Consider the following 72,089-nt stretch of genomic DNA (forward strand, 5'->3'; position numbering starts at 1 on the left):
GCTAGATACAGAGGATGGGTCAAGAGAGGGCTTTTTGAGGATAGGTGTGATGGAGGCATGTTTAAAGCTTGAGGGGAAAACACCAGTTGTTAGTGATAGGTTGAAGAGATGGGTAAGGGTTGGGATGAAGACTGTGGTGAGGTTTGGGATGAAGTGGGATGGGAGTGGGTCAAGTGCACAGGTGGTGAGATGCGATTTTGAGAGTAGAGTGGAGAGTTGATCTTCTGTAATGGTGGAGAAGTTGGTTTTGAAGGTGGAGGACTGGGAAGTCAGGAGGAAGGGCTCTGGGGTTGTTGACCAAAACTGTCTCTGATGTTATGAATCTTCTGCTTGAAAAATGAGGCAAATTCTTCAGCTGAGATAAGTGGGGAGGGAGGAGGTGCTGGGGGACGGAGGAGAGAATTGAAGGTGTTGAATAACTGTTTAGGGTTGTGAGACAGGGAGGATATGAGAGATGAGAAGTAGGTTTGTTTAGCTGTGGTGAGTGTGGTCTTGAAAGTAGTGAGGGACTGTTTGAATGCGATGAAGTGGTCGTTGGAGTGGGATCTTTTCCATCTGCGCTCAGCAGCCCTGGAAGCTCGCCTCAGTTCTTTGGTCAGGCTGGTGTGCCAGGGTTGTCTGTTGATTTTGTGAGCTTTGGTATGTGTAAGTGGGGCAGCAGATTCCAAAGCTACAGCTATTGTGGTGTTATATAGAGCGGCAGCGTCATCCGCATTGTGTAAGGAACTTATGTCTGTGAGAGGGAGGAGGGATTCAGAGAATGAAAGTAGGTCAAGATGTTTAAGATTTCTGCGAGGGTGTGAAAGTTTGTGGGGTGGGGATTGTAGACATGGAGTGGAGAGGGAAGAGAATGTGAGAAGGTTGTGGTCAGAGAGAGGAAGAGGTGAGTTAGAGAGGTTAGATAGGGAGCAGAGGCGGGTGAAGATGAGGTCCAGTGTGTGACCATCTTTGTGAGTGGCTGCAGAAGACCATTGAGTGAGGCCGAAGGAGGAAGTGAGAGATAGAAGTTTAGTGGCAGCTGAGAGGGAAGTGTCAATGGGGATGTTGAAGTCGCCCATGATGATAGTGGGGATGTCCGCGGAAAGGAAATGAAGTAGCCAGGTGGTGAAGTGGTCAAAGAAGGTGGTGGCTGGCCCTGGGGGGCGGTAAATGACAGCCAGTTGGAGGTTGGAGGGGGAGTAGATGCGCATAGAGTGCACCTCAAAGGAAGGGAGGGTAACAGAGGGCAGTGGGATTGGAGTGAAGGAGCAGTTATCTGACAGGAGAAAACCAACTCCTCCGCCATGTTTGCTGCTGGGGCGGGGTGTGTGAGAAAAGTAGAAGCCACCGTAAGAGAGTGCAGCAGGGGAGGCTGTGTCAGAAGGGGTGAGCCAGGTTTCGGTGATGGCGAGGAATGAAAGTTTGGTAATAACACATGTATAACACACAATGTATAACAGTATAATACACTATATATAATAGTATAATACACAATATATAACAGTATAATACACAAAGTATAACAGTATGATACACAAGGTATAATAGTACATTACACAATGTATAATAGTATAATACACAATGTATAACACTACAATACGCAATATATAATATTATAATACACAATGTATAACAGTATAATACACAATATATAATAGTAAAATACACAATGTATAACAGTATGATACACAACGTATAATAGTACAATACACAATGTATAATAGAGTAATACACAATGTATAACAGTATAATACACAATGTATAACAGTATAATACACAATATATAACAGTATAATACACAATGTATAAAAGTATAACACACAATGTATAATAGAGAAATACACAATGTATAACAATATAATACACAATGTGTAATAGTATAATACGCAATGTATAATAGTACAATACACAATGTATAATAGAGTAATACACAATATATAATAGTATAATACACAATGTATGACAGTATAATACACAATGTATAATAGTGTAATACAGAATGTATAATAGAGTAATACACAATATATAATAGCATAATACACAATGTTTAAAACTATAATACACAATGTATAATAGTGTAATACAGAATGTATAATAGAGTAATACACAATATATAATAGTATAATACACAATGTATGAAAGTATAATACACAATGTATAATAGTGTAATACAGAATGTATAATAGAGTAATACATAATATATATTAGTATAATACACAATGTATAAAAGTATAACACACAATGTATAATAGAGTAATACACAATATATAATAGTATAATACACAATGTATAACAGTATAATACACAATATATAATAGTATAATAAACAATGTATAAAAGTATAATACACAATATATAATAGAGTAATACACAATGTACAGTTATATGAAAAAGTTTGAGCACCCCTATTAGTCTTAAGCTTAATGTTTTATAAAAATTGTTTTTTTTGCAACAGCTATTTCAGTTTCATATATCTAATAACTGTTGGACACAGTAATGTTTCTGCCTTGAAATGAGGTTTATTGTACTAACAGAAAATGTGCAATCTGCATTCAAACAAAATTTGACAGGTGCATAAGTATGGGCACCCTTATCATTTTCTTGTTTTAAATACTCCTACCTACTTTTTACTGACTTACTAAAGCACTTTGTTTGGTTTTGTAACCTCATTGAGCTTTGAACTTCATAGCCAGGTGTATGCAATCATGAGAAAAGCTACTTAAAGTGGCCACTTGCAAGTTGTTCTCCTGTTTGAATCTCCTCTGAGGAGTGGCATCATGGGCTCCTCAAAACAACTGTCAAATGATCTGAAAACAAAGATTATTCAACATAGTTGTTCAGGGGAAGGATACCAAAATCTGTCTCAGAGATTTAACCTGTCAATTTCCACTGTGAGGAACATAGTAAGGAAATGGAAGAACACAGGTACAGTTCTTGTTAAGGCCAGAAGTGGCAGGCCAAGAAAAACATCAGAAAGGCAGAGAAGAAGAATGGTGAGATCAGTCAAGGACAATCCTCAGACCACCTCCAGAGAACTGCAGCATCAACTTGCTGCAGATGGTGTCACTGTGCATCGGTCAACTATACAACGCACTTTGCACAAGGAGAAGCTCTATGGGAGAAAGAAGCCATTTCTGCAAGCACGCCACAAACCGAGTCGGCTGAGGTATGCAAAAGCACATTTGGAGAAGCCAATTTCTTTTTGGAAGAAGGTCCTGTGGACTGATGAATCCAAGATTGAGTTGTTTGGTCATACAAAAAGGCGTTATGCATGGCGGCAAAAAAACACAGCATTCCAAGAAAAACACTTGCTACCCACAGTAACATTTGGTGGAGGTTCCATCATGCTTTGGGGCTGTGTGGCCAATGCCGGCGCCGGGAATCTTGTTAAAGTTGAGGGACGCATGGATTCCTCTCAGTATCAGCAGATTCTTGACAATAATGTTCATGAATCAGTGACAAAGTTGAAGTTACGCAGGGGATGGATCTTTCAGCAAGACAATGATCCAAAACACCGCTCAAAATCTACTCAGGCATTCATGCAGAGGAACAATTACACTGTTCTGGAATGGCCATCCCAGTCCCCAGACCTGAATATCATTGAACATCTGTGGGATCATTTGAAGAGGGCTGTCCATGCTCGGCGACCATCAAACTTAACTGAACTGGAATTGTTTTGTAAAGAAGAATGGTCAAAAATACCTTCATCCAGGATCCAGGAACTCATTAAAAGCTACAGGAAGCGACTAGAGGCTGTTATTTTTGCAAAAGGAGGATCTACTAAATATTAATGTTACTTTTCTGGTGAGGTGCCCAGATTTATGCACCTGTCAAAATTTGTTTGAATGCAGATTGCACATTTTCTGTTAGTACAATAAACCTCATTTCAAGGCAGAAACATTACTGTGTCCAACAGTTATTAGATATATGAAACTGAAATAGCTGTTGCAAAAAAAACTATTTTTTATAAAACATTAAGCTTAAGATTAATAGGGTTGCCCAAACTTTTCTATATAACTGTATAACATTATAATACACAATGTGTAATAGTATAATACACAATGTATAATAGAGTAGTGCAAACTGTACAATAGAGTAATACACAATGTATAACAGTATAATACACAATGTAAAACAGTATAATGCACAACATATAATAGTATAAAACACAATATATAACAGTACAATATACAATGTTTAATAGAGTAATACACAACATATTATTATTATAATTTATTTATATAGTACCACTGATTCCATGGTGCTGTACATTATAAGGGTTACATACAAATGTATGTATATAATAGTATAATACACAATATATAATAGAGTAATACACAATGTATAATAGAGTAATACACAATGTATAAGAGAGTAATACACAATGTTTAATAGTATAATACACAATATATAATAGTAAAATACACAATGTATAACAGTATGATACACAACATATAATAGTACAATACACAATGTATAATAGAGTAATACACAATGTATAATAGAGTAATACACAATGTTTAATAGTATAATACACAATATATAATAGTATAATACACAATGCATAATAGTATAATACACAATGCATAATAGTATAATACACAATGTATAATAGAGTAATACACAATGTTTAATAGTATAATACACAATGTATAATAGTATAATACACAATGTATAATAGAGTAATACATAATGTATAATAGTATAATACACAATGTATAATAGTATAATACACAATGTATAATAGAGTAATACACAATGTATAATAGTATAATACACAATGTATAATAGAGTAATACACAATGTTTAATAGTATAATACACAATGTATAATAGTATAATACACAATGCATAATAGTATAATACACAATGTATAATAGAGTAATACACAATGTTTAATAGTATAATACACAATGTATAATAGTATAATACACAATGTATAATAGAGTAATACATAATGTATAATAGTATAATACACAATGTATAATAGTATAATACACAATGCATAATAGTATAATACACAATGTATAATAGAGTAATACACAATGTTTAATAGTATAATACACAATGTATAATAGTATAATACACAATGTATAATAGAGTAATACATAATGTATAATAGTATAATACACAATGTATAATAGTATAATACACAATGTATAATAGAGTAATACACAATGTATAATAGTATAATACACAATGTATAATAGAGTAATACACAATGTTTAATAGTATAATACACAATGTATAATAGTATAATACACAATGCATAATAGTATAATACACAATGTATAATAGAGTAATACACAATGTTTAATAGTATAATACACAATGTATAATAGTATAATACACAATGTATAATAGAGTAATACATAATGTATAATAGTATAATACACAATGTATAATAGTATAATACACAATGCATAATAGTATAATACACAATGTATAATAGAGTAATACACAATGTTTAATATTATAATACAGAATGTATAATAGTATAATACACAATGTATAATAGAGTAATACATAATGTATAATAGTATAATACACAATGTATAATAGAGTAATACACAATGTTTAACCCCTTACTGACCTCGGACGGGATAGTACGTCCGAGGTCAGCTCCCCTGCTTTGATGCAGGGCTCCACGGTGAGCCCGCATCAAAGCCGGGACATGTCAGCTGTTTTGAACAGCTGACATGTGCCCGCAATAGCGGCGGGTGAAATCGCGATTCACCCGCTGCTATTAACTAGTTAAATGCCGCTGTCCAACTCAGACAGCGGCATTTAACTACCGCATCCGGCCGGGCGGCCGGATATGAGCGCATCGCCAACCCCGTCACATGATCGGAGGTCGGCGATGCTTCTGAATGGTAACCATAGAGGTCCTTGAGACCTCTATGGTTACTGATCCCCGGCAGCTGTGAGCGCCACCCTGTGGTCGGCGCTCACAGCACACCTGCATTTCTGCTGCATAGCAGCGATCTGATGATCGCTGCTATGTAGCAAAGGCGATCGAGTGGTGCCTGCTTCTAGCTTCCCATGGAGGCTATTGAAGCATGGCAAAAGTTAAAAAAAAAGTTAAAAAAATGTGAAAAAAATGAATAAAATATATAAGTTTAAATCACCCCCCTTTCGCCCCAATCAAAATAAATCAATAAAAAAAATCAAACCTACACATATTTGGTATCGCCACGTTCAGAATCGCCCAATCTATCAATTAAAAAAAAGCATTAACCTGATCGCTAAACGGCGTAGCGAGAAAAAAATCGAAAAGCCAGAATAACGTTTTTTTTGGTCGCCGCGACATTGCATTAAAATGCAATAACGGGCGATCAAAAGAACATATCTGCACCGAAATGGTATCATTAAAAACGCCAGCTCGGCACGCAAAAAATAAGCCCTCAACCGACCCCAGATCATGAAAAATGGAGACGCTACGAGTATCGGTATATGGAGCAATTTTATTTATTTTTTTAGCAAAGTTTGAAATTTTTTTTCACCACTTAGGTAAAAAATAACCTAGTCATGTTAGGTGTCTATGAACTCGTAGTGACCTGGAGAATCATAATGGCAGGTCAGTTTTAGCATTTAGTGAACCTAGCAAAAAAGCCAAACAAAAAACAAGCGTGGGATTGCACTATTTTTGCAATTTCACCACACTTGGAATTTTTTTCCCGTTTTCTAGTACACGACATGGTAAAACCAATGATGTTTTTCAAAAGTACAACTCGTCCCGCAAAAAATAAGCCATCACATGGCCAAATTGACAGAAAAATAAAAAAGTTATGGCTCTGGGAAGGAGGGGAGTGAAAAACGAACACGGAAAAACGAAAAATCCCAAGGTCATGAAGGGGTTAATAGTATAACACACAATATATAATAGTATAATACACATATACATAGTAAATTATAGGCTTCCACAGTCTGGTGTTTCACTAGTTGGGCCCAGTCCTTTTGTCTGCCCTTATTCACACTGAGGTCAACATTGATACATGGTAAGGTTTTAATATTAGACAGTGTAGGACTGTCCCGATTAGAGTTACCTTGACGAGGTGGGATGGCTTGTGTGCTATTTTTTTTATCAAAAAACACTATTACTAAAAACTCTGTGTTATGTAAATGCACTTTTGCTTTTTTACTTAGTTATATCAGGGTTTTTGCTTACTTTTTTTCTCTTGTAGGTTTTAATGTTTTGTGGCCAATGTGAACATGCGTTTAACCTCTGCATGTGTACCAACTCAAGTTAAGCTCAATTTTTGTGTTTTTTTCAATGTATAATAGTATAATACACAATGTATAATAGTATAATACACAATGTATAATAGAGTAATACACAATGTATAATAGTATAATACACAATGTATAATAGAGTAATACACAATGTTTAATAGTATAACACACAAAATATAATAGTATAATAGAGTAATACACAATGTATAATAGAGTAATACACAATGTATAATAGTATAATGCACAATATATAATAGTATAATACACAATGTATAATATTATAATACACAAAGTATAATAGAGTAATACATGATGTGTAAGAGAGTAATTCACAATGTATAATAGTATAATACACAATGTATAATAGAGTAATACACAATTTATAATAGTATTATACACAATATATAATAGTATAATACACAATGTATAATAGTATAATACACAATGTATAATAGAGTAATATGCAATGTATAAGAGAGTAATACACAATATATAATAGTATAATACACAATGTGTAATAGTATAATACACAATATATAATAGAGTAATACACAATACATAATAGCATAATACACAATATATAATAGTATAATACAAAATACATGATAGTATAATACACAATATATAATAGTATAAAACAGAATCATCATATACACAAGGCTCGTTAAATGATCAACATTGACTTTTAGATTTGCTTCTTCCAATAGGTGGCACTATAGTTCTATTCCTTTTTCTCTCCGAAGACACAATTTGCATATTTCCCAGAGGGGCATTGTGGCTTTAAGTCTCCTCACCTCGACATACTTAACATGTCACTCTCCGCAAGGAGAAACGATACTTCTTGGATTCTGGTCAGATGCCTCTCATACAGCAAACCAGATCTCACACTTTGTACTGACGAGGGGCAGTACCCTGAAACACAGTGTCTGCAAATTGAGATTCTGGTTTGGCCTCTTTTCCACCTCACTTTAGAAATTGAAATCAATGAACAGTTTGGTTAGATGTGTTGGGCAGCTGTTTATTTTTCCTGACCTTCCTATAGGTTCAGGGAGTCATATTGATGCAGGGCTGGACTGGCCATCTGGCAATCCTGGCAAATCCTAGAAAGGCCTGTGCGGTCATGGGCGGCCTTGTCTTCTACATTGTTATCAGAATCAGCGTTCTCAAGATACCCATACTGTTAAGAGTTGTGATGGAGCACAAAGTTGCTGACTCCGTCACTTACTCCAGCAGCCACGGGTATCATTAGACATATTGGTCTTGTAGAAAATCTTCCTTTCCTCCATCCAGGGTAATATTAGTAATATATCCCATCTGGTTCATGGGGACGGGGACAACATGGGCCTGTGTGATTTCTAATGCCAGGACTGAATTTCAGCCCCAGTCCATAACCTGGTGGAAAATGATTGTCCTTGGTTAGATTTGAACTAATAACCCGAGCAATGGAAACCTACAATGCTAACCTGTCGAAATAATGTTTATTATTACATATATTACAACTACTATGTACTACTGTTTATTGGTGCATGAGTCTCTGTCTCCAACAATACTGTTATATTGTCAATAATACATTGTCAAAAAAAAAAGAGTCCCAGGACGTAACAGCTCACTGTTCACACTGTGTGTAGCTGGAGCACATTCTGCTTTCACTTTACAAGCTGTCAGACGAGATGCTAAGATCCCGAGCTGTAAGAAATACCAGTTGTAAGCTGCTTTATCTTTGTTCATGAATAAATATATCTTCACTGTTGGACAGCTGGACTGTACACAGATTAATCCACTACCAACAAAACCACCGTGCTGTCCAAGAGCTGTTTACTGGCTAAGTCATGAAAATGACTTCCAACACCTATGAGTAGGTTGTGAAAAGAGAAACTAGTTCCCATTGCAGCCACTCACTTCAATTTTCAAAGTGTGCCTGAGTCGTGGAATCTCATTATTGTTGGTCAGAGTTGAACCAATCATTCCAGTGCTAACCACTGAGCCACTGTACTAGCTGGCAACAGCCACTGTATTACACGGCAACTGCCACTGTGCTACACTATAAGCATCACCAAGTCACCACCATGCATCACTGTGGCAATCAATAAGCTCCCACTATGCTTCACTGTAGACATCTCCAAGCCCCCAGCCACGCTTCAATGTAGTCAGGGTGTTCCTTTAAGTGTATGCTTCATTTTCCCTCCTCCAAACAGTATATAAGGACACTGACACTTGGGTTACAGCGTAATGACACTAACATTTTGGGTACAGGGTAATGACACTGATACCTTGAATAGGGAGTAATGATGCAGACAATTACGGAACATAATAATTACACACTGATTCTTGGCATACATGAAAATGACACTGAAACTTGGGGTTCTCCTCTTTCTGGCAGGATGTTCATCTAGTTCTCATCATCCATTAGTGACAATAACCCTGAGTGAAGAATGAAGCTACATTGTATCTTGGTGTTTATACCTCCCCATACTGGTTTATGGTGAATCTTCTGATTTTTCTTCTCTGTAGTTTATGCTCATCCTGGATCCAGTCATACAGATGATGTGATCATATCCTCTTTTGCACAATTATAATAATTATCAACAATCTAAATGTAGACAATTTTTTTTCGAGGTGTGATATTTATACGAGGTCGAGATCTATACTGTCCTGCAGTCCAGAAAATTATCTACTATAACAATATGTAGTATATAACCACAGCTCACATGCAAAACCTGAACTGGAGAATAAAGATATGGGACCCGGCGGACACGGTGGTGAACCGTCTACTGACCCAGTGCGAGGATAAGGCGGTGTGACGATCCATTTTTGGATTCCTGGCAGCTCTGGTTCCACTTTGATTTAAGTAGAGCTTTTTTCCTTTCAGGATCAGGGGTTAATGTCAGTTTCCCTTGCTGGAACCTTGCTGCAACTGCAGAGTGGCTAGGTCATCTGATGTGGGTGGTGACCACTCCCACCATCCTTTAAATAGTCACCTGATGCATCAGCTGACTGTTGGTGATAGAGCATTCTATATTGGCCAAGCCTGGAGGAAGGAGCTCTCTGGCTGCTGTGGTTTTTCAGCTGGTTTCATGGTCTGGGCACCTTTCTTCTCCTGTGCAGTGCTTTGCAGCAGAGAAGGCTATTAAGCTAAGTTTGGTGTTTTTGTCCTCATCTGTCTTGTGTTTGTCATTGTCCCCTGTGTCGTTCCATCTGCAGTGATGAGGCTAGCGCCCTTGCTGGCCCATGCACTAGCCAGAGCAGTGCTAGTAGGTAACAGCAAGGGATGAGGTTCCTGGCGGCGGTGGGGGAAAGGACCCACTTAGGGTGTTAAGGGAGTGCAGGGTCAGTCTCAGGTTTGAGCAGGAGGTGTCCATCCCTCATTTCCCTATCAGTAGGGCCTTCCTCTCCCTATTTCCATCCCGTTGAGTGTGTGTCATGCCATACGCTGAGCTACCCACTCTGGAGTCACTGCATATTGTGATAGGTGGCCGCAGGGCACAGAGCTTTGTATATGGCATCATACATATTTGCAGGACTTGATTGCTTGACATAAATATGGCAAAAATGGTAAACTGGCAAGGAATACCCATTTAATCATTTAATTATTGTGATATCAAAAGTTCTGTAGCTTTCTCATATAATCTCTGCTTTAATCCTATCTATCCATAATGCTTCCATTACCCATCTGCATCATCTAACATCCATCGATCTTACGGAGCACAGTGTAGCTGTAGAGGACCTGACTGTCATCTCTCGAGGACCGTTTCATCCCTCTTTCTCCGACATACATTTATTCCAGCTTCTCTTTGCTTCTATTGGCACCGCTGGGCATGAACACGACTGATGGAGATGATCTTGTTGAAGCTGCTTCACACCTCTTTCCTATTCATCACATGTGCTGTGATGTGCACACGCTGCAGCTGGCAATAAGAGATAGTCTGCAAGTGGGACATGCTGGAACTCTGATTAGCAAAGTGAGGAAATTGTCTTTTGCTGCCAGAACCCCTAAAATTGATTCCATTTTGAAGAGACGTGCTGGAAAAGGGGCAATTGTGGATCAAGCCACTTGGTGGGGCAGCACCTATTTAATGATTGAGCAAGTGCTTGAGCTGAAACCCTTCCTTGCAGATATGGCCAACCCTCAGGTAACACTACATGAAGGTCAATGGACACAGGTTGCTAAATTGAAGGAATTGCTTCATAACCCATTTACAGTGACTAAAAAGTTACAATCTGAGGATTAAACTTATGGCATTTTTATAAAGGAGTGGAAGAGCTTGTTTTGCCTGTCCCAAAGAGGAGGTTTAATCGCAGATGGCATTGCTGCTTCAATGAAACGGAGAGAGACACTGCTATTACAAAATAAAATTCTTCTGGCAGCTGTTTATGTGGACCCGAGTCATTATATATTGCTGGATGATCAACAGCTTACTAAAGGAAAAGAAGCTCTGATTGAGGTAGCAGTTAGGTTGAGTGGGCTACAGGACGGCCAAGAGCAAGAGGACTTGGGTTCTGCCAGTGCTGTTGCTGCCGTTTCCTCATCCTCATAAGATGAAGAGTTTGATTTTGAAAAGTATTTGGATGACATGGAGCAGGCAAAGCGTCGCCACAGGGAAAAAGATTCCACTCCCATAGAAAACCGATTGCCCTTATCTCAGCAAAATTTTTTACTTGCTCTCAAAGAGGTAGAAGAGTTCAATCGTTCATCAAAACTGACTGTACACGAGGCAATTCCTTTACACCCTGAAATTGTTAGAGATGTCGCCCATGTAGTTACTGCTTTACCACCAACCCAAATTAGTGTAGAGAGGTTGTTCTCTAGCCTTAGGTCAGATGTGAGGTCATCTATGAAAGAGGATTTGATGGAGGCGATACTATTTCTCAGATTCATAGACTGCACAAATGTTATTCAGTACGTTTTTGTTGAAAACTGTTTTTTCCATGTACTACATAGTGTATAATAAATTGTAAATATGCAAAAGTTTTTTGTTCTAAAGTTGTATTCAAATAAATATATTTTATGTTCCATCTAAATGGCTTGATTATTGTATCATAATAATAATTACATGCCTGATGTTACCATTTTACTACAGGAAATTTATCACTTAAAAATTTAAACATGAGCCATGTATGAGGGAGTCGGTGTCATGGAAGTCAGATGTTTGGCTTACCGACTCCACAGCCCTGATTTTGTGTGACTGTGTGGGTTTCCTCCCTTGTTCTGAAGACAGACCTGTAGGAGATATGACCCCTGATGGGTCATCGGAGTCATGCAAATTGAGAGGACTGAGTCAGAGTCGGAGGTTTGGCTTACCAACTCTAATAAAATATATATTCACTGCACTCCTACAGGATAAGGTTTGCTTCAAGTAAATAATTTATCAGTGAAAACTGAGGCGACATAAAAAATTAACATTTCGGCCAATCAGTGGCCTTGATCACAATGTCACCCTTTGTAGGTTCTATTCTAGAAATTGAACATGTAGTATCATTGAGGTAGATAAATATGAGGGTGTATACATACAATCCATACTGAGGGAAAAAAAAATTAAAAAATTTTGCACTGGGGTCCAAAAGACGCCAAAGTAGGAATGCATACAGTGTGCACCGACAAGCAGTAAGATTGGTATTTGGTTTTGAAAAAAGAACACGTCCATGTTTCAATGGAGTTACTGTGCTGGTCGGCATTAGTGATACAGTGGAAATGCTGAGATATATACACTCACCGGCCACTTTATTAGGTACACCATGCTAGTAACGGGTTGGACCCCCTTTTGCCTTCAGAACTGCCTCAATTCTTCGTGGCATAGATTCAACAAGGTGCTGGAAGCATTCCTCAGAGATTTTGGTCCATATTGACATGATGGCATCACACAGTTGCCGCAGATTTGTCGGCTGCACATCCCAAAGATGCTCCATACAAGGCAGGATGGATCCATGCTTTCATGTTGTTTACGCCAAATTCTGACCCTACCATCCGAATGTCGCAGCAGATATCGAGACTCATCAGACCAAGCAACGTTTTTCCAATCTTCTACTGTCCAATTTCGATGAGCTTGTGCAAATTGTAGCCTCAGTTTCCTGTTCTTAGCTGAAAGGAGTGGTACCCGGTGTGGTCTTCTGCTGCTGTAGCCCATCTGCCTCAAAGTTCGACGCACTGTGCGTTCAGAGATGCTCTTAGGCCTACCTTGGTTGTAACGGGTGGCGATTTGAGTCACTGTTGCCTTTCTATCAGCTCGAACCAGTCTGCCCATTCTCCTCTGACCTCTGGCATCAACAAGGCATTTCCGCCCACAGAACTGCCGCTCACTGGATTTTTTTTCTTTTTCGGACCATTCTCTGTAAACCCTAGAGATGGTTGTGCGTGAAAATCCCAGTAGATCAGCAGTTTCTGAAATACTCAGACCAGCCCTTCTGGCACCAACAACCATGCCACGTTCAAAGGCACTCAAATCACCTTTCTTCCCCATACTGATGCTCGGTTTGAACTGCAGGAGATTGTCTTGACCATGTCTACATGCCTAAATGCACTGAGTTGCCGCCATGTGATTGGCTGATTAGAAATTAAGTGTTAACAAGAAGTTGGACAGGTGTACCTAATAAAGTGGCCAGTGAGTGTATATCCAGGCAAGGAGGATATTATGGCCAAATGAGGGTTTGGAAACAAGTCTGTTGGTGGCACAGCTGTGCCTGCAGATCAGGCAGTTTCCCTGGAGTTGCTGCAGGAGCCAGCGTAGGTGGTTAAATGGGAGATGCTGACACAGATGTGTCTGAGCAGAAGGAGCATAGTGTATAATAAATTCTAAATATGCAAAAGTTTTTTTGTTCTAAAGTTGTATTCCAATAAATATATTTTATGTTCCATCTAAATGGCTTGATTATTGTATCATAATGATAATTAAAAGCCTGATGTTACCATTTTACTACAGGAAATTTATAGCTTAAACTTAAACATGAGCCATGTATGAGGGAGTCGGTGTCATGGAAATTGAGGAGTCTGAGTCAGAGTCGGAGGTTTGGTTTACCGACTCCACAGCCCTGATTTTGTGTGACTGTGTGGGTTTCCTCCAGTAGCATAGCTACCGGGGGGCAGAGGGTGCAGAGGCGACAGTGCTCAGAGGGGGCAAACCCAGAGCTATGCTACTGTAAGTGCGCACGAATAAATCTCCCTGCCACTATGGGCCCCCCCCCCCCTGTCATCGCAGGTTCAACTGTACCTGCATCTGGCCGATACAGCTGACTGCATTGATGAGAGAGGGATTGTTACGCTCCTCCCATTATTCACCTGTCAGCGTCTGACGTCACTGACTCCGACACTGACAGCGGGCGCGATGACGTCACTACTCGGCACCCACTGTCAGGAGATGAGCTGGAGCTCGAAGCAGCGGAGGAAGAGAGGTGAGTATTGGATTTATTTTTTGGTGGTGCATCGTGTTATAGAGTCTGCTTATGATGGGTGTATTATACTGTAGAGGCTGCCTATGGGGATGCAATATAGTATACAGGCTGCACATGGGGGTGCAATATACTATGCAGGCTGCATATGGGGGTGAATTATACTATACACGTTACCTATGGGGGTGCATTATACTATGTATACAGGCTGCCTATAGGGATGCATTATACTATACAGGCTGCATATGGAAGTGCATTATACTATACAGGCTGCATATGGGGGTGCATTATACTATACAGGCTACCTATTGGGTGCATTATACTATGTATACAGGCTGCATATGGGGTGCAATATGCTATACAGGCTGCATATGGGGGTGCATTATACTATACTGGCTGCATATGGGGGTGCATTATACTATACAGGCTACCTATCGAGGTGCAAAATACTATACAGGTTGCCTATGGGGGTGCAATATACTATACAGGCTGCCTATGGGGGTGCAATATACTATACAAGCTGCCTATGGGGATGCATTATACTATACAGGCTGCCTATGGTGGTGCATTATACTATACAGCAGGGTTCTCCAAGTCCAGTCCTCAAGAGCCACCAACAGGTCATGTTTTCAGTATTTCTTTAGTATTGCAGAGGTGATAATTGCATCACCTGCACAGGCAATAATTCCATCACCTGTGCAATACTAAGGAAATCCTGAAAACATGACCTGTTGGTGGCTCTTGAGGACCGAAGTTGGGGAACACTGCTATACAGGCTGCCTATGGGGGTTCATTATACTATACAGGCTTCCTATGGGGGTGAGTTACACTATAGAGGCTGCCTATGGGGTGCATTATATTAGGGGCTACATTATAATATAGAGTCTGCCTATTGGAAATGCATTATACTATAGATTCTGCCTATGGGGAGTGAATTATACTATAGAGTCTGCCTGTAATAATTATAGGGGATAACTCAGGAGACTCTTTGCGTGGAACAAGACAACTACAGGACACAGTTTTATAAGTGGTAAAGTCTATATTATCACACGGTGATTCAAACAGGTGCAGAGAGAAACTCAAGTCCACAACACTTGGTGCAAAGAATAAACGCGGCTTAGCAGTCTATAGGAAACTTCAGAGAAAAATGCAATCAAGCAGAAAGTCTATGAAGCACAGTTATTCTTGAGGATACTTGACACAAATAAATCCTTGTCTTAGTCCAGGCACAGATAGATATGCTTATTAAGCAGTTCAAATCATATCTTAGCTCAACCAGGGAGGCCTGGTTAATAGTCTCAGGTTATTGCAAAGCAGCAACAGCTTACATGACCAGCAAATGCAGATGGAAGTAAACACGAACAACAGATGAAGGAGGATTACTGGAAACTTGTGTATGCAGCAGGATCTCAGAGCAGAGTAGCAGGAACAGGTGTATAGCCAGGGAGTAATCAGAGGTCAGGAGCTGGATGCAAGGCAGAATACGCTAGCACTGACTGAAGGCTGGGGTGGAGTTTTATAGCAGGAGACACAGTGCACATGAGACCAACGACGCCATCTTGAAAAAGGTCAGTAATGCACAAAAGGTAAAAAATGTTCAGAGTCCTGACATTACTCCCTCCTTAGAAGTGGCCTCAGGACGATCCTGGACCTGGTTTCTCAGGGAATCTCTGATGAAAAACAAGAAATCTTCTGTTGGGCATTGATGTTTTCCACAGGTTCCCAAGAGTCTTCCTCAGGGGGATATCCCTGCCATCTAATCAGATATTGGAGCCGATTCCTGCGAATCCTGGAATCAATAATTTCCTCCACCACGAATTGTTCTTGCCCATCAATCACCACAGGCTGTGGAGGTGGCACAACACGTCCCTGGAAGGTATTAGGAGATACAGGCTTTAGTAAAGATACATGAAAAACTGGGTGTACCTTCATTGTCCTAGGCAGCTTCAGCCGGCAGGCCACAGAGCTCACAATACCGTTGATCTTGAAAGGGCCAATGAATTTCTGTCCAAGTTTTTGTGAAGGAACGTTTAACTTCAGATTCTTAGTTGCTAACTACACGGAATCTCCTACCTTGAACATGGGTGCAGGTTTACGGAATCTATCAGCCGATCTCTTATAACGTTCTTGAGCTGTGGTCAGGGATTCCTTCAGAACCTCCAGATTCTGTCTCATTGTAGTCAGCCTTTCCTCCACTGCCGGAACCGGAGAATTAATTGGAGGCCTAGGTAAAATACACGGATGATAACCCAGATTGGCAAAGAAAGGTGTAAATTTAGTGGAGGCGCTCTGAGAATTATTATATGAAAGTTCGGCTAACGGCAAAAACTCCAACCAATCATCCTGGAGATGGCTGACATAACATCTTAGATATTGTTCCAGCGTCTGGTTGGTACGCTCAGTCTGACCATTTGTCTGGGGATGGTAAACAGAAAAGAGATAGACATTAATATTGAGTGCAGAGCAAAACCCCTTCCAGAATCTTGAAGTGAACTGTACTCCACGGTCAGAGATGATCTCATCTGGAACCCCGTGCAACCGAAAGACATTCTGTATAACCAAGTTCACTGTATCTTTAGCTCAGGGGAGGCCGGTGCACGGAACAAAATGAGCAGCTTTAGTCAGGCGATCAACTACCACCATGATTGTACTCATGCCCCCTGACGTAGGCAGCTCCACAATAAAGTCCATTGATATAGACCCCCAAGGGCGGGACGGAACAGGTAATGGTTGTAGAAGACCCGTAGGTGCCACATGAGGAGTCTTGTAACGGGCACATACCTCGCAAGAGAGAACATAGTCCTTGGTATCCTTCAGGCACGTTGGCCACCAGAAGAATCGGCTCAGGAACTCTTGTGTCTTCTGTACCCCCCTGTGACCGGCCAACTTGGAGTCATGTACCAACTTGAGGATCTGCAGACGGACGACCTCCGGGACGTAGATACGTCGATCTCTGAACCACATGCCACCCTTAAAGACAAGATTAATATCCACAGGTGGGTTGGCCAGAAATACATCACCTCCATAGGCCTCCCTGCACTCCTTCCACAAGTCCTGATCGTGGATAACTCCAATGAAATTGGCATCAGATAGAATGGTCTTGGACGGGGCTCCAGGTACGGAATCTGCAGCATGGATTTGGGATAAAGCATCAGCCTTCCCATGACGAGAACCTGGACGGTACGAGATAACAAAGTTAAATTGATTTAAAAATAAACTCCAACGAGCCTGATGAGGAGAAAGACATCTAGCGGATCTAAGGAACTCTAGATTGCGATGGTCAGTTAGCACTATGATCTGTTGTGCAGCTCCTTGCAGATGATGCCTCCATTCTTTGAAAGCCGCAATAATAGCCAGCAATTCCTTGTCTCCCACGTCGTAATTCTTCTCTGCTGAGGTTAGTCTACGGGAAAAGAAAGCACAAGGATGTAGCAGACCCTTCTCTCCAGTTCTTTGGGAGAGAATAGCCCCCAAAGCATTATCAGAAGCGTCCACCTCCACAATGAAAGGAAGTGTTGGATCTGGGTGTATCAACAGCGATGCTGAAGTGAAACAGACTTTAAGCCGATCAAAAGATTCTTGAGCCTGTGATGACCACTTAAAGGGCTTTTCCTTCTTTGTCAAGGAAGTAATGGGACGGACAATGTCAGAAAAATTTCAAATGAAGCGTCTGTAGAAATTTGCAAAACCAATAAAACGTTGGACCTCCTTAACTTTCTTGGGTACCGGCCAGTCAAGGATAGCCTGAATCTTACCAGATTCTATGTTCAGCCCCTGGTGAGAGATGATATAACCTAAGAACTGTATCTCAGAACGATGGAATTCGCATTTCTCCGGCTTAATATACAGATGGTTCTCTTTCAGACGTCTTAAAACAGTTTTGACATGTTCTTCATGTTCCTGTAGAGAGTCAGAAAAGATTAGTATATCGTCCAAATAGATCACTCCAAACTGGTCTAACAAATCTCTGAAAATGTCATTAGCAAGGTGTTGAAATGTTGCAGGGGCGTTACAAAGCCCGAATGGCATCACAAGAGATTCAAAGTGTCCATACCGGCATCTGAATGCTGTATTCCACTCATCCCCTGGACGAATATGCACCAAATTATAAGCCCCACGAAGATCCAGTTTAGAGAACACCTTAGCAGGGCGGACTCTTTCCAGTAATTCGGGAATCAGAGGCAAAGGGTAACGGTTTCGTACGGTTACCTTATTGAGTTCTCGATAGTCAACACAGGGTCTCAGGGTCCCATTCTTCTTCTTTACAAAAAAGATAGGTGCCCCTACTGGTGAGGAAGAAGGACATATGAAGCCTTTGGCCAGATTTTCATCAACATACTCTTTTAAGGCTTGAAGCTCAGGTGCCACCAAAGGGTATACGTTACCAAAAGGAATGGCTGCCCCGGGAAGCAGCTCAATGGGACAGTCATAATGCCTGTGTGGAGGAAGCTAATCAGCATTCTTCTTGTCAGAGATGTCAGAGAACTCTTTATAAGCTGGAGGTAAAGAAAATACCTGTACATGTGGTTCCGTAGCCGTGGACTCAGGGACAGCTTCTGTTAACGCTGAGTTGCTCCTTGTTGGGAAGATAATCTCCTTGGTCTCCCAGTTGATAATTGGGTTCTGAGAACGCAACCAAGGAATGCCTAAAATCACAGGAAAATGAGGAGAAGAAATTAGCAAGAAAGAAAGTTGCTCCTGATGCTTAGGCTCCAACAAAATTTCAAGGGGTACGGTCTCCTGATCCACAGGCCCAGAGATTAAAGGTGACCCATCCACTGTTTCCATGGTAATTGGAGAGGCTCTTTACTGAATTTTAATACCATGTTCCTTGGCAAATGCGATATCCATGAAATTGCCACCTGCACCAGAGTCAATCATAGCTGAACTGGAAATCCACTGTCCTGAACACAGGATCCTAATAGGGAGAGAACAGTGAGAGTTCTTTTCCTTCAGCTCCTTGGGGGGTGAAGTCATAGAAAGTGAATGGAATACAGCGTTTAAAGGCAGGCTACATTCAGAGATGTCAGATTCATCATCACAGTTGTCATACTCCCCTATTGCTGCTAGCACCTTGTTAGGCCGTCTAGGACACTTAGGACAATTGATCAAGAAGTGGTCAGACTGGCCGCAGTAGAAACATAGACTTTCACACAGGCAATGCTCCCGGCGCTCATTGATCTCGTGCCTCTGAACGGAATCAATTTGCATGGGCACCTCCTCCACCTCCCGAGAGGTTTTACCTGCAGGCTCTTTGGAAGGAAGGGAAAAGTTAGAAACACGGTTATATGCAGCAAATTTCTCCTGCCTACGCTCAGTAAGGCGAATGTCTATGCGCACACAATGCTGTATAAATGTCTCTAGCTCTTGTGGTGACTCAGAGTGGGCTAGTTCATCTTTTACAATACTAGGCAGACCCCTTTTAAAAATAGGCAATTGTGCATAACTGTCCCAATTGGTATCTACCGCCAATCTGCTGAATTCAGTGGCATACTCAATAGCAGAACGTTTAGCCTGGCGTAAAGACAACAAAGCAGATTCAGCAGTTGCACGGCGATTAGGGTCATCAAACATTAATGCCATAGCGGCCAAGAAACCATCCAAGTGGGTCACGAGACTCAATCATCGGATTCGCCCAGGCGAGCGCTCGTGAAGTCAGTAGCATTATTACACACAATACTTTGGATCTATCAGTAGGAAAACGGTCAGCATGCACATCAAAGTATAGCATACATTGATCCACAAAGCCACGAAATTTGTCACGATCACCATTAAATCTGAATGGGGGCAACTTAGGTGGGCCAGCTGGTGGCAGTTGCCCAGATGGTAAAGTCACTTGTGCAGCTATTTGCATGCTTATGTCCTGAAAAGCCTGTCCATACTGGGACTCTATGCCAGCAAGTTTGTTTTCCTGGGCTGCCATGCGGTTGCTCAAGTCCTGCAAAGTTTGTCCAAACACTTGTTGATTGTGTTCAAAGCTTCCAAACTTCTTTTGCAGACCTTTCACATCTTTCTGCAGTGATCTAATTATGGAAATCACCTGCTCTAATCTGCTTTCTGCAGTCATTGTTCCAGCAGTCTCCTTTTTTTTTTTTAGGCTAGAGTATCCTGTAATAATTATAGTGGATAACTCAGGAGACTCTTTGCGTGGAACAAGACAACTACAGGACACAGTTTTATAAGTGGTAAAGTCTATATTATCACACGGTGATTCAAACATGTGCAGAGAGAAACTCAAGTCCACAACACTTGGTGCAAATAATAAATGTGGTTAGCAGTCTATAGGAAACTTCAGAGGAAAATGCAATCAAGCAGAAAGTCTATGAAGCACAGTTAGTCTTGAGGATACTTGACACGAATAAATCCTTGTCTTAGTCCAGGCACAGATAGATATGCTTATTAGGCAGTTCAAATCATATCTTAGCTCAACCAGGGAGGCCTGGTTAATAGTCTCAGGTTATTGCAAAGCAGCAACAGCTTACATGACCAGCAAATGCAGATGGAAGTAAACACGAACAGCAGATGAAGGAGGATTACTGGAAACTTGTGTATGCAGCAGGAACTCAGAGCAGAGTAGCAGGATCATCACACAGGTTCACAGGAACAGGTGTATAGCCAGGGAGTAATCAGAGGTCATGAGCTGGATGCAAGGCAGAATACTCTAGCACTGACTGAAGGCTGGGGTGGAGTTTTATAGCAGGAGACACAGTGCACGAGACCAAAGACGCCATCTTGAAAAAGGGCAGTAATGCACAAAAGGTAAAAAATGTTCAGAGTCCTGACACTGCCTGTGGGGACTGCATTATACTATATGGAGGCCTATGGGTGAGTGCATTATACTATATTGAGGATTGTCTGGTGCATTATATTATATGGAAGCTGTCTAGGGGGCCATCATACAGTGTGAAGATTAGTGTTAGAGCTATCAAACAGTTTGGGGGATCCTAAGGGGTCAGTATATATATGTAGTAAGGGGGCATTAGACTGTATAAGAGAGCAACATATTGTGTAGAGGGGAGCTTTAAATGGGGAGACTTGGGAAATTGATAAATATAAAGTGGGCACTTATTGTTATAGGGGAACTCAGGTTACTGTGACTTATCAAAGGGGCACACAGAACGATATTACTTTTTAAGGGACAAAATACGGGCACTGTTTTCTAGGGCACTTGCACCCGGCATTGCTATATTACAGAGAGTTGCTTTAGAATTTAGAAAGCACACAGAACCACAGAGCAGGTGCAGTAATAGGGACATATAAGGCAGCAGTAGCTCAGCATTGGGGTATCAGCAGGATGAGGAGTTTGTGCAGGTTGGGAATACATTAGATGGTGACATGCTGAAAATAAGATAAGTAAAATATGTATTGCTGTTTTCTCTGTAGCCGAGTCCTGGTTGGAAGAAGTTGTCATCTCGGTTTGGCCAGATAGAAAAGACGTGAAAAATGAATGATTCCATCAGAAAAAACGTCAGCGGTAAGTCACCATCTGCAACTGTACTTTGATATGTTCTGTAGGACTGGTATCTACCACTGACCATAAGGCGGTAATATCCATGCTGGTCTTTATATAGAGATTATTTTCAGCAACAGAGCGGTCATCTGCTGAGATCCTCCTCCACTATTAGGCCAGGGTCACACCTAGCGTAGTAAAATACGGTCCGTTTTTTACGGCCGAGATACACAGAAAAGTTCCCTAAACAGTGTTCAGTATGTCATCCGTTGGCAAGGTGTGGCAGCGTATTTTGCGCATGTAGACCTGTGTATGTAATCCGTATGGCATCCGTACTGCGTTTTTTTCTCGCAACCTTCCAAAATGGACATTTAACGGTTTTGAGGCCTGAAATTAATTTAAATCATCAGCAGCAACCCTATTTATTGCCTCTACAACAGGTGGCACCTTCCAATCCAGCCATTTTGTTGCTGTGCTTCTGTTGGTGTGTTGGTGGTTCTTTGGCAACATGTCTGACCTTCTGCATTTCACCCCAACTGAGCGGGTGTTATATAACTGGGTGTTGTCACGTCGCTTTGGCCAGCCATACCCAGTGATAGTGGATCCGCGGAGGAGGAGAAGAATGTGGGTCCATCCGCTTTTGAGGCAACGCCTCACTAAAGTCCATTTTCACAGGCTATATACATCTCTGTGGACACATCCAGAAAAATGTTTCCAGTACTGTCGCATGAGTATTGCCACATTTGATATTTTGTTGAAGACAGTGCGACCTGGAATTACATTTCAGAACACCAGGATGCGGAAATGTATATCCGCAGAGGAGCGTCTTCTCCTTACTCTACGGTATGTATTCCCCATCCTCACATACTGTATGTTGATGATGTTTTTAGAATATAAATGTGTTATTTAGTTTTGCTTACCAGCTGAAGTAAATTGATTAATATTATATGTAAAAATTAAAAGAAAATCTAACTTATAATATGTAGTTAATGTTAATTTTATATAGCCAGTGTAAATTTTGGAAGGTATTGGTATCCTGCCCTTTTATTTCCACACATTACTTGTGTTGTATATGCATTAAAACATTGGTAATAATTGAGATTTTTGTCTGCTTTCAGCTTCCTGTCAATTGGAATATCTTATGCTGGCCTACATCTGGAATTTTTAATTGGGAGGTCCACTATCTCCGGCATAGTGCGGGCTATGTGTGTTGAAATTTGGTCCAGACTACTTGATCTGGTCATGAACTGGTCATGCCTCTGCTCAAGATGGAAGACTGGATGAAGATTGCGTTTGGCTTTCAGGAACATTGTGATTTCCCAAATTGTATTGGAGCCCTTGATGGGAAGCACATCCGTGTGCGTAAGCCGCCGAACTCAGGGTCCCAATTCTATAATTATAAACAGTATTTTTCTGTAGTGCTGTTAGCTGTGGTTAACAGTCACTACAGGTTTATAATTGTAGACATTGGGGCCTATGGGAGAACTGGAGACTCTAGAGTCTTCAATTCTTCCATCATGGGATAGCGGCTGCGCGATAACCAGTTGGACCTACCACCACCACGTCAACTTCCAGGCTCCAATGTAGAAGCTGTGCCATATGTCCTTGTGGCAGATGAGGCCTTCCAGTTCACAAGGCACGTCATGAGGCCATATCCCCATCGAAACCTGGACCACCTGCGGCGGATATTTAACTTCCGGTTATCACGGGCATGGCGACTGGTGGAGTGCGCCTTTAGCATTCTTTGTGCCTAATGGCGAGTCCTCCAGTCTGCAATTCAGTTGAGTGAAGCCAACGTGAACGAAGTTATAAAAGCTTGTGTAGTATTACATAATTTCACCAGACTACATGAATGCTCCTCTGCTGATGGTGCTGAAGGTGTGTTGTCCAATGTGGGGAGGCCTACACCACATGTCATCCCTCAGGGTCGTCCACTTTCTGGTCTCAAAGTCCGTGATATTTTTACAAATTACTCTTTCACCTCAGGGTGCTACTCCCTGGCAAGATAATGCTGTCTATATGTTGTAATTTGAAAATTTGTCTATATACAGTATATATATATATATATATATATATATACACATATAAAAACATCTTATGTTAAGTTACTGTGTGTGTTGAATTTACGTATTTAAGAGATGGTTATGAATCTAGTAATTATGTATGGTGTATTAATGATTGTTCCAACACACATAAATTGGCTTTTGAATTTTTTTTTATATATGCAAAAGCCAAATACTTATTTGTAAAAGCCATATTTACGTCATATGGCTTTTGTGGGAATTTAAATTTGGCCTAACATAAATCAAAATTCTTAGTATGCTATCACAGCAGAATAACAAATATAAAAACGTATATACACTGGCGCTTATTCACCTGGAAGGATGAGGTAGGAAGCCACGGAAGCTGCAGGTGGTTAAAACAGGTTCTGTGCAAAACTCTGTTAAAAATTAAACCAGTTGATTAATAATACTATTAACCACTGCGCTAAACCGAAACTGGAATATCAATGTACTTACTTTTGATATGGCTATTACTATGTTGTCTGGGGTCCCTTGTGAGTGAAGGGTTACACCTGGTTACAGTGGTTTGCTGAAAGGTAAAGTGTGCAGCAGAGTGATATATTATTTGATTTGGACCTTACAAAAAAAAAAAAAAAGGTGTTGGTTACAAACACTTACTCTTTTTATGAAGCTGTATAGGTTGCACCTGTGGTGTTTCAATGTGGGGTTAATAGTTTCTCTTTCCACAGTGTAGTGAACCGATACTGGAAGGCAAAGTGTGTAAAACCTCGGTATATTGTTTATATTGTACACACAAAGTATCAAGGGTATTAGCTGGGTGCACTTACTCCTTATATAAGGTTGTACAGTTTACACTTGGGATGTTCTTATGTGAGGTTTTGGTATTTGTCTTTCCACAGTGTGGTAAACTGATGCTGGTGAGTAAACAAAGTAGAGAATAAAGCTATAGCCCTGACGAAGAGGGGAGTTACCTCTCGAAACTAGTTGGCAGCTTGTCTCTCTCGCGCACCCGTCCCTGCTTTCTGTGACGTCACACTAGCTCTGCCCCATCTCGGCACTGCGTCCTCAGCGTTGCTTCTGGCCGGGGCACGCGAGGCGCTGGTACCTCCTCACCACTCGCCGGTACGTTCTCGTCCAGGAACCGCGGCCTCTGGCACGCACACCGGACTCTAACCCTCCCAACTCAGCGGGTTACTTTATCGGCACCGTATCCAGTGGACTACCTTGCCTACCTCACCACGGGTACCTTCATAAGCAAACATGTGGTGAGTGCCAACTAATTCCTATTAATACCACTGCAATTATTGTGGCCAGTAACTTCCTACTATTCTAGTGTATTGCTTGCAAATCACTTTTTTCTCTACTTTGTTTACTCACCAGCATCAGTTTACCACACTGTGGAAAGACAAATACCAAAACCTCACATAAGAACATCCCAAGTGTAAACTGTACAACCTTATATAAGGAGTAAGTGCACCCAGCTAATACCCTTGATACTTTGTGTGTACAATATAAACAATATACCGAGGTTTTACACACTTTGCCTTCCAGTATCGGTTCACTACACTGTGGAAAGAGAAACTATTAACCCCACATTGAAACACCACAGGTGCAACCTATACAGCCTCATAAAAAGAGTAAGTGTTTGTAACCAACACCTTTTTTTTTTTTTTTTTTTGTAAGGTCCAAATCAAACAATATATCACTCTGCTGCACACTTTACCTTTCAGCAAACCACTGTAACCAGGTGTAACCCTTCACTCACAAGGGACCCCAGACAACATAGTAATAGCCATATCAAAAGTAAGTACATTGATATTCCAGTTTCGGTTTAGCGCAGTGGTTAATAGTATTATTAATCAACTAGAATAACAAATATGTTGAAAACAACAAAATTTTAAACCACAAACAACTTATTAAAGGTTCTGATAAGTTGGTGGAGGTGATGGCGGCAGTTCGGGTTCTTGGTCTTGCGGCCTTTGTTGCCCCAATTGTCCTTCTCCCTGTGTGGGTAATCTCTGTTGCCCATGTTGAAAATACTGGCCATGCTCGTATTGGCCAGTTGCAGGTTGGCCATAAGGATTTAGATTACGGGCCTTGTGGGGATGATATTAGCCATGTGACTCATACCCCTCCCCCCCAATATGGCCATGTCGTCCAAACCCAGGTTGGGACCAGCCTCCAAATCTGGGTCTGTACAAGTGGCCATATTGGGAAGGTTGCTGGTAGGATGGCATTTGGATATTTTGTGGCAATGGTTGGTTTTGGGGGGGAAAGGGTTGAGGTGTAGACACACCTCAGGTGTATGAGGTGCATCAGATCCCTCTTGGGCATGCACTTGTTGGGTTGTTTTAAGACGCATGAGGTTACAGGGTAACAGCTGCCACCTCTCCAAGTATTCAAATAATTCATAAGGGCTACTGGGGGGGTGCATGATTCAAGAAGGATCTGAAAGCACCCTCTCACACGTAGCCTCACCTCACAGGGTAGGGGACGGAGGTACCAGGCCAGGCTGCGCAAATATGCCTCCTCACCCTCATACTGAGCAGCCCTGGCAAGATAATTTAGGACACCACTATCCACATGCCTCCTGCTTTCCAATAGCTCTCTCCTTCTGCTGCCACGGTGAGAACTAACAGTAGGCTGTGGGGAGGCCTCCAGTGGGACAGTCGGGCTGCTGCTGTTCCCAGGATCTTCCTGGCTGACTGGAGCTGGTGCAGCTGTGGGTGGTGGTGCAGCATCTAGGCCAGTTGTTGGCGGAGCATGTGGTGCAGCAGAAGATGGACCAGGAGGGATGGACCTGGAAGGATCAGAAGATGGGTCAGCCACCTCTTCACCTTCCCCGACCGGATCAATCACAGCCTCAGAGTCGGAGCCGGTCTCCCTCTCATTGAGGCTGGACTGAGTTCTGTTATGAAAGTATGACAATAATAAAATCAAATTTAATATATGAGCATTAAATACATATGTGTGAGGTTTGTACTTACGGTCTCAGATCCATACTGGGATCCAGAAATGACAGCCGGTCGTAATATATATATTTCCTCTTGGTAGGAGCAGATGCACCACTCCTGGCCCGCTGCTGTCTTTCCCTCCTGTACTGGTCCCTTATGCTGCGCCACCGTCTCATAACATCTTCCACTGCAATGACAGAGAAGAAAACAATGTATAAGGCCATTGTGCACAGTGGTACAACAAGGTGTCAGTGATTTTTCATATTAATGTGGCCTAGTAAGCTGGATTTTTAAAAAAATATCTTCAGTAATAAAATTACAAACATCACAATAGGATTTAAGGGGATAGTGTGTAAACATGTTAGTTACTGCAGTTTATAATATTATTTGAGAAACATGAGTGAACTTATTTGCTGCTATCCCTCACGTGGCCGCTGTCCAAAATCATCAAAAAGGAGGCCACATATGCTCCTCAATGCCGCCTCTTTTCTGGCCCGGTTGGAATAATGGGCATCTCTCTGATCCCAGATTACTGGCCTCTCTTGCACCAGGACCAGCAGCATTTCGACATCAATTAGCGAAGCCATGCTGCAGGAGAGTCCGTGGAGCCGTGCGGTGTACTTCTGGGATGTCTGTCTGGCTTTTTAAGCTAATTAGCATGTCTAAGCTTCCTGATTGAAGGCTTGGCACATTTCCTGTCACCTGGAAAAGTCTGTCTTGCATATTTCTCGCAACATGGTCCGTGTGTAATCCGTATTTTTCTCCCCCACATAGACTTTGATTGGCGGATTTTTTGCGCAATACGCTGACAAACGCAGCATGCTGCGATTCTCTTTGCCCGTAAAATATGGCCGAGAAATATACGGCTGATGGGAGCTGCCCCATAGAGAATCATTGGTCCGTGTGCAATGCGTTATTTTTACGCCTCTCGCTCGTCCGTATTCCTCTCTAGTGTGACCCCGGCCTTAGGCTGCGTCACCGAGTTGTAATCAAGGTTACCTGGTTAGGGGCCCACTCAGAAGCTTCGCCCCCCCTGAACCAAAACCCTAGCTATGCCTCTGGTTTCCTCCCATGTTCTGAAGACAGACCTGTAGGAGATATGACCCCTGATGGCTGCAGTGATATCTGTAAAGTACTTGTACAATCAATATCCTTAATTATTATGCTTCATAAGAACGGTCTCACTTTGAAGACATTATTGCCCCGTCAGGACTCACATCCTATCAGTATGTCTTTGGAAGTGAAGCTACTGATACTCCACTCCAATTATTGTTTATGTGATCATCTGAGAAAGCAGAGCTCCATTATTTCCAGACAGTCCCATTGACAATGAATGCAGTGGAGGATAAGCCCATGCACCTCTTCTCCATTCAAGAATGGGAGGGATTTAGTACACTTGTGCACTGAGCTCTGAATACCGTGTCATGGAGATTATTACGTGATGTTTTCTAGTATGGGGACGTGTCAGAAATGTCCCACAGTGAATGGCCACCCTCGCTGGTCTCTTGTCTGAGGACACGGAGATTAAAAGCCTTTTGTTCCCATCTCATAGATCGGTGCACAGCCTGCTGTTGCTTGTGGTTAAGCACCCATGGGGCAGCATGGTAACACTGTTGCTTTCTTTTTCTTGTTGCTGTTTTCATTAGTTCAGCTCTGACCAAGGACAGTGAGATTCCTCCTCTCAGACACATCTCAGAAAATGAAATCAGTGACCACAAGGGAACCTGCTCTTCCTTTTCATGACCTGTCGGTGGGTACTGATAGGCATGTTGCTGACCTAGCCATCATGAAGTTCTCAGGCAGCCTGATGACTCAGTGGTTAGCTCGATTACCTTTCAATGCTTGGGTCCTTAGTTCAATCTTGGCTAAGATCAAAGTAATTCTACCTCTCAGTTGTGCTTTAGAAATTGCAAATGGACTCGCTCTAGTTTTTCATGACCTGTCAATGGCCACTGATAGACATATTGATGACCCAGCCATCATGAAACTCTCAGGCAGCCTGGTGGCTCAGTAGTTAGCTCGATTACTTTTCAATGCTTGAGTCCTTAGTTCAGTTCTGACTGAGGTCTGAGTAATTCTACCTCTCAGTTGTAATTTAGAAATTGCAAATAGACCTGCTCTACATTTTCATGACCTGTCGGTGGGCACTGATAGACATATTGATGACCTAGCTACCATGAAGCTCTCAGGCAGTGCGGTGGCTCAGTTGAAAGCACTAATACTTTGCAGCATGGGAGTCCATAGTTCATATCCCACCATGAGAAATTGCATGTGGACCTTGTCTACCTTTTCCTGATCTTCTCATTGGTGCTGGTAGTAATATCAATGCCTTTGCCAAAAGTTATTTTCTGAGTAGCACGGTGGCACAGTGAAAAGCACTGGTGCTTTGCAGCATGGGAGTCCATGGTTCAAATCCTGCCATGAGACATTGCATATGGACATAAGCATTTTTTTCCTGATCTTCTCATTGGTGCTGGTAGTAATATCAATGACTTTGCTACAGGTTGTCATCCGAGTAGCACAATGGCCCAGTGGAAAGCGCTGGTGCTTTGCAGCATGGGAGCCAGGATTCTAGTCCCACCATGGATGATATCTGCAAGGATGAAAAATTGCATATGGACCAGCTATAATTTTTCCTGAGCTTCTCATTGGTGCTGGTAGTAATATCAATGCCTTTACTAAAATCAACCCTCTGAGCAGCACAGTGTGCCAGGGAAAACCTATGGTGCTTTGCTGCTTGGTAGTCCATGGTTCAAATCCCACCATGAGAAATTGCATATTGGGTTGCTCTAGTTTTTACTGATCTTCCCATTGGTGCTGGTAGTAATATTAATGCCTTTGCCAAGTTTTTCCTCTTGAGCGTCACGGTGGCCCCATGGAACGCTCTGGTTCTTTGCAGCATGAGAGTCCGGGATTCTAGTCCCACCATGAGAAATTGCAAATGGACCTGCACTAGTTTTACCTGCTCTCATTGGTGCTGGCAGTAATATCATTGACTTTGCCAAAAGTTATCTTCAGAGCAGCACGGTGGCCCAGTGGAAAGCACTGGTGCTTTGCAGCATGGGAGTCCACGGTTCAAATCCCACCATTAGAAATTGCAAATGAACCTTATGTACTCTTTTCTGATCCTCTCATTGGTGCTGGTAATAATATCAATGACTTTGCTAAAGGTTATTCTTCGAGCAGCATGGAGTCCCAGTAGAAGTGCTGGTGCTTGGCATCCATGGTTCAAATCCCACTATGAGAAATTTCAAATGGAAATTCTCTACATTTTCCTGATCTTCCTATTCGTGCTGGTAGTAATATCAATGACTTTGCCAAAGGTTATCTTCTGAGCAGCACGTTGGCCCAGTGGAAAGGGCTGGTGCTTTGCAGCAAGGGAGTCCACTGTTCAAATCCCACCATTAGAAATTGCAAATGGGCCTGTTCTAGTTTTTCCTGATCTTCCCATTGATGCTAGTAGTAATATCAATGACTTTTGCCAAATCGGAGCAGCAAGGTGGCCCCGAGGAAAGCGCTGGTGCTTTGCAGAATTGGATTCCATGGTTCAGATCCCACCATGAAAAATTGCGTATGGACATTCTCTACTCTTTTCTGATATTCTCATTTGTGCTGGTAGTAATATCAATGACTTTGCCAAATGTTATCTTCCGAGCAGCACGGTAGCCCAGTGGAAAGGACTGGTGCTTTGCAGCATGGGAGTCCAGGATTCTGATGCCACCATGGATGACATCTGCAAGGAGTTTCTATGTTCTCCCCGTGCTCAGGTTGGTGGCCACCCATGCTCCAAAGACATACAGGTAAGGTCCAGTGATGGAAGTGCTGTGGCTAATGATGTGTCACCTGTGCAGTGTCCAGGAGGGTAGCATGCCTGCCCCCCACCCCCCCTGGGCAAGCATCCAGATTGGATCACTGTTCTGACACAATTAGTAACATATTGATTTGTATATCAGAAGCTGAGCTGTGAAAAGGAGTTTTTGGACTTAGGAATTTTTTTTCCCCCTTTTCTCAGTATCATTTCAATAAATCCTGATTTTCCTGCAATCCTCAGAAACACAGGATAGGCACTGTTTACCTGATGGACACAGGTAACACCACAGCACTTCCCTCTACCTGTATGTCTTTGGAGCATGGGTGGCAGACCACCTGAGCACAGGGAGAACATACAAACTCCTTGCAGATGTCATCCATGGTGGGATCAGAACCAGGGGTGGATTAAGGGTAGCCAGGGCCCCGGGCTGTTCAGACACTGTGGGCCCCCCGGTCATGTGACGGGGGTCATGTGATACCTGAACCAGATTATTCCAGAAAAATGGCGGGGCCCTACTCTACTGTAACCTATTAAATATTTGTTAAAATATGCAATACAATTTAGGTATATTATGATTTATTTTTCAATTTTTAAAATGACCAATATCACATACAAGGAACAAATACCACCGCACCATGACCAGACCACAAATTACAACCACAGTGATCGAATAATATCACATACAAGGAACAAATACCGCTACACCATGGCAAGACCACATATTGCCACCACTTGGTGACCAAATAGCACATACAAGGGACGAATACGCAACACCATTTCCAGACCACATATTACCACAACATAGTGACTGAATACTACAATACTCATCAGTAATAAAAAAAAACAAAACACAATACTATCACCATAAGTGCCAGTATTCACAGGAGATCTGTACTTAGTATGCAGTGTCTGTGTAGAGGTTATACAGTGATCACCGGTGACATTATACACAGGAGCTCTGTATATAGTATACAGTGTATAGTGTCAGTGTATAGGTAACACACTGACTCACCAGTGACGTCTCTAGGTGAAGTCCTTCATCTTTCATCCAGCACAGACCGCCATCACTTCATCCAGCCAGGACTCGTCTCTGCAGGAAATAACACAGTTATCTCAAGCTCCGCTTGCAGAACACATTACTTAATTTTTCACAACTTCTACATTACACCACATGAAGAAAAAGAGGCGATATAGTGTCACTCTACACAGTAACATATCCCTTAATATTCCCCATCCTGGCCCCGTTTATCTCATTCCTGGCTCCAGCCATATGTTCTTGCATCCTGCCCTCATGAGTATCCATTCTACCCCATATGATCTCCCCATCCTGCCCCATCTGTCTCCATCATATCCATCCTGCCCCATGTCTTATATTCTGCCCCGTGTCTCTAATCATGCCCCGTATCTACATTCTGCCCATGCCTCCAGTCCTGCCCCCAGTGTGTCGAGCATATTACCCCCAGTGTGTCCACCAATCTGCCCCAGTGTGGCCAGCATATTGCCCACAGACAGTGTCCAGCATTCTGGCCTGCCCGGATTGCCCGATGCGGGCCCCCTCTCTGCCCACATGCCAGTCAGGGCAATAATGCCCTGATGGCAGCGGGCAATCTGAGTGGTAGCCCAGGGCCCCCCGACATCACCGCCCAGATTGACCCTATTATAATCCACCCCTGATCAGAACCCTGGACTCCTATGCAGCAAAGAACCAGTCCTTTCCACTGGGCTACCGTGCATCTCAGAAGAGAGGATAACCTTTGGTAAAGTCATTGACATTACTTACAAGCACCAATGAGAAGATCAGGAAAAATTAGAGCACATCCATTTATAATTTCCCATGGTGGGATTAGAACTCAGAACTCTCACGCTGAAAAGCATCAGCGATTTCCACCCGGCCACCGTGCTGCTTGGAACGTTATTTTTGGCAAAGTCATTGATATTACTACCAGCACCAATGGGAAGATCAGGAAAAACTAGAACAGGTCCATGTGCAGTTTCTCATGGGGGATTTGAAGTGGCCCAGTGGATATCACTGGTGCTTTACAACATGAAAGTTATGGGTTCTAATCTCACTATGGGGAATTGCAAATGGACCTGCTTTACTTTTTCCTGATCTTCTCATTGGTGCTGGTAGTAATATCAGCGACTTTGCCAAAATTGATCTTCTGAGCAGCATGGTAGCCAAGTGGAAAGGACTGGTGCTTTGCAGCATGGGAGTCCAGGGTTCTAATCCCACCATGAGATGACATCTGCGAGGAGTTTGTATGTTCTCCCTGTGCTCAGGTGGTCTGCCACTGATTCTCCAAAGACATGCAGGTAGAGGGAAGTGCTATGGTGTTATCTGTGTCAATAAGGTGAACAGTGCCTATCCTGAGTTTCTTAAGGTTAGAGGAAAGTCAGGATTTATTGAAATGATACTGAGGAAAGGGGGAAAATTTTTACTAAGTCCAAAAACTCCTTTTCACAGCTCATTGCACTGAGCTGCTTATATACAAATCAATGTTACTAATAGTGTAAGAACATTGATCCAATCAGGATACTTGCCCAAAGGGAGGAGACAGGCAAGCAGCCCTCCTGGACAATGCACAGGTGACACATAATTACCCACAACACTTCCATCTCTGGACCTTACCTGTATGTCTTTGAAGCATGGGTGGCCACCCACCTGAGCACAGGGAGAACATACAAACTCCTTGCAGATGTTGTCCATGATGGGATCAGAACCATGGACTTGCATGCTGTATAGCACCAGTCCTTTCCACTGGGCTACCGTGCTACGCTGAAGATAGGATAACCTTTGGCAAAGTCATTGATATTACTACCAGGACCAATGAGAAGATAAGGAAAAGCAAGAGCAGGTCAATTTGCAATTTCTCATGGTTGGACTAGAACTACAGACTCCCATGCTGCAAACAACCAGCACTTTCCACTGGGCCACTTTGCTGCTCTAAAGACAATATGTGACAAGGGCATTGATATTACTACCAGCACCAATGAGAAAATCAGAAAACAGTAGAGAATGTCCATATGCAATGGTCGAAAATCAGAAAACAGTAGAGAATGTCCATATCTCATGGTGGAATTTGAACCATAGAATCCAATTCTGCAAAGCACCTACGCTTTCCTCAGGGCCACCCTGCTGCTCAGAAAATAATATTTGGCAAAGTCATTGATATTACTACCAGCACCAATGGGAAGATCAGGAAAATCTAGAGCAGTTCCATTTGAAATTTCTCAAGGTGGGATTTGAACCATGGACACCCATACTGCAAAGCACCAGCACTTTCTACTGGGCCTCCATGCTGCTCGGAGATTAACCTTTGTCAAAGTCATTGATATTACTACCAGCACCAATGAGAAGATCAGGAAAAACTAGAGCAGGTCAATACGCAATTTCTCATGGCGGGATTTGAACCATGGACTCCCATGCTGCAAAGCACCAGTGCTTTCCACTGGGCCACCAAGCTGCTCTGAAAATAACTTTTGGCAAAGTCATTGATATTACTACCAGCACCAATGGGAAGATCACTAAAAACTAGAACAGGTATATATGCAAGCTCTCATAGTGGAATTTCAACCATGGACTCCAATGCTGCAAAGCACCAGTCCTTTCCATGTGGCCACCGTGCTGCTCAGAAAATAACCTTCGGCAAAGTTATTGATACTACTACTAGCACCAATGGGAAGATCAGGTCTATTTGCAATTTCTCATGGTGGGATTTGAACCCTGGACTCCCATGCTGCAAAGCTTCAGTGCTTTCCACTCAGCCAACGTGCTGCTTGGAAGATGACATTTAGCAAAATCATTGATATGTATCGCAGCACCAATGGGAAGATCAGGGAAAACTAGAGCAGGTCCATCGGCAATTTCTAAAGTACAACTGAAGTAGAATTACTCAGACCTTAGTCAGAAATGAACTGAAGACCCAAGAGTTGAATGGTAATCGAGCTATCCACCAAGCCACTGTGCTACCCGAGAATTACCTGATGGCTCGGTCATCAATATGCCTATCAGTACCCATCATAAAAAGAAAGAGCAGGTTCCCTTATTGTCACTGATTTCATTTTCTGAGATATGTCTGAGAGGAGGAATCTCATTGTTCTTGGTCAGAGCTGAACCAATGAAAACAGCAACAAGAAAAAGAAAGCAACAGTGCTACCATGCTGCCCCATGGGTGCTTAACCACCAGCAACAGCAGGCTGTGCACCGATCTATGAGATGGAAACAAAAGGCTTTTAGTCTCTGTGTTCTCAAACAAGAGACCGGCGAGGGCAGCCGTTCACTCTGGGACATTTCTGACACGTCCCCATACTAGAAAACATCACATAATAATCTCCATGACACAGTCCCCAAAGCTCGGTGTACAAGTGTCGTAAATTCATCCTATTATTGAATGTAGCAGAGGTGAGCGAGCTTATCCTCCACTGCATTTATTGTCTATGGGACTGTCTGGAAATAATGGAGCTCTGCTTTCCCAGATGGTCACATTAACAATGAATGGAGCTGTGGTGCGCAGACTTATCCTCCACTGTATTCATTGTCTATGGGACTGTCTGGAAATAAAGGAGCTCTGCATTCTCAGACAGTCCCATACACAATGAATGGAGCAGATTATGAGCAGCTCCACTTCCAAAGACATACTGATAGGATGCGAGTCCTGACCGGGAAATAATGTCTGCAAAGTGAGACCGTTGTTATAAAATATAATAAATAAGCATATTGATTGTACAGTACTTTACAGACATCGCTGCACCCATCAGGGGTCATATCTCCTACAGGTCTGTCTTCAGAACACAGTCACACAAAATCAGGGCTGTGGAGTCGGTAAGCCAAACCTCCAACTCTGACTCCTCAATTTCCACGACTTCGACTTCCTCATACATGGCTCATGTTTAAGTTTAAGTGATAAAATTACTGTAGTAAAATGGTAACATCAGGCATGTAATCATTATTATGATACAATAATCAAGCTATTTAGATAGAACACAAAATATATTTATTGGAATACAACTTTAAAACAAAAAAACTTTTGCATATTTACAATTTATTTTACACTATGCAGTAAGTGGAAAAACACAGTTTTAAACAAAAACGTACTGAACAGCATTTGTGCAGTCTATGAATTTGTTCTGAGAAATAGTATCACCTCCATCAGATCCTCCTTCATGGATGACCTCACATCTGACCTAATTATTTTAAAGCTAGAGAACAACCTCCCTACACTAACTTGGGTTGGTGGCAAAGCAGTAACCACATGGGAAACATCTCTAACAATTTCAGGGTGGAAAGGAATAGCCTCGTGCACAGTCAGTTTTGATGAACAATTGAACTCTTCTACTTTTTTGCGAGCAGGTGAAAAATTTTGCTGAAATATGGTCAATCTGTTTTCTATGGGAGTGGAATCTTTTTTCCTGTGGCGACGCTTTGACTGCCTTATGTCTTCCAAATACTTTTCGAAATCAAACTCATCTGATGAGGATGAAGGAACAGCAGCAGCAGCACTGGCAGGACCAGAGTCCTCTTGCTCTTGGCCGTCCTGTAGCTCATCCTAACTGCTACCTCAGTCAGAGCATCTTTTCCTTTAGAAAGCTGTTGATCATCCAGCAATATACGATGACTCGGGTCCACATAAACAGCTGCCAGAAGAATTTTATTTTCTAATAGAGTTACTCTCTCTGTTTCATTGAAGCAGCAATGCCATCTGTGATTAAACCTCCTCTTTGGTACGGGCAAAACAACAAGCTCTTCCACTCCTTTATAAAAATGCCAGGAGTTAAACCCTCAGCTATTAACTTGTTAGTCACTGTAAGTGGGTGATGAAGCATTTCCTTCAAGTCAGCCACCTATGTCCATTGACCTTCATGAAGTGTTACCTGAGGGTTGGCCATATCTACAAGGAAGGGTTTCAGCTCAGTGTGTGGCTTGATCCACAGTTGCCCTTTTTCCAGCTCGTCTCTTCAAGATGGAATAAATTTTAGGGGTTCTGGCAGCAAAGGACGATTTCCTCATGTTGCCAATCAGAGTTCCAGCATGTCCCACTTGCAGACTATCTCTTATTGCCAGCTGCAGCGTGTACACAACACAGCGCATGTAATGAACAGGAAAGAGGTGTGAAGCATCTTCAACAAGATCATCTCCATCAGTCGTGTTTATGCCCAGCGGTGCCAAGAGAAGCAAAGAGAAACTGGGAGAAAGAAGACGAAACGAGCCTCGAGAGACGACAATCAGGTCCTCTACAGCTGCACTGTGCTCCATAAGATGGATGGATGATAGGAGATGTAGATGGGTGATGGAAGCATTATAGACAGATAGGATTGAAGCAGAGATTATGAGAAAGCTACAGAACTTTTGATATTACAATAATTAAATGATTAAATGGGTATTCCTTCCCAGTTTACCATTTTTGCCATATTTATTTCAAGCAATCCAGTCCTGCAAATGCATATGTATGATGCCATGTACAAAGCCCTGTGGCCTGTGGCCGCCTGTCACGATGTGTAGTGACCCCACAGGGGGTAGCTCGGCGGATGGGGAGAGGAAGGCCCTACTGATGGGGAAATGAGGGATGGACACCTCCTGCTCAAACCTGAGACTGACTCTGCAGTCCCTTAAGTGGGTCCTTCCCCCCATCGCCATCAGGAACCTCATCCTCACTGTCACCTAGCACTGCCCTGGTTAGTGCACTGACAGGCAAAGGTGGTAGCCTCATCACTGCAGATGGAACGACACAAGGGACAGTGACAAACATGAGAAAGGCAAGGATAAAAACACAAAACTTAGCTTAATAGCCTTCTCCGCTGCAAAGCACTGCACAGCAGAAGAAAGGCACCCAGATCACGAAAATAGCTGAAACACCACAGCAGCCAGAGAGCTCCTTCCTCCAGGCTTGGTCAATATTCAATGCTCTATCACCAACAGGCAGCTGATGCATCAGGTGACTATTTAAAGGATGATGTGGGTGGTCACCACTCACATCAGATGACCTAGCCACTCTGCAGTTGCAGCAGGGTTCCAGCAATGGAAACTGACATTAACCCCTTCCCGACATTTGACGTACTATCCCGTCGAGGTGGGGTGGGCACCCATGACCGCCGACGGGATAGTACGTCATACGCGATCGGCCGCGCTCACGGGGGGAGCGCGGCCGATCGCGGCCGGGTGTCGGCTGCATATCGCAGCTGACATCCGGCACTATGTGCCAGGAGCGGTCACGGACCGCCCCCGGCACATTAACCCCCGGCACACCGCGATCAAACATGATCGCGGTGTACCGGCGGTACAGGGAAGCATCGCGCAGGGAGGGGGCTCCCTGCGGGCTTCCCTGAGACGATCGGTACAAGGTGATGTACTCACCTCGTACCGAACGTCTTCTCCCTGCACGCCCCGGATCCAAAATGGCCGAGGGGCTGTATCCGGGTCCTGCAGGGAGCACTTCCGGGTCGGAGCAGGCTGCAGATGAAAGCTGCAGCCTGCTCCGATGAAAGTATGATCGCAGATCTGATAGTGCTGTGCACACTATCAGATCTGCGATCTGTGATGTCCCCCCCTGGGACAAAGTAAAAAAGTAAAAAAAAAAATTTCCACATGTGTAAAAAAAAAAAAAAAAAATTCCTAAATAAATAATAATAAAAAAAAAAATATTATTCCCATAAATACATTTCTTTATCTAAAAAAAACAAACAAAAACAATAAAAGTACACATATTTAGTATCGCCGCGTCCGTAACGACCCAACCTATAAAACTGGCCCACTAGTTAACCCCTTCAGTAAACACCGTAAGAAAAAGAAAAAAAAACGAGGCAAAAAACAACGCTTTATTACCATACCGCCGAACAAAAAGTGGAATAACACGCGATCAAAAAGACGGATATAAATAACCATGTTACCGCTGAAAACGTCATCTTGTCCCGCAAAAAACGAGCCGCCATACAGCATCATCAGCAAAAAAATAAAAAAGTTATAGTCCTCAGAATAAAGCGATGCCAAAATAATTATTTTTTCTATAAAATAGTTTTTATCGTATAAAAGCGTCAAAACATAAAAAAATGATATAAATGAGGTATCGCTGTAATCGTACTGACCCGACGAATAAAACTGCTTTATCAATTTTACCAAGCGCAGAACGGTATAAACGCCTCTCCCAAAAGAAATTCATGAATAGCTGGTTTTTGGTTATTCTGCCTCACAAAAATCGGAATAAAAAGTGATAAAAAATGGTCACGTGTCCGAAAATGTTACCAATAAAAACGTCAACTCGTCCCGCAAAAAAAAAAAAACCTCACATGACTCTGTGGACCAAAATGTGGAAAAATTATAGGTCTCAAAATGTGGAGACACAAAAACTTTTTTGCTATAAAAAGCGTCTTTTAGTCTGGTTTCACACTTGCGTTTTTATCTGCATGCGTTTTTTAAAAAAACCACATGTGTGAAAAAATGCATGTAAACGCGGTAAAACGCATGCATTTTTATAGAAAAACACAAGAAAACAAGAAAAAAACAAAAAACCCTAACCCTACCCCTAACCCTACCCCTAACCTGAAATACGTGGCACTGAAATACGTGGCACTGAAATATACGTTTATATACGTATATACGTATATAAGTGCCACGATATTTCAGTGGCCACGTATTTAAGTGCCACGTATTTAAGTGCCACGTATTTACGTGCCACGTATTTACGTGCCACGTATTTACGTGCCACGTATTTTTCAGTGCCTGAAATACGTGGCACTGAAATACGTGGCACTGAAATACGTGGCACTGAAATATCGTGGCACTGAAATATCGTGGCACTGAAATACGTGGCACTTAAATACGTGGCACTTAAATACGTGGCTCTTAAATACGTGGCACTTATATACGTGGCACTTATGACTGTCAGAAAATGTTCAGTAAACGGTTAGGGGTGAGGTTAGGGGTAGGGTTTCAGGTAGAATTGGGGAGATTCCACTGTTCAGGCACATCAGGGGCTCTCCAAACGCGACATGGCGTCCAATCTCAATTCCAGCCAATTCTGCGTTGAAAAAGTAAAACAGTGCTCCTTCCCTTCCGAGCTCTCCCGTGTGCCCAAACAGGGGTTTACCCCAACATATGGGGTATCAGCGTACTTGGGACAAATTGAACAACAACTTCTGGGGTCCAAGTTCTCTTGTTATCCTTGGGAAAATAAAAATTTGGGGGGCTAAAAATCATTTTTGTGGGAAAAAAAATATGTTTTATTTTCACGGCTCTGCGTTGTAAACTGTAGTGAAACACTTGGGGGTTCAAAGTTCTCACAACACATCTAGATAAGTTCCTTGGGAGGTCTAGTTTCCAATATGGGGTCACTTGTGGGGGGTTTGTACTATTTGGGTACATCAGGGGCTCTGCAAATGCAACGTGACGCCTGCAGACCAATCCATTTAAGTCTGCATTCCAAATGGCGCTCCTTCCCTTCCGAGCTCTGTCATGCGCCCAAACAGTGGTTCCCCCCCACATAGGGGGTATCAGCGTACTCAGGACAAATTGGACAACAACGTTTAGGGTCCAATTTATCCTGATACCCTTGTGAAAATACAAAACTGGGGGCTAAAAAATCATTTTTGTGAAAAAAAATAATAATTTTTATTTTCACGGCTCTGCGTTATAAACTGTAGTGAAACACTTGGGGGTTCAAAGTTCTCACAACACATCTAGATAAGTTCCTTGGGGGGTCTAGTTTCCAATATGGGGTCACTTGTGGGGGGTTTGTACTGTTTGGGTACATCAGGGGCTCTGCAAATGCAACGTGACGCCTGCAGACCAATCCATTTAAGTCTGCATTCCAAATGGCGCTCCTTCCCTTCCGAGCTCTGTCATGCGCCCAAACAGTGGTTCCCCCCCACATAGGGGGTATCAGCGTACTCAGGACAAATTGGACAACAACTTTTAGGGTCCAATTTATCCTGATACCCTTGTAAAAATACAAAACTGGGGGCTAAATTTCATTTTTGTGAAAAAAAAAAAAAATTATTTTCACGGCTCTGCGTTATAAACTGTAGTGAAACACTTGGGGGTTCAAAGTTCTCACAACACATCTATATAAGTTCCTTGGGGGGTCTAGTTTCCAATATGGGGTCACTTGTGGGGGGTTTGTACTGTTTGGGTACATCAGGGGCTCTGCAAATGCAACGTGACGCCTGCAGACCAATCCATTTAAGTCTGCATTCCAAATGGCGCTCCTTCCCTTCCGAGCTCTGTCATGCGCCCAAACAGTGGTCCCCCCCCACAAATGGGGTATCAGCGTACTCCAGACAAATTGGACAACAACTTTTGAGGTCCAATTTATCCTGATACCCTTGTGAAAATACAAAACTGGGGGCTAAAAAATCATTTTTGTGAAAAAAAATAATAATTTTTATTTTCACGGCTCTGCGTTATAAACTGTAGTGAAACACTTGGGGGTTCAAAGCTCTCAAAACACATCTAGATAAGTTCCTTAGGGGGTCTACTTTCCAAAATGGTGTCACTTGTGGGGGGGTTTAATGTTTAGGCACATCAGGGGCTCTCCAAACGCAACATGGCATCCCATCTTAATTCCAGTCAATTTTGCATTGAAAAGTAAAATAGCGCTTCTTCCCTTCTGAGCTCTGCTATGTGCCCAAACAATGGTTTACACCCACATATGGGGTATCGTCGTACTCAGGACAAATTGCACAACAACTTTTGTGGTCTAATTTCTTCTCTTACCCTTGGGGAAATAAAAAAATGGGGGTTAAAAGATCATTTTTGTGAAAAAATATGATTTTTTATTTTTACGGCTCTGCATTATAAACTTCTGTGAAGCACTTGTTGGGTCAAAGTGCTCAACACACATCTAGATAAGTTCCTTAAGGGGTCTACTTTCCAAAATGGTGTCACTCGTGGGGGGTTTCAATGTTTAGGCACATTAGGGGCTCTCCAAACGCAACATGGCGTCCCATCTCAATTCCAGTCAATTTTGCATTGAAAAGTCAAATGGCGCTCCTTCCCTTCTGAGCTCTGCCCTGCGCCCAAACAATGGTTTACACCCACATATGGGGTATCAGTGTACTCAGGACAAATTGCACAACAATTTTTGGGGTCCAATTTCTTCTCTTACCCTTGGGAAAATAAAAAATTGGGGGTGAAAAGATCATTTTTGTGAAAAAATATGATTTTTTATTTTTACGGCTCTGCATTATAAACTTCTGTGAAGCACTTGGTGGGTCAAAGTGCTCACCACACATCTAGATAAGTTCCTTAGGGGGTCTACTTTCCAAAATGGTGTCACTTGTTAGGGGTTTCAATGTTTAGGCACATCAAGGGCTCTCTAAATGCAACATGGCGTCCCATCTCAATTCCAGTCAATTTTGCATTGAAAAGTCAAATGGCGCTCCTTCCCTTCCGAGCTCTGCCCTGCGCCCAAACAATGGTTTACACCCACATATGGGGTATCAGCGTACTCAGGACAAATTGTACAACAACTTTTGGGGTCTATTTTCTCCTGTTACCCTTGGTAAAATAAAACAAATTGGAGCTGAAATAAATTTTGTGTGAAAAAAAGTTAAATGTTCATTTTTATTTAAACATTCCAAAAATTCCTGTGAAACACCTGAAGGGTTAATAAACTTCTTGAAAGTGGTTTTGAGTACCCTGAGGGGTGCAGTTTTTAGAATGGTGTCACACTTGGGTATTTTCTATCATATAGACCCGTCAAAATGACTTCAAATGAGATGTGGTCCCTAAAAAAAAATGGTGTTGTAAAAATGAGAAATTGCTGGTCAACTTTTAACCCTTATAACTCCGTCACAAAAAAAAATTTTGGTTCCAAAATTGTGCTGATGTAAAGTAGACATGTGGGAAATGTTATTTATTAAGTATTTTGTGTGACATATGTCTGTGATTTAAGGGCATAAAAATTCAAAGTTGGAAAATTGCGAAATTTTCAAAATTTTCGCCAAATTTCCATTTTTTTCACAAATAAACACAAGTTATATCGAATAAATTTTACCACTAACATGAAGTACAATATGTCACGAGAAAACAATGTCATAATCGCCAAGATCCGTCAAAGCGTTCCAGAGTTATAGCCTCATAAAGGGACAGTGGTCAGAATTGTAAAAATTGGCCCGGTCATTAACGTGCAAACCACCCTTGGGGGTGAAGGGGTTAATCCCCGCTGGTCCTGAAAGAAAAAAAGCTCTATTTAAATCAAAGTGGAATCAGAGCTGCCAGGAATCCAAAAATGGATCGTGACACCGCTTTATCCTCGATCTGGGACAGTAGACGGTTCACCACCGTGTCCAGCCGGTCCCATATCTTTATTATCCAGTGCAGGTTTTGCATGTGAGCTGCGGTTATATACTACATATTGTTATAGTAGATAATTTTCTGCACTGCAGGACAGTATAGATCTCGACCTCGTATAAATATCACATCTAGTGTTGAGCGATACCTTCCGATATGCAAAGGTATCGGTATCAGATTGGATCGGCCGATATCCCAAAAATATCGGATATCGGCGATACCGATACCCGATACCAATGCATATCAATGGGACACAAAATATCGGAATGGTTCCCAGGGTCTGAAGGAGAGGAAACTCTCCTTCAGGCCCTGGGATCCATATTCATGTATAAAATAAAGAATAAAAATAAAAAATATTGATATACTCACCCCTCCGACGGCCCCGGCTCTCACCGGTCCAAGCGTCTGCCTCCGTTCCTAAGAATGCAGAGTTAAGGACCTTCGATGACGTCGCGGCTTGTGATTGGTCGCATGACCACTCATGTGACCGCTCACGCGACCAATCACAAGCCGCGACGTCATCGAAGGTCCTTCACTCCCTGCATTCTTAGGAACGGAGGCACCGCTAAGAGCAGGGGCCGCCGGAGGGGTGAGTATATCAATATTTTTTATTTTTATTATTTATTTTTTACATGAATATGGATCCTAGGGCCTGAAGGAGAGTCTCCTCTCCTCCAGACCCTGGGAACCATACGCACCGCACACTTCCGATTCCGATTTCCGATATCGCAAAAATATCGGAACTCGGTATCGGAATTCCGATACAGCAAATATCGGCCGATACCCGATATTTGCAGTATCAGAATGCTCAACACTAATCACATCTCAAAAAATAAATTGTCTACATTCAGATTGTTGATAATTGTTATCATTGTCAAAGAGGAGATTATCACATCATCTGTATGACCGGCTCCAGGACGAGCATAAACTACAGAGAAGAAAAATCAGAAGATTTACCATAAACCTGTATGGGGAGGTACAAACAACGAGATACAATGTAGCTTCATTCTTCACTCTTGTCACTAATGGATGATGAGAACTAGATGAACATCCTGCCAGAAAGAGGAGAACCCCAAGTTTCAGTGTCATTATCATGTATGCCAAGAATCAGTGTGTAATTATTCTGTGCCGTAATTGTCAGCATCATTACTCCCTATTCAAGGTATCAGTGTCAGTACCCTGTACCCAAAGTGTTAGTGTCATTATGCTGTAACCCAAGTGTCAGTGTCATTATATACTGTTTGGAGGAGGAAAAATGAAGCATACACTGAATGGAACACTCTGCCTACAGTGAAACATGGCGGGGGGCTTGGGGATGTCTACAGTGAAACTTAGTGGGAGCTTATAGATTCCTACAGTGATGCATGGTGGTGGCTTGGTGATGCTTATAGTGTAGCACAGTAGCAGTTGCCGGGTAATAGAGTGGCTGTTGCAAGCTATTACAGTGGCTCAATGGTTAGCAATGGATTGATTGGTTCAACTCTGACCAACAATAATGAGATTCCGTCTCTCAGGTACACTTCAGACATTAAAATCAATTAACTGATTTGACGCCTTGGGCATCTAGCTTTCTCTTTCATGATCTTGCCATTGCTGCTGGTAGTTATATTGATAACCTACCTGTAAATAATCTCCTGCACAGCATGGTGGCTCAGTGGTTAGTAATGTTGTTGAAGTCATGGGTTTAACTAGGACAGAGCACGCTGAGATTCCACCTCTCAGGCACACTTTAAAAATTGAAGTGAGTGGCTGCAATGGGAACTAGTTTCTCTTTTCACAACCTCATAGGTGTTGGAAGTCATTTTCATGACTTAGCCAGTAAACAGCTCTTGGACAGCATGGTGGCTGGGTGGTTATGTTGGCAGTGGATTAATCTGTGTTCATTCCAGCTGTTCAACAGTGAAGATATACAGTATTTATTCATTAACAAAGATAAAGCAGCTTACAACTGGTATTTCTTACAGCTCGGGATCTTAGCATCTCGTCTGCCAGCTTGTAAAGTGAAAGCAGAATGTGCTCCAGCTACACACAGTGTGAACAGTGAGCGGTAGTGTTGAGCGATACCTTCCGATTTTTGAAAGTATTGGTATCGGATGGTATCGGCCGATATCCGAAAAATATCGGATATCGCCGATACCGATACCCGATACCAATACAAGTCAATGGGACACAAGTATCGGAAGGTATCCTGGATGGTTCCCAGGGTCTGAAGGAGAGGAAACTCTCCTTCAGGCCCTGGGATCCATATTAATGTGTAAAATAAAGAATAAAAATAAAAAATATGGATATACTCACCCTCTGACACGCCCTGGTAGTAACCGCTATAACCGGCAGCCTCCGTTCCTAAGAATGAGCGAGTGAAAGACCTGCGATGACGTCGCAGCTTGTGATTGGTGGCGTGACCGCTCATGTGACCGCTCACGCAACCAATCACAAGCCGCGACGTCATCGCAGGTCCTAAACTCCTCATTCTTAGGAACGGAGGCTCCCGGTTACATCGGTAAGGTCCAGGGGCCGCCGGAGGGGTGAGTATATCCATATTTTTTATTTTAATTCTTTATTTTTTACATGAATATGGATCCCAGGGCCTGAAGGAGAGTCTCCTCTCCTCCAGACCCTGGGAACCATACACTGGGAACTTCCGATTCCGATATCACAAAAATATCGGAACTCGGTATCGGAATTCCGATACCGCAAGTATCGGCCGATACCCGATACTTGCGGTATCGGAATGCTCAACACTAGTGAGCGGTTACGTCGTGGGACTCTTTTTTTTAGATAATGTATTACTGACAATATAACACTATTGTTGGAGACAGAGACTCATGCACCAATAAACAGTAGTACATAGTAGTTGTAATATATACAATAATAAACATTATTCTGACAGGTTAGCATTGTAGGTTTCCATTGCTCGGGTTATTGGTTCAAATCTAACCAAGGACAATCATTTTCCACCAGGTTATGAACTGAGGCTGAAATTCAGCCCTGGCATTTGAAATCACACAGGCCCATGTTATCATCGTCCCCAAGAACCAGATGGGATACATTACTAATATTAGCCTGGAAGGAGGAAAGGAAGATTTTCAACAAGACCAATATTTCTAATGATACCCGTGGCCTTCTGGGATACGTGACAACTCTTAACAGTAAGGGTATCTTGAGAACTCCGATTCTGTTAATAATGTGTAGTAGACAAGGCAGCTCATGACCAGACAGGCCCTTCAGGCATTTGCCAGAATTGCCAGATGGCCAGTCCAGGTCTGCTTTTATCCTAAGTCATGTGACAAAGCTCACTAAAGGGTCGATATTGACTTTTAAGATTGCTACTTCCAATAGGTGGCACTAGAGTTCCAGCCCTCTTCCTCTCTGAAGAGACAATTTGCATATTTCCCAGAAGAGCATTGCAGCTTTAAGTCTCCTCATCTTGCATGCTTAACATGTCACTCTCCGCACGGAGAAATGATAATTCTTGGATCCTGGTCAGACACCTTTCATACAGCCAAATCAGATCTCACACTTTGTACTGATGAGGGGCAGTACCTCAAAGTAGAGTGTCTGCAAATTGAGATTATGGTTTGGCTTTTATCCTAAGTCATGTGACAAGGCTCGTTAAAGGGTCAACATTGAATTATAGGATTGCTCCTTCCAATAGGTGGTACTAGAGTTCTAGTCCTTTTCCTCTCTGAAGAGACAATTTGCACACTGCAATAGTGTAATACAACATAAAAGTAACACAGCAATCAATGGTATATAATATAATACAACATAATACACAATATATCATAGTATAATACAAAATGTATAACGGTATAATACACAATGTATAATAGTATAATACACAATATATAATAGTATAATACACAATGTATAATAGTATAATACACAATATATAACTTTTTAAGTGTATCATCAGAAATATACCACAATGGTAACCCATGGTATATACTCCTTCATGCTGTCATGCCGTGATCCATCTGCTTCCATCCACAGGTACGTCTAAACTGTCTCCTAACCTGGAATACCCACTGCACCCCTGAATCCCATGCACTTCCCTCACTCTCTTCTACCTGGTACGCTGCTACTTTTTCCCTGACTTTAATTCCATGTATCATACTGAAAAGTTTCTGAATGCATATTGACATGTCTGTGCTCCTCACACCTAGCCCCATCTTTCGATCTTGTCCTGCCTCTGTCTTCATCTTTGATGGTAGTCAAATGTTGTATTAGGCTACTTTCACACGTGTGATGTATCGCAATGCGTCATTTTGGAGAAAAAACGCATCTTGCAAAGTTGCCCACAGGATGCGTTTTTTCTCCATAGACTTGCATTAGCGACGCATTGCGATGTATGGCCACACGTCGCATCCGTCATGTGATGGATGCGTCGTGTTTTGGCGGACCGTTGGCACAAAAAAGTTCCATGTAACTTTTTTTGTGCATCGCGTCCGCCAAACTCTGTCCCCGTACCGACAGAAGTGTGAAAGTAGCCTTAACTGCAGTCTGGTAATTGTCCCCTGCTGTGCACTGTCCTCCTGCTCCTTCTTCCTCTCTCACCTGGCTTAATTTCATGGACACTTGAATGGTATAAGTTGCATGGAGCTGGTCAGATCTGACTTTAGTCAGATGTGACATCATTTAAAGTGACATCTTTTTAAGTGTATCATCAGAAATAGTCCAGAAATCGGCCAGACGGTAAGACTAATCCCTGTCTTCTAATTTCACTTGCCACTCTTTTCTTCCCCTGCTCTTTAACCATGCACACATTTGCCCTCACTGTTTTTGCCCTACTAATCCTTACTCTCCTTTGCTAACCCCAAACCCCTGCACCCTCGAACCAAATAACTATCTCCCCCTCTCTCCCACCGCCCACCTCGCTTCATCCGCAGACCTGCTCTTTAACTTCAGACATCACCTACCAAAATCACCCACCTGCTTTCCCTTTGTCTTCTCATTCTCACTGCTGGCAACATATCCCCCAAATCTTGCCCTCCCCGCCCCCTACATCCCACTAATCCTCACCCCTATCCTTCTCACACTATGAGAAACTACCGCAAGGGATCTGGTTCTGGTGTCAAGTAGTGTGAGGTTTAATACAAAGTCCAAAACTGTTCAAAGCACTCAAACAAATATAGCCTTCCTTGGGCATAAGTGCCAAAAATAAAAATAAATCCCATAGCAGGTACAAGCTCACATGTTTGCAAATTAGGTCCACACTTAGACTCTGGCAGTGACTGCCAGCATATCAGAGATCTTGCCTCTTCTGTTTGCAATTAATAAAGCAGCTGTTCAAAGTCTTGGAGGTGGAGATATGGAAACATCCAGTCCCACCCAGCTCTTGTGGCCATTCCTAAAACCTGGACCCATTGCAAACCCTCTCCACACTGTATAAAAGCCTGCACTTACAGGTTTATATTACAGAGGCTAATCACCTTGGTGACATATATCTCCTATCCAGCACCTGTCCAGCTGCAAACCTACAGGGTCTTAAGTCACCCATACACATTAGACTGAATTGAACCAAACCCACCTGTATTGACAGCCTAATTCAGACTGTTTTTGTTCTTGAGGGTATGCTCACACGTTCAGGTTTTTTCGCGTTTAAAAACTCATTAAAAATGCATACATTATGCATCCTATCATTTAGAATACATTCTGCATGTTTTGTGCACATGATGCGTAAAAAAGCAGCATGTTCATTAACTTTGCGGATTTTCCGCGTTTTTCCCGCTATTCTATGCATTTGGAAAAAACGCACAAAAAACGCAAAAATTTATGCAAGAAATCCTGACGTGTGCACATACCCTTAGAGGTAAGCCAGCAAAGGAGGAGTCTGGCAGTGGCTCTCTCCTACAGAACATGAGCCCTCGGCACAGTGAGTGCTCCGGTGTATGGAAAAGCCGGTGAGACTTTAGACGGTGGAACCATCGTTTAGCCGACAATTATCTAAATATGTCCGGTCATACCTACTGATCACGATCTAAAGAGGTGACTGGAGTAATATGGAATACTCTACAATAGTATACAATCATCATGCATGATGCAACAGAGTGATACAAAATAATACATGATACAATATAACAATAATCCCAGATATGCCATCACACATGATACAATACACTACTGTATGTGCATTCTTATCCTCCACGCTACTGGGCAGATACATTGGTCATGCTTTTATTGCATTCCTCCCTTTCCTCAGTACAGATATATTATCTCTATCCTCTCGATGGTGGCTTTCTTTTTTTTACATTTCTCGCTGATTTTATTAAAAAATGTGTTTTGTTCATTACCGAGCCCGATATAAAGAACCTGTACCAATAACCCAATGTGTGCCGATGTGGTGGAGGGGCTGCTACTAATGAGCCGGGCTGCACTTGAGCTAATCTCCACCAAGGCTGCTGCATCTGCGGGGGCTCCGCCATCCATCAATCACACATTTCATAGACTGAAACACCTTCAGGCGCAGAGAGAGATTTTCAACAAACACATGAAGTGTTATGTTAATGTGAAGAGAGGAGAAATCATGGACTGACTCACACAAAGTATGGAAATGCTAGTAGGGAGGGCTCGGCGAGGCTCCATCAGCCAAAGCTTTACTGTGTTCACCTTCTACATCTCTATCTGCTGTTTGGTTGGGGGCACAGTTCCTAGTAGCGAGGGGTAATGAGCCCTTTTGCAGATTCAACTTTCATCCCCCAAAACTTTCATCGGGAAAATATTGGAGGAGTACAATTTTAATAAGAGAGACTTTTACATGCATTTGTTTCCATAGGGTTTAGGTTGTCGGTGGCTGATCAGGGCCAATAATGCCCATTGGGCCTATCAGCATTTTCTTCACAGTCAGATTCCTGATCCTCGTTCCAAGGTTGTCCCAAAGTAATAAGGATGTTGGGGCTTAAAGAGAAGGTCTACTGGACAAGGGAAGGTAGGAGGGGGCTTTGCCAAAGCCATGGGGGGTGCAGAGGTACTAGTAGTATGTTTTCCCCAGTACCCAAGGGTATCTAAAAGTTTCTTCCACATAAGGGGGAATACATGGCAGGTTTTGTCTTGTAACTACAGTTAATGGGTTGACATACGAGTGGATGAAGTAAACCACCTCCATAGTAGCACATAAAGGGGTTCATTATGATGACCTATTGTTCTCCAAAGGGCCCACTGGTCTAGAACAGGGGCCCTCATTGGTCTGTGTCTGCCCTTTGGTAAAGAGCTTACAGTTACTTCCAGGTCATGTAGTCCATGGGGAAGGACACATGGCTTTCTGCCCTCTCCCAAGCATAATTTCTGAGGAATCCTGAATTTGCCATGATTGACCTTATTTTTCAGAAAGACTACCAGCAAATGTATGACTGTTTCGGGATGAAACTGGGCAGCGTTTTTGGAAGTTTTGCCAATTTGATTTGGGGGCACTCAAGCGTGTGGTTAGCTCATTCTTGGATATTGCTTTTTTCATGGGCCAAGCTGGTCCACAGGCACAGAAAATAAAACAGGACCCCAATAGTCAGGAAACCATCCTGTATGAAGGGGAGACCCTGACGCAGCCAGAAGACCACGATCCCCGCTGCACCCTGCTGTCCGGATAGGATGTAGCAACCTCCATCCATGGACCTGACGAGAGAAGGGCCGAGGGCTTGGCTGTCTGCACCGGATGCTATTCGATAGGGAGTAGTCACGGTAAATGAAACATTTGTAATGGACCCAGCACTTTCTACTTGCCCTCATTAATGGGACCCTAGAGCACAGGGAAGTTCTGGAGGTTTAAACTTTTTCTAAAGCTTTTTCTGAAGTTATTTCTCCAGAGCTGTAAACACTTTCTATTGTCATTCCGAAACGTGGATGCTACAAATCCTTATTCATCCTGGAAATATCAGCAAATGTTAGTATAACATTCCAAGAATAGAAACATTGGTAAAAAGAAGCCGTCCGAGAAGAGGAGGGATCTCCTCCCAGCGCACAGGTTATGCACATACACTTTCTTTTAGGTCGTCACGTTCAAAGAAGATGACATCTTATAAGCAGAGCAGAAGGTTTACTTGATCAAGAAGGTCAGGAGTGGGCTGAGATGTCTCAGTGTTTAACCCATTAATGACAGCCAATACGTCTTTTAACTGACCTGAGATATAAGAGAATAGCCTCCCCATACAGGTGACAATCCTGCAGCTGTCGGTTGTGCACTATAGCTGACAACTTGCTGTATCAGCCAGGATCAGTGTTTGCACCTTCCAAATCTATTTAACCCCTTAGATGCTGCTGTCAATAGTGACTACATCATTATAAATGGTTAACAGAGTGTGGGGGCTTCCTCTCTATTTAAACTGGTGCCCTCAGATCATGATTTTGTGGCCCTGATGTTTGCCATGGCAATTCACGTCCAAATAGCGGCCTTAGAGTCTGACAGCTGTAGTAATCTGTTCAGAAGTTAGAGGCATTTAGGTGGTAAAAATACACATTTTCATTTCTGTCATACCACTTTGCATTAATTCCTTTAAAGCACCTGAAGGGTTAATAAACTACCTGACAGCAGTTTTCAATATGTCTAGGGGTGCTGTTTTTAAAATGGTATCACATTTGGGGGTTTCCCAATATATGGGACCACTAAAGTCACTTCAAATATGGATAAGTCCCTAAAAAATTTAATTTTGTAAATTTCCTTGAAAAATTGCTGCTACATTTTTAAACCCCCTAAAATGCTAACAAAATAAAATAACATTTTACAAATGGTGCTGATGTAATGCTGACATGTGGGAAATGTTATTTATTAATGGTTTGCTGTGGTATGACCATCTGGATTAAATGGATATTCATTCAAAGTTTGAAAATTGCAAATTTTTTAACATTTTTCTCAAATTTTTGATATTTTTTATAAACACAAAACATATTGACATAAATTTACCATTATCATAAAGTATAATGTGTCACGAAAAAACAATCTCAAAATCACTGGGATTTGTTGAAGCATTCCAGAGTTATTACCACATAAAGTGACACTGGTCAGATTTCAAAAATTTGGCTCTGTCACTAAGTTAATAATACTTAAAGAACAAAAACAAACATGAAGACTTCACAGAGATTCCAGGAGAAAGTCATCATCAGAGCCGATCACTAAGGCTATGTGCACACGTAGGAAGGGTCCTCTGTGGGTTCTTCCGCAGCGGATTTGATAAATCTGCAGGGCAAAACCGCTGCGGTTATCACTGCAGATTTATCGCGGTTTGTCTTGCGGTTTCTGCTGCGGGTTTACTCCTGCACTTGTTTTACTATTGATGCTGCATATGCAGCATCAATAGTAATGTTAAAAATAATAAAAAAAATGGTTATACTAGCACGCGGTGGTCCGGTTCCAAAGATGCTACGCAAGAAGGACCTTCGTGACGTAACGGTCATGTGACCGCGACGTCATCTCAGGCCCTGCTCGCATAGCAACCCTGCGACCGGACGGCCGCGTGCAGCGCTGAGAGGAGAGTATATCATTATTTTTTATTTTAATTCTTTTTTTTTTTTTACACAAATATGGTTCCCAGGGCCTGGAGGAGAGTCTCCTCTCCTCCACCCCGGGTACCATACGCACATGATCAGCTTACTTCCCGCATGGTGGGCATAGCCCCATGCGGGAAGTAAGCGGATCAATGCACTCCTATGTGTGCAGAATCGCCGCGATTCCACACAAAGAAGCGACATGCTGCGGATTGTGAACCGCTGCGGATTGTGAACCGCTGCATTCCCGCGCGTTTTTTTTTGCAGCATGTGCACAGCGTTTTTGGTTTCCCATAGGTTTACATTGAACTGTAAACTCATGGGAAACTGCTGCGGACCTACAGCTGCAGAAACGCTGCGGATCCGCAGCAAAATCCGCAACGTGTGCACATACCCTAAATGTCATTGTGAACCCCCAATATGTTCAGGAAATAAAAAACAAGTCAGTGCTAAAAAATTACAAAAATAACTTACGGTAATCCTTTATCTACATACTGTCACTGTGTACATACATTATATTACTGTTACATCCTGTATTACACACCAGAACTGCACTCAGTATTCTGCTGGTGCAGTCACTGCTTACAGACATTACATTACTGATCCGGAGTTACCTCCTGTATTATACCCCAGAGCTGCACTCACTATTCTGCTGGTGCAGTCACTGTGTACATACATTACTGATCCTGAGTTACAACCTGTATTATACCTCAGAGCTGCACTCACTATTCTGCTGGTGCAGTCACTGTGTACATACATTACATTACTGATCCTGAGTTACATCCTGTATTATATCCCAGAGCTGCACTCACTATTCTGCTGGTGCAATCACTGTGTACATACATTACATTACTGATCCTGAGTTATATCCTGTATTATACCCCAGAGCTGCACTATTCTGCTGGTGCAGTCACTGTGTACATACATTACATTACTGATCCTGAGTTACATCCTGTATTATACCCCAGAGCTGCACTCACTATTCTGCTGGTGCAGTCACTGTATACATTAATTACATTACTGATCCCGAGTTACATCCTGTATTATACACCAGAGTTGCACTCATTATTCTGCTGGTGCAGTCACTGTGTACATACATTGCATTACTGATCCTGAGTTACATCCTGTATTATACCCCAGAGCTGCACTCACTATTCTGCTGGTGCAGTCACTGTGTACATACATTACACTACTGATCCTGAGTTACATCCTGTATTATACTCCAGAGCTGCACTCACTATTCTGCTGGTGCAGTCACTGTGTACATACATTACATTACTGATCCTGAGTTACATCCTGTATTATACTTCAGAGCTGCACACATTATTCTGCTGGTGCAGTCACTGTGTACATACATTATATTACTGATCCTGAGTTACAACCTGTATTATACCTCAGAGCTGCACTCACTATTCTGCTGGTGCAGTCACTGTGTACATACATTACATTACTGATCCTGAGTTACATCCTGTATTATATCCCAGAGCTGCACTCACTATTCTGCTGGTGCAGTCACTGTGTACATACATTACATTACTGATCCTGAGTTACATCCTGTATTACACCCCAGAGCTGCACTCACTATTCTGCTGGTGCATTCGCTGTGTACATACATTACATTACTGATCCTGAGCTACATCCTGTATTATACTCCAGAGCTGCACTCAGTATTCTGCTGGTGCAGTCGCTGCGTACATACATTACATTGCTGATCCTGAGTTACATCCTGTATTATACTCCAGAGCTGCACTCACTATTCTGCTGGTGCAGTCGCTGAGTTCATACATTACATTACTGATCCTGAGTTACATCCTGTATTATACCCCAGAGCTGCACTATTCTGCTGGTGCAGTCACTGTGTACATACATTACATTACTGATCCTGAGTTACATCCTGTATTATACCCCAGAGCTGCACTCACTATTCTGCTGGTGCAGTCACTGTGCACATACATTACATTACATTACTGATCCTGAGTTACATAATGTATTATACTCCAGAGCTGCACTCAGTATTCTGCTGGTGCAGTCGCTGTGTACATACATTACATTGCTGATCCTGAGTTACATCCTGTATTATACTCCAGAGCTGCACTCACTATTCTGCTGGTGCAGTCGCTGTGTTCATACATTACATTACTGATCCTGAGTTACATCCTGTATTATACTCCAGAGCTGAACTCAATATTCTGCTGGTGCAGTCACTGTGTACATACATTACATTACTGATCCTGAGTTACATCCTGTATTATACCCCAGAGCTGCACTCACTATTCTGCTGGTGCAGTCACTGTGTACATACATTACATTACTGATCCTGAGTTACATCCTGTATTATACTCCAGAGCTGCACTCACTATTCTGCTGGTGCAGTCACTGTGTACGTACATTGCATCACTGATCCTGAGTTACATCCTGTATTATACTCCAGAGCTGCACTTACTATTCTGCTGGTGCAGTCACTGTGTACATACATTACATTACTGATCCTGAGTTACATCCTGTATTATACTCCAGAGCTGCACTCACTATTCTGCTGGTGCAGTCACTGTGTACATACATTACATTACTGATCCTGAGTTACATCCTGTATTATACCCCAGAGCTGCACTCACTATTCTGCTGGTGCAGTCACTGTGCACATACATTACATTACATTACTGATCCTGAGTTACATAATGTATTATACTCCAGAGCTGCACTCAGTATTCTGCTGGTGCAGTCGCTGTGTACATACATTACATTGCTGATCCTGAGTTACATCCTGTATTATACTCCAGAGCTGCACTCACTATTCTGCTGGTGCAGTCGCTGTGTTCATACATTACATTACTGATCCTGAGTTACATCCTGTATTATACTCCAGAGCTGAACTCAATATTCTGCTGGTGCAGTCACTGTGTACATACATTACATTACTGATCCTGAGTTACATCCTGTATTATACTCGAGAGCTGCACTCACTATTCTGCTGGTGCAGTCACTGTGTACATACATTGCATCACTGATCCTGAGTTACATCCTGTATTATACTCCAGAGCTGCACTTACTATTCTGCTGGTGCAGTCACTGTGTACATACATTACATTACTGATCCTGAGTTACATCCTGTATTATACCCCAGAGCTGCACTCACTATTCTGCTGGTGCAGTCACTGTACATACATTACTGATCCTGAGTTACATCCTGTATTATACTCCAGAGCTGCACTCACTATTCTGCTGGTGCAGTCACTGTGTACATACATTTCATTACTGATCCTGAGTTACATCCTGTATTATACCCCAGAGCTGCACTCACTATTCTGCTGGTGCAGTCACTGTGTACATACATTACATTACTGATCCTGAGTTACATTTTGTATTATACTTCAGAGCTGCACTCACTATTCTGCTGGAGGAGTCACTGTGTACTGTAGTGAAACACTACCTGAGTGGGTTGGGGAACACTCACTTGGCACAGGATTTAAGCACTCAGGCACGGTGTCTCCACGTAAACAGTTTATTCTGGTTTATTAGACATCGTAAACCATAAGACAAACGGTTCATTATACACATCAACGGAACACATTAACCATCGACAGTCTGTTCCATTGGCAGATCCGTGTCTGCCTGTAACCCCTTGTTACCTGGAGTTACCTTACAGGAGCTCCGGCTCCAAATACTGACTCCTGCCAGTGCTGGTTCACAGGGGAAAGCTGCCTCACTGGGATCACCGTCCTTGTGACCAGGGCACCTCAGATAGTCCAGACCCACAGTAGGAACTGTAGCTTCCCCAACACAGAAACCCTCTCAGGCTCTGTAGATGCAACCTCTCCATGCGCTTCCAGGAAGTCCACTCACAGGCACTTCCTAAACACAGGCCATCAGTCCATGGTCTCACCAGGTGCTTGCAGGACTCCAGTCCATCCCAGGACAATCCAACACCCTGAGCATTCAGGTTCACGATCTCTCAGGTGCTTCCAGGAAGTCTCCACTCACAGGACAAGAAAACAAACTCTTGTGGAACTATAAGTCCCAGCATAACCATATCATTTTGGGCTTACAGCGCAGAGCACCTCTGCGACACATACCGGCCATTTACAATCCTGACGGACTTTGTATCATTACCATAATTATCAGTGTCGGACTGGGGCACCGGGACACCGGTGAATCCTCCGGTGGGCCCCAGGCCCTGCCTGCCTCCTTCAGTTGTCCCTGCCCAGGCTGCATGCGTAGTGTGCTGAGTGCTGACTGTGCACCAAGCGGTGCACACAACAAGTTAAACACTTTATTGAATAGCCGGGGCCCGGCGCACAGGCTGCTGTACGGAAGAAATGATGTGATCATGTGAAGAAGTGCAGCCGCGCGGCATCTCCTTCTTCACATGACATCACACGATTCATCACCGCTCAGTGCCTGCCTGCAGTACTGGCTAGTGGCTACTGTCTGCTGCCGACTGTGCTACTGGCTGCTATGCTATTGAGAGCGGCCCGTGCGCAGCGTGCGGTGCGACTTGCGCGTGTGTGCATGCAGCATGCCGACCTCTCAGCCAGCCAGCACAGTCAGAGGAACAGCTAACTGACTGCCTGAGGCTGAGCTGAGAGAGGAGACAGAGAGACACACACGGGGACACGGACGCACGCACTGACTGCACGCAACAGGCTCAGGCTCGCCGCTCAGCAGATGCACCACCACCAGTCACATACCATTGCATCATGATCTAGACTCCGCCTCCTCTTCTAGTTCTGTGGACTACGGTTTTCTAATGCTGATTGGCTGACATGCAGCCAATCAGCATTAGTTTTCTTTGTGTGACCTCACAGCACACCTCAGACAATGAGCTGTGCTGTGATTGGTCGGCTCGGCTGTCCTGCCCAAGCAGCAGAGGCGCACTGTAATATCATATAGTCGGAGTCGGAGAGGCTGTAGCTGATGGTCCGGACATTTGCTGGTTACTGAGTCAGTATTGTAATGTAATGTACTAATGTGTAAGTAAAATCTGCCTGCAGCAGCCTGCAGCATAGTTCTAGACAGCCACTGAGACAGTTATGGGAGGCCCCCCCTGCAATCTAAAGGTGACACAAGGTGGGGTCCGGGCCCCCATAGAAAATTTCTAATTTCCTGTGGTCCCCCTTCCCCACTGTCTCCTAATTTACTGTGGGGCCCGGTCACCTCTCCCACCATTTCACCTCTGGGGAAAGGCCCCAAAGGGGCACACGGGGCCCTCAAGAAATTAGGTGACAGTGGGGAAGGGGTCCTCAGGAAATCAGGTGACATGACACAGTGAGGAAGGCAATATACTACGTGGCTGGGCAATATACTACGTCACTGGGCAATATACTACGTAGCTGTGCAATATACTAGGTGGCTCTGTGCTGTATACTACGTGGCTGGGCAATATACTACGTGACTGGGCAATATACTACATCACTGGGCAATATACTACGTAGCTGTGCAATATACTACGTGGCTGGGCAATATACTACGTGACTGGGCAATATACTACGTGACTGGGCAATATACTACGTGACTGGGCAATATACTACGTGACTGGGCAATATACTACATCACTGGGCAATATACTACGTAGCTGTGCAATATACTACGTGGCTGGGCAATATACTACGTGACTGGGCAATATACTACGTGACTGGGCAATATACTACGTGACTGGGCAATATACTACGTGACTGGGCAATATACTACGTGACTGGGCAATATACTACGTGACTGGGCAATATACTACGTAGCTGTGCAATATACTACGTGGCTGGGCAATATACTACGTAACTGGGCAATATACTACGTGACTGGGCAATATACTACGTGACTGGGCAATATACTACATCACTGGGCAATATACTACGTGACTGGGCAATATACTACGTGACTGGGCAATATACTACGTAGCTGTGCAATATACTACGTGACTGGGCAATATACTACGTGACTGGGCAATATACTACATGACTGGGCAATATACTACGTGGCTGGGCAATATACTATGTGGCTGGGCAATATACTACGCCACTGGGCAATATACTACGTGACTGGGCAATATACTACGTGGCTGGGCAATATACTACGTCACTGGGCAATATACTACGTAGCTGGGCAATATACTACGTGACTGGGCAATAAACTACGTGAATGGGCAATATACTACGTGACTAGGAAATATACTACGTGGCTGGGCAATATACTACGTGACTGGGCAATATACTACGTCACTGGGCAATATACTACGTAGCTGCGCAATATACTACGTGGCTGGGCAATATACTACGTGACTGGGCAATATACTACGTCACTGGGCAATATACTACGTAGCTGCGCAATATACTACGTGGCTGGGCAATATACTACGTGGCTGGGCAATATACTACGTGACTGGGCAATATACTACGTGACTGGGCAATATACTACGTGACTGGGCAATATACTACGTAACTGGGCAATATACTACGTGACTGGGCAATATACTACGTGACTGGGCAATATACTACGTAGCTGCGCAATATACTACGTGGCTGGGCAATATACTACGTGGCTGGGCAATATACTACGTGGCTGGGCAATATACTACGTGACTGGGCAATATACTACGTGACTGGGCAATATACTACGTGGCTGGGCAATATACTACTTGGCTGGGCAATATACTACGTGGCTGGGCAATATACTACGTGGCTGGGCAATATACTACGTAGCTGGGCAATATACTACGTGGCTGGGCAATATACTACGTGGCTGGGCAATATACTACGTGGCTGGGCAATATACTACGTGACTGGGCAATATACTACGTCACTGGGCAATATACTACGTAGCTGCGCAATATACTACGTGGCTGGGCAATATACTACGTGGCTGGGCAATATACTACGTGACTGGGCAATATACTACGTGACTGGGCAATATACTACGTGGCTGGGCAATATACTACGTGGCTGGGCAATATATTACGTGACTGGGCAATATACTACGTGACTGGGCAATATACTACGTGAATGGGCAATATACTACGTGACTAGGAAATATACTACGTGGCTGGGCAATATACTACGTGACTGGGCAATATACTACGTCACTGGGCAATATACTACGTAGCTGCGCAATATACTACGTGGCTGGGCAATATACTACGTGACTCGGCAATATACTACGTCACTGGGCAATATACTACGTAGCTGCGCAATATACTACGTGGCTGGGCAATATACTACGTGGCTGGGCAATATACTACGTGACTGGGCAATATACTACGTGACTGGGCAATATACTACGTGACTGGGCAATATACTACGTAACTGGGCAATATACTACGTGACTGGGCAATATACTACGTGACTGGGCAATATACTACGTAGCTGCGCAATATACTACGTGACTGGGCAATATACCACGTGGCTGGGCAATATACTACGTAGCTGGGCAATATACTACGTGACTGGGCAATATACTACGTGGCTGGGCAATATACTACGTGGCTGGGCAATATACTACGTGACTGGGCAATATACTACGTGACTGGGCAATATACTATGTGACTGGGAAATATACTACGTGACTGGGCAATATACTACATAGCTGGGCAATATACTACGTGACTGGGCAATATACTACGTGGCTGGGCAATATACTACGTGGCTGGGCAATATACTACGTGGCTGGGCAATATACTACGTGGCTGGGCAATATACTAGGTAGCTGGGCAATATACTACGTGACTGGGCAATATACTACGTGGCTGGGCAATATACTACGTGGCTGGGCAATATACTACTTGGACATGCATATTCTAGAATACCCGATGCGTCAGAATCGGGCCACCATTCAGTAGTAGTGTTGAGTGATACCGTCCGATACTTGAAAGTATCGGTATCGGAAAGTATCGGCCGATACCGGCAAAGTATCGGATCCAATCCGATACCGATACCCGATACCAATACAAGTCAATGGGACTCATGTATCGGACGGTATTCCTGATGGTTCCCAGGGTCTGAAGGAGAGGAAACTCTCCTTCAGGCCCTGGGAACCATATAAATGTGTAAAAGAAAGAATTAAAATAAAAAATATCGCTATCCTCACCTCTCCGACGCAGCCGGGACTTCAGCGAGGGAACCGGCAGCGTTGTTTGTTTAAAATTCGCGCTATTACTTGGTTACGTGAATTCCCGGCTTGTGATTGGTCAGGTCGGCCATGTTGCCGGGACGCGGACCAATCACAGCAAGCCGTGACGAAATTACGTCACGGCTTGCTGTGATTGGTCCGCGTCCCGGCAATATGGCCGCCCTGACTAATCACAAGACGTGACGTCACGGGAGGCTGGACACGCGCTCATTTTAAAATGGGCGCGTGTCCAGCCTCCCGTGACGTCACGGCTTGTGATTGGTTGCGCCGCGGTCAACCAATCACAAGCCGGGAGGCTGGACGCGCTCATTTTAAAATGGGCGCGTGTCCAGCCTCCCGTGACGTCACGGCTTGTGATTGGTTGCGCCGCGGTCAACCAATCACAAGCCGGGAGGCTGGACGCGCTCATTTTAAAATGGGCGCGTGTCCAGCCTCCCGTGACGTCACGGCTTGTGATTGGTTGCGCCGCGGTCAACCAATCACAAGCCGGGAGGCTGGACGCGCTCATTTTAAAATGGGCGCGTGTCCAGCCTCCCGTGACGTCACGGCTTGTGATTGGTCAGGGCGGCCATATTGCCGGGACGCGGACCAATCACAGCAAGCCGTGACGTAATTTCGTCACGGCTTGCTGTGATTGGTCCGCGTCCCGGCAACGTGGCCGACCTGACCAATCACAAGCCGGGAATTCACGTAACCAAGTAATAGCGCGAATTTTAAACAAACAACGCTGCCGGTTCCCTCGCTGAAGTCCCGGCTGCGTCGGAGAGGTGAGTATAGCAATATTTTTTATTTTAATTCTCTCTTTTACACATTTTAACATTAATGTTGTTGCGATACCCGATACCCGATACCACAAGAGTATCGGAATCCCGGTATCGGAATTCCGATACAGCAAGTATCGGCCGATACCCGATACTTGCAGCATCGGAATGCTCAACACTATTCAGTAGTACTAATAAAACGTTATGTAGCCCTGCAAAAAATAAGCTATCACACAGCCTCATCATCCAAAAAATAAAAACGTAACTGGTCTCATAAGGTGACACAAAATCTTTTTTTTTCTCAATGTTCTATGTTTTGTTTTTCACTACTCAAATAATTTAAAAAAATGGATGTTTGGTATTGCCGTCATCATACTGATGAGCCGAATGATATTGCAAGGTCATTTTTATCACAAAATGCTCAATTAAAAACAAAAAATCCTTTTTTTTTTTCACAATTTCACTGAACTTGGAACGTTTCCCTTTTTCAAGTACACTATGTGTAAAAATCAATGGTGTCATTCAAAAGTCCAACTCGCCCTGCAAAAAACAAGCCCTCATATGTCTAATATCAGACCTGGGCAAAGTGCGGCCCGCGGGCCACATCTGGCCCTCTGGCTGTCTCAGTCCGTTCCATGGACCAAGACAGTCGTGGGGCTGGAAATCAGAGGTCCATGGGCCGCACAGTGCCCGCCCGCTCGCTGTCTCTCCATCTGTGGCTCTGGGCTGCGCCGCTGACTCCTTTGGTGGAGGAGGGGCCTCCTGCCAATTCCTCCAACAATCAGCGTGTGAAACAGCTGATGCGATGACGTCATTTCATTGCGTCAGCTGTGTACCCCAAAGAGTCAGCACACTGGAGGCAGGGAGAGAAGCAGAGCGCCAGGGAACGGGACCGAGGTGAGTATGTTGTGTTCATTTTTTTTGCTCATGTGTATGGACTATTTGGGTGGGCATGGGGAGGCTAAGGGGGTGTGACATGGTGCTGCATAAGGGGGTGACATGCTGCACATGGTGCTGCCTTTGGAGGCGACATGCTGCACATGGGGAAGTTATGGGGGTGACATGCTGCACATGGAGAGGATAGGGGGGCGACATTCAGTGTATATGGGGAGGTGTCATGGTTCCCAATGGCAAGGGAACGTCAGAGAACTTAAACAACAGACTAGCTCTGGGTGATGGAATCTCGAGCTGACCGTGAGCTAAACCTACCACACAACTAGCAGTGGCCGGGTGGCGTACCTACGTTTTATCCCTAGACGCCTAGCGCCAGCCGGAGGACTAACTAACCCTAATAGAGGAAAAGACAGACCTGGCTTACCTCTAGGGAAATTCCCCCAAAAAGGAGACAGAAGCCCCCCACATATATTGACGGTGAGTTCAGAGGAAAAGACATACGCAGTATGAAGGTAGGTTCAGCAAAGCGAGGTCCGCTTACTAGATAGCAAGAAGATACAATAGGGAACTTCACGGTCAGCTGAAAACCCTATTAAAATACCATCCCGAAATTACTTTAAGACTCGTGTCAACTCATGACACCGGAGTGGCAATTTCGGCCCACAAGAGCTTCCAGCTACAGAAAAATAACATAACTGTGAACTGGAACAAAAATGCAAAACAAACTTAGGACTAAGAGTCCAACTTAGCTGATAGTAGTCTGGGAGCAGGAACATGCAACAGAAAGGCTCTGGTTACATTGATGGCCGGCACTAGAATAACTGAGCAGCAAGGCTAAATAGGATACACCCATATCCTGATGGAAACAGGTGAACAGAGAAAGTGAAGCACACAAGTCCAGTACCACCAGTGACCACCGGGGGAGCCCAAAAACCGAATTCACAACAGTACCCCCCCTCAAGGAGGGGGCACCGAACCCTCACAAGAACCACCAGGGCGATCAGGATGAGCCCTATGAAAGGCACGGACCAAATCAGAGGCATGAACATCAGAGGCTGTCACCCAAGAATTATCCTTTTGACCGTAGCCCTTCCACTTGACCAGATACTGAAGTTTCCGTCTGGAAACACGGGAGTCCAAGATCTTCTCCACAACGTACTCCAATTCACCCTCAACCAACACCGGAGCGGGAGGCTCAACGGAAGGCACAACCGGTACCTCATACCTGCGCAATAATGACCGATGGAAGACATTATGGATAGAAAAAGATGCTGGGAGGTCCAATCGAAAGGACACGGGGTTAAGAATCTCCAAAATCTTATACGGGCCGATGAACTGAGGCTTAAACTTAGGAGAAGAAACCCTCATAGGGACAAAACGAGAAGACAACCACACCAAGTCCCCAACACGAAGACGAGGACCAACACGACGACGGCGGTTAGCAAAATGCCGAGTCTTCTCCTGGGACAACTCCAAATTGTCCACCACCTGTCCCCAAATCCGATGCAACCTATCCACCACAGTATCCACTCCAGGACAATCCGAAGACTCCACCTGACCGGAAGAAAAACGAGGATGAAACCCCGAATTGCAAAAGAAAGGAGAAACCAAAGTGGCAGAACTAGCCCGATTATTGAGGGCAAACTCCGCCAACGGCAAAAAGGCAACCCAGTCATCCTGATCCGCAGACACAAAACACCTCAAATAAGTCTCCAAGGTCTGATTAGTTCGCTCAGTCTGGCCATTAGTCTGAGGATGGAACGCAGACGAAAAAGACAAATCAATGCCCATCCTAGCACAGAACGCCCGCCAAAATCTAGACACGAACTGGGTCCCCCTGTCAGAAACGATATTCTCCGGAATACCATGCAAGCGAACCACATTTTGAAAAAACAGAGGAACCAACTCGGATGAGGAAGGCAACTTAGGCAAGGGCACCATATGGACCATCTTTGAAAAACGGTCACACACCACCCAGATGACAGACATTTTCTGAGAAACAGGGAGATCAGAAATAAAATCCATAGAGATGTGAGTCCAAGGCCTCTTCGGAATAGGCAAGGATAACAACAATCCGCTGGCCTGAGAACAACAAGGTTTGGCCCGAGCACAAACATCGCAAGACTGCACAAAAACTCGTACATCTCGAGACAGGGAAGGCCACCAGAAGGACCTAGCCACCAAATCCCTGGTACCAAAGATCCCGGGATGACCTGCCAACACAGAAGAATGAACCTCCGAGATGACTCTACTGGTCCAATCATCAGGAACAAACAGTCTACCAGGCGGGCAACGATCAGGTCTATCCGCCTGAAACTCCTGCAAAGCCCGTCGCAGGTCTGGGGAAACAGCAGATAATATCACCCCATCCCTAAGGATACCTGTAGGTTCAGAATCACCAGGGGAATCAGGCTCAAAACTCCTAGAAAGGGCATCCGCCTTCACATTTTTAGAACCTGGTAAGTATGAGACCACAAAATTAAACCGAGAGAAAAACAACGACCAGCGCGCCTGTCTAGGATTCAGGCGCCTGGCAGACTCAAGATAAATCAAATTCTTGTGATCGGTCAATACCACCACCTGATGTGTAGCCCCCTCAAGCCAATGACGCCACTCCTCAAAAGCCCACTTCATAGCCAAAAGCTCCCGATTACCAATATCATAATTTCGCTCGGCGGGCGAAAATTTTCGAGAAAAGAACGCACAAGGTCTCATCACGGAGCAGTCGGAACTTTTCTGCGACAAGACCGCCCCAGCTCCGATCTCGGAAGCATCGACCTCAACCTGAAAAGGAAGAGTAACATCAGGCTGACGCAACACAGGGGCAGAAGAAAAGCGGCGCTTAAGCTCCCGAAAGGCCTCCACAGCAGCAGGGGACCAATCAGCAACATCAGCACCCTTTTTGGTCAAATCAGTCAAAGGTTTAGCAACATCAGAAAAACCAGTTATAAAACGACGATAAAAATTAGCAAAGCCCAAAAATTTCTGAAGGCTCTTAAGAGAAGAAGGTTGCGTCCAATCACAAATAGCCCGAACCTTGACAGGATCCATCTCAATGGAAGAGGGGGAAAAAATGTACCCCAAAAAAGAAATCTTTTGAACCCCAAAAATACACTTAGAACCCTTCACACACAAGGAATTAGCCCGCAAAACCTGAAAAACCCTCCTGACCTGTTGGACATGAGAATCCCAGTCATCCGAAAAAATCAAAATATCATCCAGATACACGATCATAAATTTATCCAAATATTCACGGAAAATGTCATGCATAAAGGACTGAAAGACTGAAGGGGCATTTGAAAGACCAAAAGGCATTACCAAATACTCAAAATGGCCCTCGGGCGTATTAAATGCGGTTTTCCACTCATCCCCCTGCTTAATTCGCACCAAATTATACGCCCCACGGAGATCAATCTTAGAGAACCACTTAGCCCCCTTTATTCGAGCAAACAAATCAGTCAGCAGTGGCAGAGGATACTGATATTTGACTGTAATTTTATTCAAAAGTCGATAATCAATACTCGGCCTCAAAGAGCCATCTTTTTTAGATACAAAGAAAAAACCGGCTCCTAAGGGAGATGAAGAAGGACGAATATGTCCCTTTTCCAGGGACTCCTTAATATATTCTCGCATAGCAGCATGTTCAGGTACAGATAGATTAAATAAACGACCCTTTGGAAATTTACTGCCCGGAATCAGATCTATGGTACAATCGCAATCTCTGTGAGGAGGTAGTGAACCAAGCTTAGGCTCCTCAAAAACATCACGATAATCAGACAAAAATTCCGGAATCTCAGAGGGCATAGATGACGAAATGGAAACCAAAGGTACGTCCCCATGAGCCCCCTGACATCCCCAGCTTAACACAGACATAGCTTTCCAGTCAAGGACTGGGTTATGAGATTGTAACCATGGTAATCCGAGCACCAAAACGTCATGTAGATTGTACAACACAAGGAAGCGAATCATCTCCTGATGGTCTGGATTCATACGCATAGTCACTTGTGTCCAGTATTGTGGTTTATTACTAGCCAATGGTGTAGAGTCAATACCCTTCAGAGGTATAGGAACTTCCAGAGGCTCTAGATCAAACCCACAGCGCCTGGCAAAGGACCAATCCATTAGACTCAAAGCGGCGCCAGAGTCGACATAGGCATCCGCGGTAATTGACGATAATGAACAAATCAAGGTCACAGACAGAATAAACTTAGACTGTAAAGTGCAAATTGAAATAGACTTATCAACCTTTTTTGTACGTTTAGAGCATGCTGATATAACATGAGTTGAATCACCACAATAGAAGCACAACCCATTCTTTCGCCTAAAATTCTGCCGTTCGCTTCTGGACAGAATTCTATCACATTGCATATTTTCTGGAGCCTTCTCAGAAGACACCGCCAAATGGTGCACAGGTTTGCGCTCCCGCAAACGCCGATCAATCTGAATAGCCATTGTCATGGACTCATTCAGACCTGTAGGTGCAGGGAACCCCACCATAACATCTTTAATGGCATCAGAGAGACCCTCTCTGAAATTCGCCGCCAGGGCGCACTCATTCCACTGAGTAAGCACAGACCATTTACGAAATTTTTGGCAGTATATTTCAGCTTCATCTTGCCCTTGAGATAGGGCCATCAAGGCTTTTTCAGCCTGAATCTCTAAGTTAGGTTCCTCATAAAGCAACCCCAAAGCCAGAAAAAACGCATCCACATTGAGCAACGCAGGATCCCCGGGTGCCAATGCAAATGCCCAGTTTTGAGGGTCACCCCGCAGCAAGGAAATTACTATCTTAACCTGCTGTGCGGGATCTCCAGCGGAGCGAGATCTCAGGGAAAGAAATAATTTACAATTATTTTTGAAATTCAGGAAACGAGATCTATCCCCGGAGAAAAATTCTGGTATAGGAATTCTAGGTTCAGATATAGGAGCATGAATAACAAAATCCTGTAAATTTTGAACCTTCGTAGCAAGATTATTCAAACCTGTAACCAAACTCTGAGGATCCATTTTAATCAGGTGAGATCAGAGCCATTCAAGGATTAGAAGGAGAGAGAGAGACAAAGGCTGCAATTAGAGCAGAAATGCAACTGAGTCAACTAAAAAGCAAGCTCAGAAGAAAAAAAAAAAAAAAAAAAATCTGCAGACTTCTTTTTCTCTCCTTTCTTCTGCCAACGGTTTTAACCCTTGGCCGGCCATACTGTCATGGTTCCCAATGGCAAGGGAACGTCAGAGAACTTAAACAACAGACTAGCTCTGGGTGATGGAATCTCGAGCTGACCGTGAGCTAAACCTACCACACAACTAGCAGTGGCCGGGTGGCGTACCTACGTTTTATCCCTAGACGCCTAGCGTCAGCCGGAGGACTAACTAACCCTAATAGAGGAAAAGACAGACCTGGCTTACCTCTAGGGAAATTCCCCCAAAAAGGAGACAGAAGCCCCCCACATATATTGATGGTGAGTTCAGAGGAAAAGACATACGCAGTATGAAGGTAGGTTCAGCAAAGCGAGGTCCGCTTACTAGATAGCAAGAAGATACAATAGGGAACTTCACGGTCAGCTGAAAACCCTATTAAAATACCATCCCGAAATTACTTTAACCCCTTCCCGACCTTTGACGCATACGCTGCGTCATGAAAGTCTGTGCCTTCCCGACCTATGACGCAGCGTATGCGTCATGGAATGATCGCGTCCCTGCAGATCGGGTGAAGGGGTTAACTCCGATTTTACCCGATCTGCAGAGACAGGGGGAGTGGTGCTTCAGCCCAGGGGGGGTGGCTTCCCCCCCCCGTGGCTACGATCGCTCTGATTGGCTGTTGAAAGTGAAACTGCCAATCAGAGCGATTTGTAATATTTCACCTAAAAAACTGGTGAAATATTACAATCCAGCCATGGCCGATGCTGCAATATCATCGGCCATGGCTGGAAATACTTAAGTGGACCCCCCCCACCCCACCGATCGCCCCCCCAGTCCTCCGTTAGTCCTCCGGTCCCCTCCGTCCGCCTGCCGGCTTCCCCGTCCTCCTGTCCGCTCCCTCCTTGTGTGAATAAAGCCCCCCTGTGGTCCGATCACCCCCCCTGTGCTCCGACACCCCCCCCCCCCCACCCCTTCATACTTACCGATCCTCCCGGTGTCCGGCCGTCTCCTCGCTGGGCGCCGCCATCTTGGAAAATGGCCGGCGCATGCTCAGTGCGCCCGCCGAATCTGCCAGTCGGCAGATTCCTTACAGGTACATTTTGATCGCTGTGGTAGGTTCTATCACAGCGATCAAAATAAAAAAAATAATAAATAACCCCCCCCTTTATCACCCCCATAGGGACAATAATAAAATAAAGAATTTTTTTTTTTCTTTTTCCACTAGGGTTAGGGTTAGAACTAGGGTTAGAACTAGGGGTAGGGTTAGGGGTAGGGTTAGGGTTACGGGTAGGGTTAGGGGTAGGGTTATGGCATGTGCACACAGAGCGGATCGGCCGCGGATCCGCAGCGGATCGGCCGCGGATCCGCAGCGGATCGGCAGCGGATCCGCAGCGGATACGCAGCGGATCCGCAGCGGATCGGCCGCGGATCCGCAGCGGATCGGCAGCGGATACGCAGCGGATCGGCCGCGGATACGCAGCGGATCGGCCGCAGATCCGCAGCGGATCGGCCGCGGATCGGCAGCGGATCCGCAGCGGATCGGCAGCGGATCCGCAGCGGATCGGCCGCGGATACGCAGCGGATCGGCCGCAGATCCGCAGCGGATCGGCAGCGGATACGCAGCGGATCGGCCGCAGATCCGCAGCGGATCGGCAGCGGATACGCAGCGGATCGGCAGCGGATCCGCAGCGGATACGCAGCGGATACGCAGCGGATACGCAGCGGATCGGCCGCAGATACGCAGCGGATACGCAGCGGATACGCAGCGGATTGGCCGCGGATTCGCAGCGGATTGGCCGCGGATCCGCAGCGGATTGGCCGCTGCGAATTCGAAGCAGTTTTCCATCAGGTTTACAGTACCATGTACACCTAAGGAAAACCAAATCCGCTGTGCCCATGGTGCGGAAAATTCCATGCAGAAACGCTGCGTTGTATTTTCCGCAGCATGTCAATTCTTTGTGCGGATTCCGCAGCGTTTTACACCTGTTCCTCAATAGGAATCCGCAGGTGAAATCCGCACAAAAAAACACTGGAAATCCGCTGTAAATCCGTAGGTAAAACGCAGTGCCTTTTACCTGCGGATTTTTCAAAAATGGTGCGGAAAAATCTCACACGAATCCGCAAAGTGGGCACATAGCCTTAGGGTTAGGGTTGGAATTAGAGTTAGGGTACCGTCTCACAGTGGCACTTTGGTCGCTACGACGGTACGATCCATGACGTTGTGTCTGACACGCAGCAGCGATCAGGGACCCTGCTGAGAATCGTACGTCGTAGCAGATCGTTTGGAACTTTCTTTCGTCGCTGGATCTCCCGCTGTCATCGCTGGATCGGTGTGTGTGACAGCGATCCAGCGATGCGTTCACTTGTAACCAGGGTAAACATCGGGTTACTAAGCGCAGGGCCGCGCTTAGTAACCTGATGTTTACCGTGGTTACCAGCGTAAAAGTAAAAAAAAAAAAAAAAAACGTACATACTCACATTTCGGTGTCCTTCAGGTCCCTTGCCGTCTGCTTCCCGCTCTGACTGTCTGCCGGCCGGAAAGTGAGAGCACAGCACAGCAGTGACGTCACCGCTGCGCTCTGCTCTCACTGTATGGCGGCACTCAGTCAGAGCGGGAAGCAGACGGCAAGGGACCTGAAGGACACCGAAATGTGAGTATGTACGTTTTTTTTTTTTTACTTTTACGCTGGTAACCACGGTAAACATCGGGTTACTAAGCGCGGCCCTGTGCTTAGTAACCCGATGTTTACCCTGGTTACCTGGGACCTTGGCATCGTTGGTCGCTGGAGAGCGGTCTGTGTGACAGCTCCCCAGCGACCACACAATGACTTTCCAACGATCACGGCCAGGTCGTATCGCTGGTCGTGATCTTTGGTAAATCGTTATGTGAGACGGTACCCTTAGGGTTGGAATTAGGGCTAGGGTTGGAAATAGGGTTAAGATTAGGCTTGTGGTTAGGGTTAAGGATAGGGTTAGGGTTGTGTTGGGGTTACAGTTGTGGGTAGGGTTGGGATTAGGGTTAGGATTAGGGTTGGATTTAGGGTTACGGGTGTGTTGGGGTTAGGGTTGTGGTTAGGGGTGTGTTGGGGTTAAGGTTGTGATTATGGTTATGGCTACAGTTGGGATTAGGGTTAGGGGTGTGTTGGGGTTAGTGTTGAAGTTAGAATTGAGGGGTTTCCACTGTTTAGGCACATCAGGGGTCTCCAAATGCAACATGGCGCCACCATTGATTCCAGCCAATCTTGCGTTCAAAAAGTCAAATGGTGCGCCCTCCCTTCCAAGCCCCGACGTGCGCCCAAACAGTGGTTTACCCCCACATATGGGATACCAGCGTACTCAGGACAAACTGGGCAACAACTATTGGGGTCCAATTTCTCCTGTTACCGTTGCAAAAAAAAAAAATTACTTGCTAAAACATAATTTTGAGGAAAGAACAATTATTTTTTATTTTCACGGCTCTACGTTATAAACTTATGTGAAACACTTGGGGGTTGAAAGTGCTCACCACACATCTAGATAAGATCCTTTTGGGGTCTAGTTTCCAAAATGGGGTCACTTGTGGGGGGGTTTCTACTGTTTAGGCACATCAGGGGCTCTGCAAATGCAACGTGACGCCCGCAGACCATTCCATCAAAGTCTGCATTTCAAATGTCACTACTTCCCTTCCGATCCCTGACGTGCGCCCAAACAGTGGTTTACCCCCACATATGAGGTATCAGCGTACTCACAACAAACTGAGCAACAAATATTGGGGTCCAATTTCTCCTGTTACCCTTGTGAAAATAAACAATTGCTTGCTAAAACATCTTTTTTGAGGAAAGAAAAATTATTTTTTATTTTCACGGCTCTGCGTTGTAAACTTCTGTGAAGCACTTGGGGGTTGAACGTGCTCACCACACATCTAGATAAGTTCCTTGGGGGGTCTAGTTTCCAAAATGGGGTCACTTGTGGGGGGTTTCTACTGTTTAGGCACATCAGGGGCTCTGCAAACGTAACATGATTCCCGCAGACCATTCCATCAAAGTCTGCATTCCAAATCGTCACTACTTCCATTCCGAGCCCCGCCATGTGCCCAAACAGTGGTTTACCCCCACATATGGGGTATCAGCGTACTCAGGAGAAACTGGACAACAACTTTTGGGATCAAATTTTTCCTGTTACCCTTGGGAAAATTAAAAAATTCTGGGCTAAAAAAATATTTTTGAGGAAAGAAAACACATTTTTTATTTTCACGGCTCTGCGTTATAAACTTCTGTGAAGCACTTGAGGGATCAAAGTGCTCACCACACATCTAGATTAGTTCCCTTGTGGGTCTAGTTTCCAAAGTGGGGTCAATTGTGGGGAGTTCCTACTGTTTAGGCACATCAGGGGCTCTGCAAATGCAACGTGACGCCCGCAGAGCATTCCATTAAAGTCTGCATTTCAAAACGTCACTACTTCCCTTCCGCTCCCCGACGTGTGCCAAAACAGTGGTTTACCCCCACATATGGGGTATCAGCGTACTCAGGAGAAACTGCACAACAACTTTTGGGGTCCAATTTCTCCTGTTACCCTTGGGAAAATAAAAAATTGTGGGTTAAAAAATCATTTTTGAGG

Source organism: Ranitomeya variabilis, chromosome 2 (assembly GCF_051348905.1).
Source record: "Ranitomeya variabilis isolate aRanVar5 chromosome 2, aRanVar5.hap1, whole genome shotgun sequence".
Taxonomy (NCBI): Eukaryota; Metazoa; Chordata; class Amphibia; order Anura; family Dendrobatidae; genus Ranitomeya; species Ranitomeya variabilis.